At 38.7% G+C, this 72089-nt stretch overlaps 4 protein-coding genes across 8 annotated transcripts in view; 2 read left to right on the forward strand and 2 right to left on the reverse strand.

Annotated features, from left to right (window-relative positions):
* LOC105038524 (immune-associated nucleotide-binding protein 9) overlaps positions 1-906 on the forward strand; it is an 8073-nt gene extending 7167 nt beyond the window's left edge. The window contains exon 6 of the mRNA XM_019848770.3: positions 516-906. Within this exon, the coding sequence (XP_019704329.1) occupies positions 516-728 (213 nt within the window). The 3' untranslated portion in view covers positions 729-906. The remainder of the gene's footprint in view (positions 1-515) is intronic.
* A 1954-nt stretch (positions 907-2860) lies between these two features.
* Positions 2861-28995, forward strand: LOC105038525 (cullin-associated NEDD8-dissociated protein 1). 3 transcript variants are annotated; one of them, XM_010914355.4, is made up of 29 exons: positions 2861-2999; positions 4014-4103; positions 4201-4370; positions 5439-5649; positions 8439-8604; positions 8743-8872; positions 14333-14447; positions 14539-14696; positions 14777-14900; positions 15212-15262; positions 15356-15438; positions 16826-16910; positions 16992-17093; positions 17195-17293; positions 17900-18010; positions 18084-18167; positions 18245-18385; positions 21169-21261; positions 21390-21511; positions 21594-21756; positions 21840-22079; positions 22810-23058; positions 23153-23338; positions 23423-23569; positions 23667-23783; positions 24339-24507; positions 24845-24922; positions 25010-25148; positions 28580-28995. In XM_010914355.4, exons 2-29 carry the CDS (start codon positions 4068-4070, stop codon positions 28674-28676), a joined length of 3666 nt encoding a protein of 1221 aa, XP_010912657.1. In that variant the 5' UTR covers positions 2861-2999; positions 4014-4067; the 3' UTR covers positions 28677-28995. The 3 variants fall into 3 exon arrangements, with proteins under 3 accessions (XP_010912657.1, XP_010912658.1, XP_073115809.1); XM_010914356.4 differs by having other exon boundaries at positions 2879-2999; positions 3991-4103; positions 28580-28920; XM_073259708.1 differs by lacking the exon at positions 2861-2999 and adding an exon at positions 3327-3456 and having other exon boundaries at positions 28580-28920.
* A 1889-nt stretch (positions 28996-30884) lies between these two features.
* On the reverse strand, positions 30885-35836 carry LOC105038526 (protein NRT1/ PTR FAMILY 4.3-like). Its single transcript, XM_010914358.4, has 5 exons — positions 35524-35836; positions 34918-35135; positions 33974-34414; positions 32660-32787; positions 30885-32018 (listed from the first exon to the last, which is right to left on the reverse strand). Exons 1-5 carry the CDS (start codon positions 35645-35647, stop codon positions 31124-31126), a joined length of 1806 nt encoding a protein of 601 aa, XP_010912660.1. The 5' UTR covers positions 35648-35836; the 3' UTR covers positions 30885-31123.
* Positions 35837-61939: 26103 nt separating this feature from the next.
* LOC105038527 (protein SUPPRESSOR OF GENE SILENCING 3 homolog) overlaps positions 61940-72089 on the reverse strand; it is a 15328-nt gene continuing 5178 nt past the window's right edge. For all 3 annotated transcript variants that reach the window (XM_073259720.1, XM_010914360.4, XM_010914359.4), the window contains 4 exons: positions 67545-67839; positions 63300-63544; positions 62801-62958; positions 61940-62349 (listed from right to left, as the gene is read on the reverse strand). In XM_073259720.1, the coding sequence (XP_073115821.1) occupies positions 62124-62349; positions 62801-62958; positions 63300-63544; positions 67545-67839 (924 nt within the window). In that variant the 3' untranslated portion in view covers positions 61940-62123. The remainder of the gene's footprint in view (positions 62350-62800; positions 62959-63299; positions 63545-67544; positions 67840-72089) is intronic.

Raw genomic sequence — 72089 nt, forward strand, 5'->3', positions numbered from 1 at the left:
TTCTATCATTTATTTTCTATACAGAAGTATGCCAGAGAGCTTTTAAAATTGCAAATGATGGTCTGTTATGCCATCTTTTAAATCATTGATTCTGCCAAATAGAAAAGAAAAGAAAGAAATGGAAAGTATCATACATTATTTCCACGTATGTAATAAAATGGCCTTAAGATCGTCTTTTATATTTGTGTAATTTTCTATATTGCCACTGGTTCTAGCAAATACACTGCGATGTCAATCATATGCCTGCCCATAGCATGGTTGATTTTTGTACTTTAGAAGCAGTTGAACTCTTTCTGAAGTAGCTCGGAACCAGAGTATGTCTTGGAATGCTTTTGCATGGTCAAGGGTAATTTGCAGCTTGGGTATTCTATTTCTTTACATGTAATTCAGTTTTGATTGTAGGATGCAGCTTTCATGTGATATAATTGAACTGGTCTGATTTGATGTGTTACCGTCTCATCTCTTATCTGGTGATATCTTCATGTGAGCTTGAACTCCCATATCTATCTCTGTAGGTGGAGCAGAAGTTAAAACAAACAATTGATAGACTTGAGAAACAGTTGGCTAAAGAACAAGCTGCACGACTAGAAGCAGAGAAGCTATCACAAGAAGCCAGAATGAGATCAGATGATGAGATTCGTGAGCTTAGGGAGAGTCTGGAGAGAGCTCGAAAGGAGAATGAGGAATTCCGAAAGCGTGCTGAAAGTATGAAGTGTGCCATCCTGTGATGTCATCTTATTGGACAATTAGTTAGATGGTTGTTTATAAGGTCATACTTTTAATTTTTATTTGGTTGGGCTTTATATGGAACAGTAAGTTGTGGCCGTACTATCTGTTCTTACTTTATCAAGCATGCTGGAATACAGTTAACTGGCTTTATAGCAATGTAAATGCTGTTAAGATGCACTCTGCATTTGCTTTACCGGCTACAATGGTAGTTTATTATTAGTAGTTTTGCTCCATTCATGGTTGGATAAGGTATATGGTGTATAGAGTGATTCTTTGTACACCATATGCGGTATAAAAAAATTGCACCGTCCCATCTGTATATGGTCTTATTCAGAGATTGCTTTAAGATGTGGGAGGTATACTAATTGTTTAGTCCCTGATTGCTTGTTTTGTTGATTCTTTTTTTTCGCCATGGAAGTGTTGCTCTTGTTTGTACTTATATAAAACAAATTTAGATCAAACCCTGCAGGCAACATCTAGATCTGCCCATTTTTTGAGGGCAACCTCCCTTTCCTGTTTGGAAACTTAACCCAATCTGTGATCTTTCTGCCTGAAAATTGCCCATATCTTTTTTTTTTTAAAAAAGAAAAGAAAAGGCAAAGAAAAGAGAAAAAAAAGGAGGTGACTTCTCGCCGGCAGATGATTATGGCAACATATTTGGATGGTGTTTGCTTGCTTGGGTGCGCTGGAGCTTTATGTGCATTGAGAAGTAGCGGCCATCGTTTTGTTCTCTAGTTTCTTCCCAATAAATTTGGGGAATCTAGAAAAATCTCTTTTTGATTTTTATCAGTGGGTCAATAAATTGCAGGAAAGGTGTCTTTTTGATTATGTTCAGTGGTAATGCATCTAACATTTTCTTGATGTTCACAAGCTCTAAACCCTAAACCCATATCTTTAACCTTTCAAATCCTAGTGAAGGCAGGATTCGAATCGAAGCTTGTGGTGTAGTCAAAAAGAAACTTGGATACTGATTCTCTATGCTTATGGCTTCCAACTATTGACGGCGAGCTAATTAGAAGAGAATCTTATCTCTTTACTGCAACTTATACCGTAACTAAGATGCCTCATGCATGTGAAACTTTCTTAGATTTTCAAGATGCCTTGCATCAATTACTTTGCTTAATTAAATGGCACAATTCACAGTAATAATTGAAAGGGAGCAATGGCAATACACTGCACCAGCAGAGTGGCTTTGAATTATTTTCTTATCTGAGGCGATTAGAATACAACATATCGAGTAATTTTTTGAGTTTACATTTTTGGGTTGCTACTGCATTTTTGTTTTCAAAACATTATTTTCCTTTCGAACATAAACAATGATCTTTGCTGGGCACAAAACAACAGCTATAACAGAATGCTTCATGAGATCCATTATTATATTAAATTATCACTTATTACTACATAAAAAAATAATATCATTATTTAAGCACATCACTATTTGTGAAAAAAAATAAAAATCCTTCCGACTAACATCAACTTATAACTTGCAATATTGCAAAACCCACGGCAAAATCCGCCTATACCAATCAAGAGAACGTCCATGTAGATATCTGGTATAGAAAGGATTGACTCTCTGTCCAGCAATTAAAAATTTTATATTTATATTTACTTCATATCCATCTCGAATCAGATTGGATGGTGTCAAATAATGGTACGAGTCAAATTAGGACAGATAGATAAAATAAATTACATCAAATTAGATAAAAAAATTATCATAAAAATATTATAAAATAAATATAATTTAAAAAAAAAATTAGATCAAAATTATTTCTTAATTCATATCGGTTCAGGATGGAATATATTTTTATCTATAATCCATATCTACTATAAATTTTGATTGAATTAAATAAAATTCATCTTACTTGGACTATAATTGTCATCCCTAATTTTTTTTATCGCCTGTGCTGCAGTACAGATGTCCCACCATGTGCTTCAGCATTGAGCCACCACTTCCCTTCCAATGGTCCTTTAAGACCGACACGAACAGCCGTTCGATCCCATCACAACGGTCTATGTCCACCGACGCACCCGCCGGAAATTATCCACCGCTCGAAGCCGGCATCGGTGGGGCATTCTAGTGAATGAAAATCCTGAGGGTTTTCCTGTAATTTTGGATATCACAGTGTAATTTATATACCACTCCACTGCCCGAAGAACTGTCCCGTTTCTCCGCCCTTTCCCTCGATCGCTCCTCTCGGCTCTCGCTCCCCCCTCTCTCTCTTTGAAATCTAGGGTTTTTGGCATCGCTCGTTGGCCCGGAGACGATCGAAGTAAGTTTTCTATTCTTCTATTGCAGGTTCTGATTTGCTTCATAATCGATACAGTATTGACGGCTCGTTTTCCCGTCTCATTTTGGTGTAATGTGCTTCCCTATCTATTCGATTTCTCCCCTAGGGTTCTTTTTTAATGAGTTCTTCTGGAGTTAATGTCTTAGTTTAGATTCTATCATTAAAATCTTTTTGTGTTCAATGTCGCATCCTTTTCTGTGGTTTTTTTTGTTTAGTTTTCTCCGCGAAATAATTCTAGGTCTGCTCAACTTTTGGTTTATTTAAGGTTTTTTTCTTGTCTTTCGAAGCGTTTAGATCAGATGGAAACAGAACTTCAACTTGTAGTGGTCGCCAGAACATGGTTCATTCGTTGGAGAACAAGCTGTAATTTTGATTCCTAAAGTTGGCCGGTGTAATAAACAAACTGATGCCTTCTTAACATGTGGCCTGCAAAAGCATGGTACTTCCTTTGATGTCGATTTGTAAACATTCCTTTTTTTTTTTTTTTTGGGTAAAGCTTTATTTCTTGGTTTTTACTCTATTAATCGATCGATCTTGTTCATGGGAATTGTTCGATACTTTCTGTAAAGCAGAAATTTGGTTCGCATGGTATCATTTTTTTTAATGATTACCGTATTAAATTGAACTGATTTATAGCATTAATACAACGTTAAATATGTTGGTTTGTGATTGCAGTGCTGGTGTTTCTTTTAGCTATATATTATGGAAGTGAGATGTGGATGAAAAGAATTAAGACCACTTATCGTCATGGTTGTACAAGTTAAATTGATTTTTTTCTGTGATACTTCATGCAATGATTGATCCTATTTGTACTTAGCTCCCATTAGCTTTTCTTTCATGCTCCATGGGAATTTTCTACACCTTTGCCCTCTTACAGCTGATATATGCACCACTTTTCTTCTTCTTCTTCTTCTTTTCAATTAAATTTTTAATTTAAAAAATGTGTGGGCAATTTGGTCCTAATAATTTGCAGTTTTGCACTGTCCATTACTGCAGGCATAGTACAGATCTCAAATCAGCTCCCTGAGTTGGAAAGAAGATTAGCGCAAGATGGCAAATATGAATATAACCTACATTTTAGAAAAGGTATTCATTTTCTTAAAGTGGTAATAATGATATTCTACAATACATTATTTACCTCTGCTCTGTTTTGATACTGGCTCCTTTGACGGGTTTCTGTCAGATGACGGGCAAGGATAAAGATTACAGATATATGGCAACCTCAGACTTACTTAATGAGTTGAACAGGGAAGCGTTTAAAGCTGATACTGATCTGGAAGTGAAATTGTCAAATATTGTCCTTCAACAGCTTGAAGATGCAGCTGGGGATGTTTCTGGTTTAGCTATGAAATGGTTTGCACTTGTTTCTTAGCCATGTGATACTGTTGATGCTTTATATGTTAGAACCTTTTTTTTTTTTGCGGGGGGTTGGGGGGGGGGGTGGGGGTGTTAGTGGGGGGAGGGGTCTTGAAGGTCTAGAAACTGCCATGTGTGCACAAGTGTATCCACGTGTGCTTGTGCACGCATGCATGCCTGCATGTGTGCAAATGAGGCAAGACATCTGGTTTTGGATTTCAGTTCAGGAGTGTAGGGACCGGACATGTGACATTTTCATGTCCAAAGATCCAGGCATTGTATTGAACATATTGTTGGTCGGACTTGCAGACTAAATTGGAAACAGGTTACTTATTTCCTAAATTTTATCTAGTGAATATCCTTTATATTGAATTCTTAATGGTGCAAAGTCCCGACCTAGGTAGTTCTCAGCTTACCATACTCTAATCTTCAGGGAGGGGAACTGGCCCACCTCCAACACCCCCTCCAAGAAAAAAACCCCTCTGCCACATGGTTTGATGAGTACTGCAGATTTGTTAGTACATACCCTTGTAATTTGTTTGTCAACACAGTACTTCTCTTATTTCCCTTTTTTCTTGAAGTAATGGTTGATGTCTACTGATTCAGGTATCCTGTCTTGGGAACTCTCAAATTCATGAGAATGCATTAGCAACTGTTAATTATTTCTTGCTACCTTGAGCTAGCTCTTGTCATAATTCTTCCTTAAAGTATAACAAAATGAATCTTGTTGGACTCAAATTGGAGGTTTGGAAGTAGTTGTTGTATCTTAAGCATTATTAGGTAATGCACCTTTTCAAACTTTAGAGTTTAGACAGTATCTTAGTCGTGCTAGATGGGTCTTTTGCTATCAGAATGGCTTTCTATATGTTCTCACACTTTACATCTGCCTCAATGATTTATTTATTTATTTATTTATTTTTATTTTATGTGGATCAGGTGACAGTTTGTTCATGCAGTATATCTGGACATCTTTTCCCGATTTCCTGTTATACACCATAGTATCATTGAATGCACCCTATATATTTACCTTTTTGTTTTGTTTTGCTTTGTTTTGTTTTCTTGTAGCCTGGCTCCACTTGTTAAGAAGGTCAGCGAGGAGAGAATATTGGACATGACAAATAAGCTCGCTGATAAATTGTTAAACGGAAAGGATCAGCATCGTGATACTGCTAGTATAGCTCTGAAGACAATAGTTTCAGAAGTTACTGCAACATCTCTTGCTCAACGCATTCTAGCTTCTCTTGGTCCCCAACTAATAAAGGGCATAACTAGTTCTGTAAGTTCCTATACAGTGTTGCAAGGTTTGCTTGATAACTTTTGAAAAAAAAAAAATTCTATTATTGGCTTATTAATATCATCTATTTTGGTTTTCTTTAACTGGCTAGCACTCCATGTTTATTTTAATCATGTTTACAGACATTCCAAGACATGTTTTCTTCTCCTTGTTGCCCTGACTTACCTATTGTGGTTCAGGAACTTGGTTTTCTGTTGCTAAACAAAATGGGTATTTAAATACAATCTCTGTTATAAGAAAGAGAAGGGAGATTATAAATGTTTCTTTGTCCTTTAATTTCTTATTAGCTTATTCGCCTGTCAAGTTTGTAATAATTAACATGTAAAGATTATACCTAACATGGAAACAATATACTTATTATGAGACATGAAGTTTTTCACAAAGTTCATGCTGATAAAAATTTTAATTACTATGCTTTTGTGCAATTAGTTAGCTGCTTTTGCTAGTTGATGGGTATTTTGGAAATAACATGAGTTTTGTGTGAAGATGATTATCAGACATGCTAATTCATTAAAAAAATTAAAATGTTCTTGGACATTGCCTCCATTTCTTTACTGGCCTCATTGTGCCCCAATGTCCATACACAAGTGGAACAATATTAAGGAAGGTAAGACATAAGTTTTATCTAATTTATGTGATTGTAACTTATTGTATTTCTTGGACATACTTTTGCTTCCTTATATTACACTTTTGATGCCTTCTATGAGTTACCTCTGTTATTTGGTCGAATATTTTGCCTTCATCTAGGTTTTATAAATAAGTTTCTATATAATTTGTTCTTATGTATTGGAGTTGGTGAAAAACCTGGAATTACTTCATAACTTACGCATCAAAAATAGGTGCAGAAACATCAAGCGTAGATTAATAGTTGGCATAGTTTCTCATTGAAATTTTCTGTAAACTCTATAATCTATTGTAATATAGTCATCAAATTTTGGTTCATTTTCTGATTGCTTTCCAAATATGTTCTTCTTCTTCTTCTTCTTTTAAATTAGTTTTAGAGTTTTCTTTTCTTAGCCACCATCATTTGCCCACTAATTAGGTCACTTTGTGCCCCTGCCCCCACAAAAAGGGAAAAAAAAAAAAGAAAAAAGAAAACAAAAAACCTGCATGACCTTGGCATTGGTTTCCTATTCCTAATTATCTTCCTGTCTTTGTTCTGCCATGTCTACCTTCGTGATCCAATCTTGTACTTTTGGTTTGTTTTTTATGATTTGATTGTAGGGATCATCCTTTTCTTGCTTATCTTCATGCTTTATGCTGTTTTATTTATTGGATCATCCTCAGTGTTGCACTGCACACTGGGCTACTTGCTTATGCAACCTTGTTCACCACTGCCAATGCTTGCCAGCAGTTTGAGAATGACTTTTTTACTAGCTTTACATCAATCCTTGGACCCTTTGCTGTTATCAATCTTTTGAATTAATCTCAGCTACTTAACTTTTCTGCTTTTTTTTTATTTTGATTCATTAGCAGTCTTTCCATTGCAAAATGCTCTTTGGGGTTCTATCTGCGATGGTGTATTGTTGTCCTCAGCCTGCCTGTGTCTTTTGCTTGATTTTGCTTCTTTGCAGTTCTGCTTATTATTTTTACCAGCAAATTCTAGACTGTCACAAATGCAGCTGGATTGTCCATGCCCCTGTTGTGGCTTCTTGCTTGCAGCATCCATGCTTATTATCTGGACATTGCGGTGCTATCTCAACTTACAACATGAGCTTCTCTGTCACCAACATTGGATCTTCGTTGAGTCTCTTAGCAAAGTGTAATGATGCATGACGGTGCTGGCAATCAGTTTATGATGTTGGCATTCTCTAATTATTTTGTCTGCTTATCCATTAGACTTTTTGCTCAGGCCACTTTTTATGCAAGCATGGTTGGGTGTTCTTGCTAAATTTGCCTACTTGTCACTCAGCCTCTTTTGTTCCTTATTTTTTTAAAGTTTTCTTTTGGATCTGTTGATGGAGCTATGCAATGGTTGCTATGTCATTTTTGTGGCAAAGACTTGAGTTGCAATACCACCATAGTTTGTGGGTGGTGATGGAGATAGCCCCATCCAAGGTTTCAAATGCCAGTACTGGACATCTTACTGGTTTTTTTGGTCAGAATGGTATGGTACTGGGTACTCATCACATGATATGGGACTGCATCCTCTTCCCACACAGTGTGTAATGGTGTCGGAAACCTGCCAGGATGGTGCAGTATTGTTCCTACTGTCTTGTTTCAGTGGTATTTGGGACCCTGTCCCTAGTAGAATACTATCTTGTAGAGTTGTGCACATGTATAGTGTGCCACCCATTTTGATGGATTTTTTTACTTGTTTATTCTTGATATAATGTATGCCAAATATATTTGATGCGAACACACACCCTAAAATATAATAATGATTTAGGCTTTCTTGGATTATGTATGCGAGTATGCGTCCATGAGTGCTCTATGAGCATTTCTACATTTGTTTCAAACAATTGATTCATCTAGTTCACAATTATAGTTGTACGCCATGGTTCGTTTATTTGTCTATTTTTTGAATTTTGTTAAATTGTTTAAATTGATGACTGATGCACGTGTATTGTATATGCAACTATACTATATCATTTGATTGCCCTATTTGAAATACCAGTGAAATTGATATTCTTTTGGCATATGAACTAATTACGTTATAGTGATCTTTATAATGATCTGCTATAGGTTAGTATTTGAAGTTCTCGGTGATCTTCCTCAATTCAAAAGATTTTTTCGAATTCAGTAGTTAAGGAACTTTTCTTATTTGCCAGGGGAAGAGTACCGAAATCAAATGTGAATGTCTTGATATATTATGTGATGTGCTCCATAGATTTGGCAATTCGATGGCAAAAGATCACGAGGAATTGCTTACTGCACTTCTGCCGCAGTTGAGTTCCAATCAAGCCAGTGTCAGAAAGAAGTCAATTTCGTGTATTGGTGAGATGAATTTTTTTAGTCATAGCTTTTATGTCATATAATGTATATCTATGCTAGTCAATCTTTTCAATGCATTATCTTTTCTGGCTGACTTTCCTGTAACTGACACATTTAAATTATATTAATAACTATGTGTAGCATCTCTTGCCTCAAGTTTGTCGGATGATTTACTTGCAAAGGCCACTTTTGAAGTTGTTCAACTATTGAAGAATAAGAATATAAAACCTGAAATAACCCGAACAAACATCCAGATGATTGGAGCTTTAAGGTAAGTGATACAGTACCAATGCTTCTAGCTTTTAGTCCTCTAGATTGTTTGCCTATGATATATTGTGTATGCACCATCATGCATATGATACCCTTTGATATATTAGTACACAGCTGTTGGTTTTGAAAATGGATTATGTATACATAGATGCTTGGCTGTTTTCTAGTGTTGTTATTACTGTTACAATTTGTTTGTTATGTTGTTATCTAATGTGCAGTAAAAGTGGGGATTTATATGAAAAGCGGTTAAGCTGAAAGGATGATGTCAAATGTTACTTTCATGTTTATTCTAGATTGATTGTAGTACTTCGATGCTGAGAAGTTTCATAGAAATCACGATTCTGGTAATAAAGTAATGTGTAAATATACCCTGCAAGCATGGCCGGTCTCAGTTGCAGCAAAGCCTACTGCTGATAAATAAAAGCTGAATGTGCCCGGCCATATATTTTATCTGTTCAACCTAGGCCCTGAAGAAGCAGAATACTTCAGCTGTCAGTTTATGTTTATTCTAGATTGATTGTAGTACTTCGATGCTGAGAAGTTTCATAGAAATCATGATTCTGGTAATAAAGTAATGTGTAAATAAAAGCTGAATGCGCCCGGCCATATATTTTATCTGTTCAACCTAGGCCCTGAAGAAGCAGAATACTTCAGCTGTCAGTTTATGTTTATTCTAGATTGATTGTAGTACTTTGATGCTGAGAAGTTTCATAGATTGATAGCAGCAAAGCCTACTGCTGATAAATAAAAGCTGAATGCGCCCGGCCATATATTTTATCTGTTCAACCTAGGCCCTGAAGAAGCAGAATACTTCAGGTGTCAGTTTATGTTTATTCTAGATTGATTGTAGTACTTCGATGCTGAGAAGTTTCATAGAAATCATGATTCTGGTAATAAAGTAATGTGTAAATATACCCTGCAAGCATGGCCGGTCCCAGTTGCAGCAAAGCCTACTGCTGATAAATAAAAACTGAATGCGCCCGGCCATATATTTTATCTGTTCAACCTAGGCCCTGAAGAAGCAGAATACTTCAGCTGTCAGTTTATGTTTTGGAGTCCTGTGGTTCCTATCAGGCTCAGTTTACATAACAGCTTCTTAAGAACTCCTTTTTTTTTTTTTTTTTTTTTTTTTTTTTTTGCTTGTTTGCAAGCATACCAGTGGTTGTGCAATCAGCAGATTGATATAACCTTGTTGTTAAAAACACCCATCTTTCACCAATCCATGAGATTCAAGACATCAAGGAATGCTAACACCGTTAACTGTTGAAAGTCCATAGATTCTAAAACATCAATTCTTTATTGTTAAAACCACTTCTGTGAATTTCATGAGATTTGGAATGTCAAAGATTGTGGAATAACACCACTAAGTTTCAAAAATCTGTCACTCTATTTCTGCTTGAAAGCTGCAGTTTCTGACAAAGTGCAATCTGGATCCCTTCATTGCATAAAAATGCATCTATTTTCTGGTCGTTACTTTGTGTTCGTTATCTTTGTTGTCAAAAGTCTAAACTTAATTTTTGTTACAAACTGCCATCTTGATGTAGGATAGGATGATGAAGTGTACAGATGCAAATCTAGGATATATGACTGAACAGACTTCTTTCAAACATGTGGATGGCTTCTTGCTGCAATCTTCTTGATGTTTTCAACAATTACTTGCTTTTCTTAGGGTCTCTTAAGGGTATCAGAAGAGCATATACTAGTAATGATGAAAAGGTTTGTTATTGGTTTAACCACATATCTAAGAACAGTTGACTCATACTATAGAGTTTCTGAGCTGCGATGCAAACTATAGCTTGCTGCTGCTTTGGGGTTCTAAGAGGGAATATTGGGAAACCGGTCGAGGGTGTTTTCGGTGCTTTTACTGGAAGCAGGTTGTAAGCATTGAAGAATGATTCATGGACTGTGGGAAAACAATGGCCTTGCAGACTGATCTGGACAGGTGACTTGGTCTGATGTCAGCTGCAGCTGGCTGGACCTGTTAGGTTGTGGTGGCTGTCTTCAGATGTTGGCTGTGTGACCAGCAGCAAGGGAGAATAAAAATAGATGAGGTTGAGGGCTGTTATGGAAGCCTGAAGCACTGGTTTGAGGTGACAAGGAAGAAAGGAGTCAAAATTAAAGCAATAGAAATAGAAAGTAAAGAAAGAGGATGAGGGAGAGAAGGAAGAGAAAAAGGAACCTAGGTTAGCGGGATGTTAATTGAAGAAAAAAAATTAAAAGCAAAATTTTTCCTTTCATGGACCGCAGAAACCAACAACAGAAACCATTGTGGCAACCAATGTGCTGGCTCTCCCTCCGTATTATTCAATTCAAAAGATTCAGTCTCTATGACTCTTAGAAAATATGTCCTTAACCTCCATAATTATCCACATAACCTAAAATTCATATCAACATTCTTCGAACCATCCTAAACTGGCAGTTCAGGGCATTCTGAACCGTATCGGCAGCAAACCGGAATGGTTCAGTCAGGAAAATCAGAACACCAGAGGAGAGAGAGGGAAAGAGAAGAAGAGAGAGAGGAGGGGAGAGAAAGAGCGGATGATGCCATTGAAGGCCGGCAGTGGCCTATCGAGGCCGTCGGAGGGCTGCAGAGGTTTCTATGGCTTGGTGTGGCCTGATAGGATGTTTAACTGAGAGAGAAAGAGAGAGAGAGGGGGAGCTACAGTACTGGAGGGAGGTGCAGTCGGTGGAGAGATCGTCGGATGGCCGTCGTGGTCATCATACGGCGAAAAATGCGCAGGCGGAGCCGTGGCCATGGTCATCGTGGCCACAGATCACCTCTGTTCAGTTTATTATATTTTTTTAAAAACGACGATGAATAGTGAAGTCGGCAAATTCATTGCCGGCTTCACTTCGGATTTTTTTAGAAAAAAATTGAGAAATAGTGAAGTCGGCAACGTGTGCTAGCTTCAGTTTAGTGAAGCCGACAATGGGAGTGAAGCTGGCAAATTCATTGTTGGCTTCACTGTGGTTGCGGTTTTTTAAAAAAATCCTATGAAATAGGCGCGATCATCTCTATTTCACGTCTGTGGCGCTGCAGGCTGCGATTGCACCGTCTGACGGCCTCTTTGGCGGTTGCACCGTCCGACGGCCTCTTTGGCGGCTTTCCATCCCTCCTTTTTTTTCTCCCCCCCCTCTCTCTCTCTCTCTCTTGCTCTTGGCTCTAATTTGGCAGAGGAAGCAAAGGCCTTGGCGGCCCTCTGAGCGCACCGACAATCCGTTGGTGGCCACCGCTGACGTCTTCTCCAGCCATCCTCTCCTTCCCACCCACCTTCTCCCTCCCCTTCCTTCTCTCTCTCTTCTTTCTCTCTTTTCCTTCTCCCCGGTTCCTTTCTTCTCTTTTGTGTCGGTTTGCGCTGGTTCGATTTGATCTGGTACGGATTTGTATCCACTTGTACTGCTGGCCGACTGGCATGGATCCCAGTTCTGGTTCTGCGGACCTTGATTCATATTAACTAAAAACAACTAATTAACAATTCAAAGGGGCTCAATAAGTTATGCAAACATTAATGTGGTCCTAAGGTACTGCATCACGGCCCTAATTCCATATCTTGTTTGTCATGTGGTTACATGGCCACATATATATTTACATCTTAAAATCATGAGGCTTTAAAATACTTCACATGCAAGCACAAAACTTTAACAGGGATCAAGTCCATGATTCAAAAGGGTAATTGCTGAGTCTGGGATAGGAGAGAGTGAAAATAGGAGAAAAGATGAAAAATATGTATCCTACTAAAGTAGGAAATGATTTCAATTCTAAGACTGATCTCTCTTTCTTTTTTGAAACCTTAGTCATCCTCTTGTTTCTCCTAAAATAGGATTGACACCTGTAAAAGGACTCTACTCCTGTTTGTTCTCTAAGTGCTAAGAGATTGAAAAGGAAAGAGATATGAGAGGCCAACTGAAGATCAGACGAGATAGTCTGGATTCAGCCAGCAAGCAGCTTCTTTCCTTTGGTTGGCAGTTAAAAACAGACACACCCTCTCTCTCTCTCTACATCTCTTACTCAAGTGGATTCTTAGCTGTAATATCCAGCAACAAGGGTCCTACTGCTGGTGGCTGGCCCCTAACTTCCACCTTCTATAGGAGTGGGTCTCACATGCTGACATGGGACCTTAAAAAGCTTGGCTTAAAATAGACATAGGAGGCCATGTAATCATTGAATCATAATCATTCATTAGCTAGCACAGATGACTAGCAAAGACAACTATCTAAATCTCCAAAAATCAAAGCAATACCTTTGTTATCCCAAAAATAATGAAGTTCAATTAGTATATTCCTCCAAATCAATATTTGGGTGAAAAGTACAGCATCATGCTGTGATTTGTTTTTGGCCTGAATTTTTCTCCTTACCCCGTCAATATGCCATTTTCTGCCTTAATTGTATTATTCTCACCTTTTTTGGTTAGTTGATTGCATACCATCTCAAGATGAGAAAGGGATACCACAATGGTACAATCTCTCTCTCTCTCCCTCTCTCTCTCTCTCTCCCCCCCCCCCCCCCCCCACACACACACATAATAACTCTATTTTCTATATATATATATATGTATATATATATATATATATATATATATATATAGAAAATAGAGATTCATGCAAGTGCATCCATGCAATGTGGTCCATCTAGGTGCAAAGAGTTATTCTTTGTTATTATTCAGACAGAAGTATGATACATGGATTAAAAAAGGAAGCCAAAAATTTAAGCAATGCAATCCGGTTGAAGGTCGCATTCAGAGCTTTGTGTGAAAAGATGCTTGACTGAAAACAAGTGTTAGAAGGTAGTTGTGGGAGCAAAGTTTTGAAGTGGGTACATCACCCCGGCTAGAAGATCTCTAAATTGTATAACATATTCCCCAACTGTCATTGTCCTCTCCACTAGCCATATTGGTTTGTGGGGGTTTGCCTTTTTGAGCTCTATTGCACTGAACAGCTATTATTTCAGAGTTTAGAATTGTGCTAATGGCTTGTTGCCTTATGATGCCATATCTTTTATTGCTTTTTGCAAGCAAAATTAATTGAACTGTATTTAGACAAGGTCATTATTCATATATAACTAGGAGGTGTTCAATGCCTGCTAATGGAGCTGATTAGTAAAGATCAGCGGCCATAGAATGCACTGTCTGAAGTAATTTTGGCCATTCAAGGATGATGTGCTGGATGGCATATGTTGATTTCTGATCCGATTTATAGGATATTATCTTGCAAGTGTTGCTTCTTTTTTTCTGTGTTTTTCACTTTGGAAAATGCATGCATTCTGTTAACTTTAAATCATATATGCTGTCCAATTATTCCCTTTTCCCCTTGCTCTTTTGGCATTACATTTTCAAATAAAACATGCTTAATGGTTATGGATTAAATTAGATCTCTACTATTTACTTCCCAATTGGAGGTTTATTTTTGATTTTCTTCAAAACCATAGTAACTTCAAAAGCATAGTAACTTTGTGGTGTTCCAGCCGTTCTGTTGGATATCGATTTGGGCCACATCTTTGTGAAACTGTTCCTTTGCTTATTGATTACTGCACAAGTGCATCAGAAACTGATGAAGAACTTCGTGAATATAGTCTTCAGGTATTCTAGAAACATAACCTTGCAGTAGTTTCATTTGTAACTTCGTTTGAAAATAATTTCTTAAGTCCATTTGTTTCAAAATTCCTTGCAGGCATTGGAAAGTTTCCTACTTAGGTGTCCAAGGGATATATCTTCATATTGTGATGGCATTCTAAATCTTACTTTGGAGTATATAAGTTATGACCCGAATTTTACGGATAACATGGAGGAGGACACTGATGATGAAGGGCGTGAGGAGGAGGAAGATGAGTATGTTGCTTGTATTTCACATGGTAGCTTTAAACATTTCTAATGCATCTTATTGAATCATACAAAACAATTTTTGGCAGCGAAAGTGCAAATGAGTATACCGATGATGAGGACATAAGCTGGAAAGTTCGAAGAGCAGCTGCTAAGTGCTTAACTTCTATCATTGTTTCACACCCAGAGATGCTATCAAAGATGTATTTGGAGGCATGTGCAGTACCTTTAATCATTCATGTGTGATGATGATGCTGATGATAGATATATTCCTTTAGTGAATAACTGCATATTTACTGGATTTTTTTTTTAAAATTTACATTTAGAGTAAAATATGGAATTTTTTTTTGGGATATGATTGGCTAATGGTCTTTGAATTAAGTGATGATTTCCTCCCTCAAAATCTGGGCTAATTTTGTTGACCGGTTCCTTATGCAACATCAATGTGGACTTGTTACTTTTGTCTTTGATGGATATCCAAATATAAGAGCATGAAATTTATAAGGTTTTATGGTGCCACACAGGCATGCCCAAAGTTGATAGAAAGGTTTAGAGAAAGGGAAGAGAATGTAAAGGTATTACCAGATCTTTGACTTTATTTGATGTAAATGTTTATATATTCTCACTTGTTCATCTAGGTCCTTATGAAGTTTTCTGTTGTTTTTCAGATGGATGTATTTAATACATTCATTGAGTTGTTACGCCAAACTGGAAATGTGACAAAGGGACAGATCGATATTGATGAGGCAAGGTTAGTGATAATTGGTCACAGTTTCAACTAACTTGGCATGGATAAATCATTCTACTTTACTGGCTATAAAGATTCAGTTAATATTTTTGGCACGTGGTACAGTGGGATAAAATAAGTAGGTTTAGGTAATCTTCAACTCTATATGCAGAGTGTTGTTAATATAGTATCTTTTATTATAGTCATGAAGGTTCCTTTTCTGTGTTAATAGTCAATTCATTATTCAGACTGCTTGTGGTGCCGGAGGCTATTTGGTAAAATAAGTACATTTTTCTTGGAGGGACGTTGTTTTAACTTACAGGTTTCAGTTTTCAACAGAATTTCTCAAGAAAGATTATCAATGAGCAATGCCGAGAATTATGTTTATTGATTTCAAAGAAGATGACATGAGGAACTTTGACATTGACTTTTAAATGCAGGTCACTGATGAGAATTATTAGTTTTTCAAATCTTTCTTGGCCCCTTCCCTGTAATTTCTTATTCTTCTTTCACCTTGTACTCTTTGTCCTATTTCCTTTCATTTTTCTTTTTCATCTCTCTCTCTCTCTCTCACTCACACACACACACACAAATGTAAACACTTACCCATTTACTTTCTCTCTTATATGCACACAAACATTTTCCATTTCTCCTCCTTTATTTCTAGGCTGTCGGAATCCCCTGTGCTGGAATCAAGATTTGTTGTACTGTACTAGATGGTACAGTGCGTATCATATTATATCTGTTTAGTACCGTCATGTGGTATGGAGGGCATTTCGACACTTAGTGTGCTGAACTGGCCCTGTATGAACCAATAACAGGTTGGGACCACTACGGGTCTGGTCCCAATATGGCAAACCTTGGTTAGAATTGCTTGGTTGCTTTGAGAACCTTGGGTTTGATTCTACGTGCAGATAAAATAGGGTGGCCCAGTCATGAGGCTCTTGCCACTGTGAGCTTGGGGAAGGGTCAGATGTGCGTTGTCTTACCTCTATGTGCAGACAGCCTGTTTCCATGCTTCAAACTCATAACCTCCAGGTTACAATGGTGCAACTTTACTGTTGTGCCAAAGCTCACCCTTTGATGCCACTTGCAGATAGTGCACATTTTTATTTTTGTAAAAATATATAAACATTTTTACCTGAACTCAACATTTTCAATATTTACTGCAGTTGCTGTGCCAGCTGCCCATCTTTTATTAACCAACACTCTGGTAAAGGTCAAGTGGCAACCGGGCAATGACATCAGTAAATAGATCACTTTGCAAAAAGATTTGAATCAACTTTTTGCTTTTGCACTTAGAAAAAGATCACATGGACTCTCATGTATAATTTTTTTAATTTATTGTTTTCAGAAGTAAGGTTAGAGAATAAGGCATTCTGTTAGTTCTTTTTTCTTTTGTTAATTGCAGTCCACGATGGTTATTGAAACAAGAAGTGCCAAAAATTGTCAAATCTCTTAATCGTCAGCTGCGCGAAAAATCTATCAAAACGAAGGTAGAATCTTGTACTTATTTTTTTGGCTTTACTTGGTTTAATAATTTTACAGAAGTGATTTCTAATTCTATATATTTTCAGATTGGGGCATTTTCAGTATTAAAAGAACTTGTCGTCGTCTTACCAGACTGCCTTGCTGATCATATAGGTTCGCTTGTTTCTGGGATTGAAAAGGCTTTGAATGTGAGTTATTTCTTCAATTTGATTTTTTTTCTCTTTCCTTTTCTAGAAATTCATGTAGAATGCCTTCTGATCCTCACAGCTATCCATCATTATTTTCCCAGGATAAAACCTCTACCTCAAATTTGAAGATCGAAGCTCTTCTTTTTACTAGATTAGTAATGGCATCACATTCTCCTTCTGTTTTTCACCCATACATCCAGGTACAAGCAATATTTGTTGTATGTTCCTTGTGCACTATTTATGATGCTTACAAATGCATTATGAATGAAGGGGGTGTGTGTATGTGTGTGTCTTTAAGTGGGTATTTTTTGTATGGTTAGTCATGCTCTCTGCAAGTTTTTGGATGTAGTTTATTAGTTGATGTACAAATTGTACACTAGTCCAATGTTAAACATTCACCTGCAGTATGTTACTCTTTTTCTCCATGCTTCAGGATGTTTTTTATCCTCAATTTACACGGTTGAGATACCTGTTTAATAATAAAAGGGTCAGGATCGGGGTTGGATTTTTGACCCATTTATAACATGTTTGGGTTTGGGTTGATAGATAGTGGACCCAACCCACATTTGATTCGACCCTTATCAGACCTGACCCAATCCGATTGCTGCCCCTTGTTCATTTTGAATATGGAATTTGCTTATTCCCCCAAGTGCTGTTAAAAATTTGCATTTACTATGATTATAGGTACTCAGGGAGATTTTTTAGCTTATGTACATGTACCTTGCTGGCCTTATCCTAGAAATATTTGGACATGGTCATGAGTTGCTAGTTCATGCATTCTTTCTTCTGACTGATGTCGGTTGCAGGCCCTTTCTGGTCCTGTTTTATCTGCTGTCGGTGAGAGATACTATAAGGTCACAGCTGAAGCATTGCGAGTCTGTGGAGAGCTTGTTCGTGTTCTTCGCCCAAATTTTGAGGTAATTACTTGTTAGCGTTCTTATTTGCAAATATTGCCCAATCTTTATCACGATGAGTTGTTTTGCAACGCAGAAACGTACTCTGGATTTCAGACCTTATGTTGGTCCAATTTATGATGCTATTTTGACACGTTTAGCAAATCAAGATCAAGATCAGGTTGGTCATACTGCAGTTGATGATTCTGAAAATGTCGGTGTTTCTATCTCACAACAATTTTATTATTTTCTTGCCAGGAAGTCAAGGAATGTGCTATATCTTGTATGAGCCTAGTAATTTCAACTTTTGGTGATAATCTGCAGCGTGAACTACCTGCATGCCTTCCCATACTTGTTGATCGGATGGGTAACGAGATAACCCGACTCACTGCTGTGAAGGTGAATTCTCTGAGTACCCGTGTAGTGTGTGTGTGTGTGTGTGCATATATCGATTGGGTGCTGGTTACCTTTACATTTGGAATGCCTTACTATGAATAAAACCATGAAAGACTTTTTGCTGGGAAAAGACCCTGCAAAAGAATCTTATTGCTGTGAACTATGGAATAGGAGGATATTCAGGTGTTTGATATGGTTTTTTGCTTATGTCTTAATGCTTTGTAAGTTTTTAAACTTGTTTCATCCTTTTTGATGGGGACCTGTGGGGATAGGTCTTGGGCCGTTTTCAGTTGACAATAGCTAAACTCAGACTGCAGCTCCCAGTGCTAATCATCTCGCCTTGTAGGTGAATGGAGCCAGCCCAAGGCAAGTCTACAGAGGCAAAGCACCACATAGGGAGAATCAGACAGATTAATCTTCTAATGTTTTGGAATAAGAATTTGTTGCTAACATTTTACTATCTAAGATGCTCTTGGCATATGTGACGATGAAATGTGGGGCCCCAATAAAGTGAGAAGTTTAGATTTGGACCTGCCAAATTAGAGGCAAGCAGCTGTAGGGTAACATGGATGATAGTTGTAATGAAAAAAATTGTCATAAATTGCTCTGGCATTAGGTGAAGCTTGTATAAATAGTTGAAAAATATGATGCTGAAGGCTGAAGCCAAAAGAAAAGGTTGTTACTTTGTTGTTAATTATTGTAAGACACCTTCATTGAATTATTAAAAAAAATATTGTAGTTCTAGTCAATTCTGATTCCCAAGAGGTTTTGTAGGCAACTTTTTACATGAGTTCTATGCAAGTTCTTTCTAATTTGGGAGAACATAAACTAATTGTCATTATATTGTTAATTCTTGGCTTGCTAAGCATTTCGTTTAATTGTTTCTAAGGCCTGCCTTGCCCTTGTTACCCTGGGGTCTTTTGCCAGTCATATTAATTTGCCCTTGGCTCTTCCATAGGCTTTGTCTTGTCACATCTTTGTGTATCTTGACTTAGAATTGATGCTTAAAAATTTAATAAGGTGTCAGCTGCTGTTGTTTTTCATCTTCTCTCGGTGAGAGTTTCAAACTCTGCAAAATGTTCTTGAGCATATAATTATCAAAATGGCCGTTTAGCTAGTTGTATTGCATGGTATTGTTATAGTATTGTGGAAGCTGGAGGCTCTGCACTCTCTCTCTCTCACACACACACACACACACACACACACACACACTCTTTTTTTTGCTTTTTGTTAAGAATCTTTCCAAGGGCTACTTGGATGTAGCAGTTGTTAGTATCTCATCCATCTCTCATATACTGAGGTGCTGTCATTTTTTATCTCTACAGATGTATGAGATGATAAAAAATGACACTAGAGTAGGTAATATTCGATACATGGATGTGATCCCTTCAACCGTTGATATACTTGGAATTCTACCCCCATTCTTCATTGGTTTGCTGTTTCTGTTCTTCCTTCCGAAGGATTGTCTGTCTTGCAAATTTCATTTTGCCCACTGGTGATAGAGCTATACATTGCCTTATGCAGGGTGAGAGGCAATGCTCAGGCAATAGCTTGCACCATCTGCTCTGATGTTATATGCTATAGAGATACAATGGCAAGCTCAGAACATGGGTACTACGATGGGATTGGAATTGTCGTGTTAGTTGAAGGCTGTGCTATGATCGTTGAACTCGAAATCAAACTTGAAGAAAGGATAGAATGACTGTATTGGGCTGATTTTTGAAGGGGCAACGGAGACTGTTCAGGAAAAAGGTTATAATTGATAGTGTTAAGGATTCTATTACTGGAAAATTACGTGAGTGAAAGGTGATATCTGTCATGGCAACTAGCAGGGGGTTTATTCCAAGAACTTTTAAATCAGGGACAGATTTGGACAGATTTAGGAATTAGAGAAATGGTATTGGCACAGCTGCTGATCAGCAATTAGAGAATGACAAGAAGGATGTTGCCTGGTTGTTTGGGTCCGTAGGAGCTTGAATAAAGCTCAAGCATTGCCAAAAATCTTGTAGGCAATTGGGAGATGGGTCTGACATTAGGTCAAGGAGAGTGCATCCAGCAGATACCCAGATGAACTTAATACTCTGTCAGTCTATTTAAAGATGGTTAATGATTGATGAAAGACAATGGGATTCCTTCTAAGGTAATGCTTAACTGCAAAGGTGTAGTCTATCGAAATGCATGGCAGTAGGCCCCATACATGGGTGTAATATTTGAAAGAAGAGTTCCCACCAAAATGGACGTTTTGTGTTTGTGTGGAGGTCAAGAGGAGCTGATGGTAAGCCATGAAGGTGTAATTCATGTATATGCAGTTATGCACTGAAGTGGACCCTGCCAGCTCCCAGTTATGAATACTATTGGATGGCATTAACAAGTTTAGGATAATGGCCTGGGATATTATGGAAATGCCTATAGGGAATAAAACAGGTATATTTTGTGTTCGGTGGTCGTTAATTAGAGATGGATGGTTATTATTAGGGAACCACCATCCTGAAGTAGTTATTACTGTTATAAAAGTCCCATCCTGCACCCTCTCTCTTTCCATTTCCTTTTAGCTGCTATGTTGTTTTTCCCTCCTTATTACATTCTCTCATTAGTTATTGGTGGGTTCATATTCTCCCTAATGCCATTGATGTTTGAAGGCCAATACAAATTTCTTAAGTGATTATAGTATTTGTAGTCAAGAAGTTATAACATGACACTCTTATCGTTCCTGCTGCTTTGATTTGCGACAATGGCTTAATTGGTTTTCCTATCTATTTTATCAACACTGATGTTTATCAGTCCAGGCATTTGCAGTAATTGCTAACTCACCTCTTCGGATTGATCTCTCTTGTGTCTTGGAGCAAGTAATTTCAGAATTAACAACATTCCTGCGAAAGGTATACTCAGAAAGCTTACGTATTTAAGGGACAAGTGGCATACCTGTAGTAATTTTTCTTGTAAAATCTGGAAACTTGAGCAGTATCCTGTTAACATTTTTTGTCATTATATTTCTCTTCTTTTACAGGCTAACAGAGCACTGAGACAGGCAACATTGGGGACATTGAACTCCCTAGTTGTGGCTTATGGTGATCAAATTGGGCCGTCTGCTTATGAAATTATAATTTCTGAACTTTCTGCTCTGATAAGGTTCCTTCTCTGTTCTAATCATACCCTCTAGTTGCTGCATGCCTATGGATCAATACTACTAATTTCATTACTGTTTTGGCAGTGATACAGACCTGCATATGACTGCCCTTGCTTTGGAACTTTGCTGCACGATGATGACTGATCGAAAATCGAGCCAAAATGTTGGTCTGACTGTTCGATATAAAGTCCTCCCACAGGCGCTCATATTAATTAGAAGTTCTCTTTTGCAGGGTCAAGCTTTACAAGTATGTTTGTTGATCTAAGTTGCTTGAATCTGGACTTTATTGTTCCTGCTTATTGCTAATTGGTATTCTTACCAATTTTGTAGGCATTGCAGAGATTCTTCGCATCATTGGTTCATTCGGCAAATACCAGCTTTGAGACATTATTAGATTCACTTCTTTCAAGTGCTAAGCCGTCGCCACAATCTGGTGGCCTTGCTAAACAGGCTCTATATTCAATTGCACAGTGTGTTGCTGTCCTTTGCCTAGCAGCAGGTGATCAGAAATGTGCTTCTACAGTTGAAATGCTTAAAGGCATTTTGAAAGATGATAGTGGTACTAATTCTGTAAGTTCTTTTTTGAGTAACCCCTGTCATTAGTCCCCTTTTTTTTTGTTAGTTTGAACATATTTTCTGCCTTTTCTTGTTGTGATAGGTTTGTGGTTTTAGAGAGCTCAGTATCTATAAGGACTTGAGGATGGTTCTGTTGATTCAGATCTGAGATTGTCCTATTTAAGTAGATCAATTTTCTGCCTAAATTACTGAATTCTGCATGACTGTTGAGCTCAGCAAAATCTAAATTTTACTTTTTTGGTCTTGTTTTGGATGGGATGGGATATTCATAATACGTGCAATAATAATTTAATTTCTTTACATTTTGCTGCTTCTTTACAGTGTCATAAATAGCTCAAAATGGATGACTATTTGTATCTGAAGATCATCATTAAGGGAATGCTTTATTAGCACCTTTTCCATCAATTCAGTGGAGTTGTTGGATGTTTCTTTAGGGGCATTGTTACATGGTATACCAAATAATTTGTGTTTAAACAAGTTTTGGCCATTCAAATAGTTTTAAATTATGTTCCTATCTGAAATGGTATGAGCACGAGAACAGATCTTTCAAGATTCTTCTCATAAACTTTGGAAGCTCAATTTTTCAAGATTGACATGTTACGTCTGCCCCAGAACTGTTGGATGGTTCATAATTTTACCAAAAATGAATCCAATGTCTGTTTCATAGAAATATTAGAAACTTTTCAAAAAAGATTCTGAAAATTGTGCTTCATTTGTTTTTCAGGCTAAACAACACTTGGCCTTGCTATGTCTTGGAGAAATTGGACGAAGAAGAGATCTTAGCATGCATGCACGCATTGAGAATATTGTCATTGAGTCGTTCCAGTCACCTTTTGAGGAGATAAAATCTGCAGCATCTTATGCTCTTGGAAACATAGCTGTGGGCAATCTGTCCAAATACTTGCCATTCATTTTGGATCAAATAGATCATCAGCAGAAGAAACAGTACCTTTTGCTTCATTCATTGAAAGAGGTCTGTTGTAGATATGGAAATTCCATTGCAAAACTGATGCTTATTCTCTTTCTCTTAGCTTTCCTTTTAATGCTGTTTGTCTACGTCCTTGTAGGTTATTGCAAGACAATCTGTTGATAAGGCTGGCCATGGTGAACTCCAGGATACATATGTTGAGAAGATACTGAACTTGCTTTTTAATCATTGTGAAAGTGATGAAGAGGGGGTTCGCAATGTAGTTGCTGAGTGTTTGGGTAAAATTGCACTCATTGAACCTAGAAAGCTTGTTCCTGCACTCAAGGTATGCCACATTGGACAATGAAAAAGTTTGAAATCACTTGGATTGTGTAACATCGGTAACATATAACTGTTTTGACTGATGTAGGAGCGTACAGCAAGTGCAACTGCATTCACAAGAGCAACAGTTGTCATTGCTGTGAAATATTCCATTGTTGAACGGCCTGAAAAAATAGATGAAATTCTATACCCTGAGATCTCCTCATTTCTGATGCTGATTAAAGATAATGACAGGGTAATCTTACAAGTCTTCAACTAGTTCTAAATCTACTATCTTGTTCTTTATTTGAAGTTTGAACTACTGATTTAATCATTTATTATACCTTATACAGCATGTTAGACGTGCCGCTGTCCTGGCTTTGAGTACGGCTGCTCATAATAAGCCCAATCTAATCAAGGGGCTTCTTCCTGAATTGTTGCCTCTTCTTTATGATCAGACAGTTGTTAAGGTATGTTGTAGACATCAGGTTATTAAGCAATTAGCACAAGTACCTATAACTGTCGTATCTCAGTATCGATACAAGAAAGTATATACATGACTATCATGTTGTTTTTGACAGCATTATTTTCTATTTCTCCATCTTGATTCATTGCTCCATGCATTTAGTGTTACCATGCCTAAGTGGGTCTGACCAGCAAAACATGTCTGGATTATCTCTTCAAGTCGTTGGAAGAAAGTGCAATAATTTTTCACCTCTATGAGGTAGCAGCTAATTTAAGATAATATGCTAATGCTGGTTAGTGGCTTTTTCTATGTTTAATTTTTTCTGAAGGTTGGGTTTGCACTTAGTACAAAATTTCAGTGTAAACTTGGTTACTTGGGTTTTCTTGTACCTTGTCTGACATTATGTTGGTATCTAAGTCCCACATTAAGACCACCCTATTCAGAATCTTGTGACAGACAATGGTGCAATATGTTTCTGATTGGTAATATATGAGCTGTTTCATTAACAAAAAATGCTGATTTTTCTTATTGTCATCATTAATTTATTGTTTTATTGCAGCAAGAATTGATAAGGACAGTTGATCTTGGACCTTTCAAGCATGTTGTGGATGATGGTCTTGAGCTTAGAAAAGCAGCTTTTGAATGTGTTGACACATTGCTGGACAGTTGTCTTGATCAAATGAACCCATCATCTTTTATAGTTCCTTACCTTATATCTGGTTTGACTGGTAAGTTGGGTTTTCATAATCAATCTGTTAGGCATGATGAAAGTGGCTGTTTTAATTTTAGACGAATTCTGTTTAATTTGTCATTTTATGAGCACAATGTACTTCTGCCTCCATAGCCAACACCAGCTTGAGGGATTAGGTGGGTGGTGTTTTTGCCTTGAAAATTCCTCATTTGGATTCTGTGCTGTCATCTCACTTCTTCCAATGTCTGTATCTAATGATCTGTATTTAATACTGTTTGGCTTGTGTACCCCTAGTTTGGCATCAGGCCGGAATGATATTTATTGTTCCTAATGTTTCTAATTGTTCTTTTTTATCTTCCTTTTGATATCGACAGATCATTATGATGTCAAGATGCCTTGCCATCTTATTCTCTCAAAGCTTGCAGACAAGTGTCCTTCTGCTGTCCTTGCAGGTTGATTGCTTCTAGAGTGTTTGCTATTGCATAAAGCTCTGTCAATATATAGGGAATGAAAATCTTAACTAATTTATTACTTTACAGTTTTGGATTCATTGGTTGATCCTCTCGACAAAACTATCAATCACAAACCAAAGGCTGATGCTGTGAAACAGGAAGTAGATCGTAATGAAGATATGATCAGAAGTGCTCTTCGCGCCATTGCTTCCTTGAGTCGGATAAGGTTTTAGCACAATTACCTTGTTAATTTTCATTAATTTTATTACCTATCCATTTATCATAAGCTATATATTATATCTGTAGCATGATTTGTTGTATTGCCCTGTACCGTCCTATATGGGATGTACCGTACCAATCTGGTATCGATATGCTATTTCATACCGTATCAACACTCGATATGCTGTCTTGTACCGTATCGAATCGCGTATTGATACTGTAAAAGGATGGTACTGGTATGGTGTCTGACACTAAGATGGTGAACCTTGATTCGAAGAGTTTGGTCATAAATGCTCAATATGGATCCACTTGTGCCCATGCACACATAGGGATGACAATTTTAACTGACCCATCAGGTACTCGACCCGATCCGAATGAGGTGGGTTTTTACCTGACTTGATTAAAACCTGGGGCATGAGTTCTAGAAAAAAAATACTTGAAGCTGGTTCGAGCCAAAGACGAGTAACAGTATGCCTTGCTTTGAACCAGACTTGATATAACCTAAGCTAAATCCCTCTTTCAAAAATATAATTATTTTATAATGCTTACATGATGAGTTCCTTGTCCGACTTGACTTGACCCAAGGTGGATATGGGTATGGGATTTTTAGTTGTAGGGCAGGTACGGATATTAGCTAACCTGACCCATATCCAACCCATTGCCATTCCTACACACACACACACATAGTACTTGATCTGTATTTAGAGACAGGTTATTATAGATGTATCGTGTTTGACCTGCACAGTTCTTGTATGGACACCAATTACTTTTTCAAATAAGGCTCGCATTTTAATTCAGGTTTTGGTTTGGACTGGTCTACTTTTGGTAGTTTTGACAGTTTAGGTTCAGATTTTGGTGGAAGGTATTAAGACAATGGTAAAATTTAGGAAACACTAGTATAGAAAATACATAGATACCATTTTAGAGGATGTTTGATTCTATGAAACCTTTGGCTCGTTATGTACAATATTTGCAGCCTGCTATCTTTAAATCACTTTTAAAAATTAATAAGAAAATAAAATATGTAAAACACTAGCTAAGGAAGGAGATTAGGCCTAATTTTGAAATCATAGTATATTATTTGATGGGAATATTGCATGTCCACATACACTTTCAGTTGAAGCAACAGTAGTTTCAGTAATTTATAGAAAGATGCACATTTTTTTCCTTGTATTATATATTTCTTTTGTTTTGTGACTGTACGAAATATAGGTATGATCTGCTTCAACTTGAACTTAGCATGTATAAAAATTACATGCCTTAAGTGAAAAAGGGTTCTCTAACACATTTTTAAACCCAACAAGCACAATATTGTTTAAACCTAAACTAACGCAGTTTGCCTTTTTTTTTTTTGTTTATGTTAGTTTCAGCTGTAACGATGAAAACTGGCTGAACCCACTGAAACTGCTGAAATGAAGGCAGTTTTGGATTGGTCATGGGCTGTAATTAATCCATCTCAGTTTTGGCCAAAAATTGAAACCATTTTGCAGATGTGAAATTCACTGGTATTTGATGAGAATGCCCCTTTTTACTGAGAAGGTTATTTGACATCGGTGAAGCTCTGAGATGTCATCCAAGATTTGGTCTGTTCATCTTTTCTTACCAATGGATGATGACTTGAACATTAATTTGGCCAGTTCTATATGTTTTAACAGACAAGCTCGTTCCTTTTTTAAGATTGGGAGATCATTTTTCTCACTACTAAATTATCTTGACCTTACACCCCCATTCTCTCTCTCTCTCTCTCTCTCTCTCTCTCTCTGTCTCTGTGTTTCTGTCTGTCACTGTCTTTGCTGCAATTGTCATCTTAAATTGGGCAAGATTTCAGGATGTTTCTACTGGTACACTACCTGTTGCCTTCTTTTGTTGAGATTCTTCATGCATATTGAGTTCAAAATAGATCTTTATGGATCTTACATGTTTTGTTTTGCCTGATCTCATGTATTTTCCTCTCCGCTTCTTTAATCTGTTGAATTTGTATGCTCTTACCTCTTAGTGGTTGTGAATTGAATCTCTTGAAGCCTTTATTGAGAGCCTGAGGGCAATGTTCTTCGTCACTGTTCTAGCTTTTGATGAATTTGTATTCTCTTTCCTTTTTTAGTGGTCGTATTGGTTGTCAATTGAATCTTTTGAAGCCTAACTTGAAAGCTTGAGGCCAAAATCATTCATTTCTGTCGTAGCTTTTGATATGTTTTAATCGATTCTGTGTTGTTGTTTTGGTATTTGTAGCCATCAGTATCATTAGGCCCCCCTCATCCCTGCCCAATCCTCCCCCTACCCTTCTCTCTCTCTCTCTCTCTCTCTCTCTCTCTCTCTCTGACACACACACACATGCAGCACACGGGCGCACATGCAAGATGAAGCCTTTTCTTGCTGTATGCAACCATCCTTGGACAGTTATTTTGTTGGTTACACCTTCATATTTGGACTGGTGCTAAGTTGTTCAAGGGATTTATTTGTAAATCCTGATATTAGTGGATCCAAGGAATAGGGGTCTCAGCTCTTGCTTTTTTTGCTTAACAGTTGTCACTGGATCCAGGGAAAATTAACCCAGCAATTTAAAATTGCAAGATCAATTTTGATCGAGTATTGAGACCTTTTTATGGATTCCATCTCATTAAGGGGATGCTGGACTATAGAGATAACAAAAAAATTTTTGTCATACTTAATTCTATCGCCTGTTTAGCCTTATGTGAAAACCAAATAAAGGAAGAACAAATTGAACCTTTTAGAAGGATGCATTAATGAAACTCAATCAGAATCAGCCAGCGTTTGATCTGTTGAGTTTCTAACCTGAATGCATATGGCTTACCTTTTCAGTAAGATGGTGCAATTCGCGATTGTTTGATTAGTCTCTGTTAAAAAATGTCTCTTGTTCCTAAAAATCCCTCTTTTTTAAAGCTTTGTCATGGTAATCTAGGTGTTACCTTAGTTTTTAGTGTACTTGAAACTTGAAACAGAGTCCAACCACTTTGTGATGAGAGGAGAACCTCTTTGGGAGGAATTAACAGCATGAGGACCCCCTTAAGTGCAGCAGTTGCTTTATCTTCCATTGCCTTCTTATGAGATACGACACATGGGGAATTCAGTATGCATTTTATAATCAATTCATGAGACAACCGGTGAAATTATTTTATGTAGATTCACTGCTAAAATTGGCTTCAAAGCATGTGCATTCAACAACACATGCCTCACGGTAGCAAATTATGTTTCCATGTGCAAGCTACAAATTGCATTGCCTTTGCAAACCACATAGTCGAGTCTGTGATTAATTTTTCAAACTGGTTGACTGATGTTCTGAATCTTTATGTTAGTTACAGTCTAAGTGCGTTAGGTCACAGCATGTATTGTCTCTTAACTTTTTAACTTTCAATTACTCAGCTTGCCGTGTTCATATAATCCAGTTTTTTTTTATTCCCTTGTATTTATTTTCTTCAGTGGAGGTGACTGTGGCTTGAAGTTCAAGAAGCTGATGGACAACATAATGAAGTCTGCTCCACTAGCTGATAAGTATAATTCCGTGCGGAGTGAGTAAGTGGAAGGTCTCATGCCTTCAACAAAATACCAATGGAGTACATACTACATGCTTCGAGAAAGCATGTTGGAACTGCAGGGAGTTATGTTCCCTTGACCATATAGAGATCTTTCACGTCAAGCATGAAGTCAAATTTGGCCTTCATGAAGATTATAGGCGTGCTTGATTGGTAGAGTGTATTGCAGCTATGAATTTTTGTAAATGAGCTGTTGTCATCATTCTTGGACTTTTTATTTTTAAACAATTACTGGAGTCTCTGCTGCCTTTTTGAGTGATTGGAAATTGAGTGTGGTTCTCACAGGAGGAGGGTTGTTTCAAATTGGTTTTGTTCTCTGTTTTGGTAGAACCGATCTTCATATACTTGACAGCATAAACTGTGTCGTGGTATCATGCTCTATTCTCTGCCTTTTCTTTTTTTTTTTTTGTTTTTTCCCGTTTGAAACATTAGTAGGAGCCATTGGGACTTTTTGGACTCCATAAATCACCACATTAGAAATTTCTTTGGACTAGTCTTAATAAAAGTCAAGGCATTATTACCCTTGCCTGATCGTGGCTCATGTTCTCCAAGAAATTGTAGAGACAATTTGCAGGAAATTCATCTGGTGGAAATCCTGAGATGGTTCAGATGTGCATGTCTGTTGCAGAAGAAATGCTTTCATGAAGGTTGGATGGGTTGTTGGCCATAAGAAGGCTGGGCTCGATTTACTAAACCTTCTTTAGCTAGAGGGCTAATTAGCTCATTTTGTACAATGGTAGCATGTATCCTGTGAGGTATCCTCATGATTCTGTGCATGCCTGTTCCACGTAGGGTATACTCATCAGTCTTTTTATCTCAAATACTAGATCCATCAAAATGTTGAGAAATTGCTGGTACGTTTATCTTCCATAATGATTAAATCCATGTCCGCTCATGCTTTGCATGTAATCTAAACCTTTCCCTCGTTCCAGATTATGTGCAGTTTGAGACCAGTAAATTGAAGCATTTCCTTCTTCAAACAATGACGTGAGTTAGGGCAACCGAAGAAACTTCAATCTCAAGTATCACTTATCTATGAACATCAATGAACATGCGCAAGATTGGCACTCAAAATGCATTTTATTTGTGATATTTTTAAACCACCTGCGGGAAAGATTAAGAATGTTGCTATTTCATACAGCAACACGTCTTGGCAAAACATTAGAATGTCAGATCAACTAAGCACTTTGATTGGATCAATCTTTTCTTTTCCTCCAAGATCCTAAAGCTAAAAAGGATCAACGGTAAGTTTTTTTTTTTTCCTTTTTTTCCTTTTTTCACCAACTGCTAGTGATACTGGAATGCAAGGAATGAGACTGGAGAAGGTAACACGAGAACAATTTCGATAGGTGCCCACTCCCTCATTAGAATCTACCATGAAAGAAATGAGCAAGAAACAAGAACTCCTCGAGATGGAATTGGATTTAACTCAAAATAGGGTGCTCTTCGTTGCATAGGTGGGTCATAACTCATATATCGAGGAAACATAAGTAGTCTTCCAAAAATTCCAAGACCTGGACATCCCGAGTTCTCGATGTACACATCTACAATAGTGATAGAACCAACCATCCATTAAAGTACATTAATTAATGATGAGAAAAATAAATAAGAATAGATTTCTCTTATAGACTTCCTTTTGATCCTAGTCCATAGACACTCCTGTGTCAATTTCAGCTCCTTGAATTGGTGACATTGAAGAGAAAAGGTTACTTCAGGGCTTAGGAACAAATAAATCATGGGGTCCATTGGCTTCAATGACATTTTTGTTTGACAAGCATATAGAAATTATAATGGCAAGCAAAGTCTATCCTCCTTGATGACAGGGTCAATGGTCACTACTAGGACATGTATGGGACATGTCTGGAATGGAAAGTGACCAGACAAAGGCATTGGAGCTTTGCTCCCATCCACCCTCCTGTTCTGTAGTGCAGGTTTCCTTCACCTCCCATGATGCATCAAATCACAGTACATGGACTGGTTCTATGTGGACCCCCCCCTTCTGTTTAACTACCTCAAAATAGTTCTACCACATCTATCACTGAACTTCCTTTTTGAGAGGAATACATCTCTTGACATCTCATATAAGAGTAGTGTGTGACGAGGACAACAACAGATTGGGGAAGACAGGAGAACTTAGTACACATCTTGATGATGGAATTTGACCTAACTCCTTTATAACTCTCTCTGAGACTTTCTTCAAACCATGGAAGTACATTCTTTTTTATATGAAATGTGGAGGAAGTGAGAAATTTTCCCCAGAATTTATTAAGGAAAAGATTAAAAGGGCATGTTAGCCCACCAATGCACCTAGTTCGTATAAAGCTAACATGATACATTTCATGCTTTCCTTTTTCAAACTTTCTGTAGCTTAACATAAGATCATGATAGAAATGAGAAAAACAATATCATTGAAGTGGTGAAGCTAGCCCTTTTAACACAGTATATTGTCTGCCTCTACATGCTTTGAGGAACTGAAGCTGAGGTGGTCCTTTTCACCATAGGAACCATGTACTACAGCGGTTGATAGAGATGGGTTGGAAGGGTACCATCTAGACCAGTAAAGGTAGTTGAAAAAATTAAGGAGGCTGAGGGCTGCCAGGAGCCAATAGAAGTAGTCCAGCCTATCCTTATTGAGGTCATTGTCACTGAGCCAGCCACTCTTTGATGAGCTCGAGGTGATCTTGTTCACCAGTGAGACTAAAAGGGAGCTCAAGAAGAACCCAAATGAGTAGGAGCAATAGGTCATGGCTGTCAAGAAGGACTGCATCCCATACAATGACTGCTTGTAGAAGAACTCAATGAGGCCCACAGCTGTGAACATCTCTGAGACTCCAAAGATGAGGAACTGTGGGGCTATCCAAAAGATGGACAAAAGCTTATTTGAACCAATAGCCACCTCCCTTCTCTTCTTCTCCACCAACGCTGCTACAACCATCGAGAAGGTCACAGTGCAGAGGCCGATGCCGAGGCGCTGGAGAGGAGTGATCCCGGATTCCTTTCCGGTGAGCCTTCGAGCAAGGGGGACGAAGCACATGTCGTAGATGGGAACAAGAACGATGAGCATGATGTAAGGGATGGATTGGAGGGAAGCAGGAGGGATATGAAAGGATTTGGTGATGAGTTGGGTGTTCATTGTGCTTCCTTGTTGGACTGAGAAGGTCTGAAGTTGAGCTAATACCGTGTTGAAGATGATAGTACATGCGAAGATCGGAATCACCGAGAGGATTATCTTCACTTGCTCGACTTCAGTAACGGTGCATAGCTTCCATGGGCTCTCCTTCATGCCAGAACCATCTTGAATTTTGATGCAGGCCTTATCCAGAAACCTGCATTCATGTCAAAATCATTATAAGAATGAAGTTTACAGATCTTGTACGACCTCATCTGTATATATGGAGAGGTTAGCTATTCTTTCTTATAAACAACTGATCTCTAGGTAATAATGGAGCAATTTTACTATTGCGCTCAGGCTCCTCCTCTAAGTTTATGGATCTAAAAGGATGGCCTACTGCACGAGGCTCCTATCATTATAGGATTCGAGAGAGTCATATTTATGCAGTCTTACCCTTACATGTAAAAAGACTAGCTGTTCCATGTTTGGAGCCTGCGATATCTACAAGTTATCATGGAATAATCTTACTATTGCACCAAAGCTCACTCTCTAAGTTTGCATATCTTATAATTAAAAAAATAGCCACATATATATATATATATATATATAATGTATCATATGTATATATAAAATGTATCATATGTATCTAAAGAGAGAGAATTTTACAACTTATCTGCATGGGCGGTAGAGTTTAAACTTCAGATGATTAATGCAGTCGAACCTATGACATCTAAACTTCCTTATGTTCGGTAGTCGGTATTTGTAAGTTTAAAATATTCTAAGGGACACCTTTCAATCCCTGTTAGTGTGGCACTGCACTTTGAAAGGGCTACAATTTTTTATACAAGTGCAAACCTGAATTTGTCTGTGCGTTGAAGTCCACTGACTATGAGGTGGCCAGGTGCATTGTTTCGGCGCTGGTGAAGCATTTCAGAGCTAGATGGACAAACCTGCTTTCTTTTAGCAATTGCAGCTACAAAGACCTGCAAAATTTATAATTCTGAAGCATATCAGATACCATAGATATCGAATCTGAGAGCAAGAAACTGCATAAGTTTGCATTTTTATTATTATTTTGGATAATGTTGATAGAAAAAATTTTGTCTTTGAGAAGTCTTAAATCTTATCCATGGGATATACACCCTTCTTTTTTTTCTTATTCATTTACTTATTCTTTTATGCAAATACACCATCAGCAGAAATATAAGCCACAGAAATAAAATATTTGTAGCTGTTTAATACTCATAAGACAGGGAAAAAAATCATAATCAAAGTTAATCTTTATCAACATAATATAATCCTATAAACCGACCTTCATTTCATTAAGACCAAAACAGACCGCTGTGGTCATCAACAAGCTAAACATTTCCACAGTTAGTGAAAATATATACATTAAGAACTTCCATATATGTACACATCTGAGGACTCCCAAGAAATATGTTGCTCTTGACTTTGGACTGTCTAACCATTAAAAAATATCAATTAGTACAAATACCACCTATAATTGAATATAATATTCTTACAAGCAATAGAAATTTGTTCGTAATAGGTTAAATTAATCTATATGTTACAATCAATCACAACTAACACAAACATATAATTATTTTCTCCTTAATTTACATTAAAATTAAAAGCTGAAAAGAGCCAAGTAGGCAGAATAAGAAATTAAAGAGATACTAATTTATTCGTCAGTTCCTGGATTTCTTTGTAAAATAGAAGAAGAAATATTTCTCTATTAGTTTCATGGAGATAAACAGACAACCAGTTTGACTGAACACAGTATCGCCAAAAGGATATTCAATCAAAGAATAATTGCAATCATAATAAGAACCTTACTCTCAAAGAGTACACCTCATGGAGAATTGCTGACCTAATGCCCAAGAAACAATTAAGTACTATCGTAATAGCCCACTTAGTAGTGTAATCATATTATGTTCCACGCTTAGCACTGCAACTTTTTCATAAGAAATCAATCAGGGTCATCTAATTGCTTTCACATCATCTTGGATGATCTAAAAAGAAGAAGATATTGATCAAAAGTGCCTGCTAAAATTGCTAATTATTGAAGCTTTAGGTACCCTGCAATGTAACAACTTATAACAAGCCCTGCCCACTACCTTATGAAGCCTCTAACTGAAGAGCAAGGAAAAACATGTTATTGAAGCTTACTCTCGCAATTGGGGTAAAGATGCTGGCCTGAGGTGGCTTGTTCCTATAGAAGATTAGACCAGATACCAAGCTGATAAGGCCCATTGCCATGGCAGTCGCTGACAAACCGAAACCAACATCCATCCCCGACCGTGTCTGCACCCAAACGAGCAAGGTGAGAGCGATGAGCTCGCCGACACAGAAGCTGAAGTAGGCTGTGTTGAAGTAAGTAGAGAGCTTCTTCGATTGTTTTGGATCATCTTTCCTGAACTGATCAGCACCATGGGCAATCATGTTAGGCTTCATGCACCCACTCCCCAAGGCCACTAAGTAGAGAGCAATAAAGAATATAATGGCCTTGAAGCCTTGGGCCTCCACGCAATGCTCTTCTTTAGACATCATGTTGCATTGAGGTGGCCTCAGTTGGGGGAGATGCGCTTGGATTGCTAGTAGGATGAATCCCTGGAAAAAACCAATACAAACACCTACCATGTTAGCAAAAGATAGCTTCTTTTACCCTTTGTCACCTCACATTGTCTTTTCTCCCTTCTTGATATATGATGCATCAAATTCATACTCTGAAAAGGATTTGTCTATCGAAAAAATTAAAATTAAATCAACACCAACAAACATACAGAGGCACTTATGGTTATGGGATAACAATTCTTCCAATTTGACTGGATGGAACAGTGTTTGTTTTCTGAGAAGATGGAATAGTGCTTGTTAGGAACTGTATTGTTTTACCATGATCTTTTCTTAGGAGTTTTGAAAGCTCACAATCTCCTTTAATGATTTTATCCTTCATTTTTTTTGCCTTCCTCGAATGACTAGTAAAAGACTAAGAAAAGTTCATTATATTTGTTTGCTCAATAACAGTCTGCAGTTTCTTCTTCATTAATAATGACATAGGCCTGCTGCAATTCTATGTTTTAGTGTAATTCATAGAAAAAGAACACAAGACTTACTGAGAGCTCCACAAATCCAAAAATCAACATAGTCCAGAAGCTCCCCAGATAAGAATCTGAAAGGAATCCCCCAAGCAGAGACAAGAGAAAGATAGTCCCGACGAAGTTGGTCACTATGTTTGCAGATTTTGACAGCGAAAAGTGCATCTCATTGAACACATATGTTATAAGGTTGTTCCCCACAGCAGCAATTGCCATGATTTCAAATGCTTGAATGCCTGGAAAGCAAAAGCAGCAATAAGCTTGACGATTTAATATATGTAACATATCATTTTTCATTCCAAATACATTAAATTAAAAAAAAAATGGACAACTTGTTAAGTGGTTCTCAAAATAACCCATAAAATAACAAATGGACACTCAAATAACCCAACAAATAAATGAATAGAAAAATAATACGCATACAATCACTCAATACACTTGGAAAAGCTGAACAACCTTTTTGTTACTCATGGAAATTGGCACCTTAAGGTCCTTTTCTATCTTATGTTAAATACTTCAAGAGCCTTCAGCTAAAAATAGACATGAGAATACCAACCAAAATTCAGAGTGTGTATGTGTATGTTGGGGGGAGGGGAGGGAAGAGAGAGAGAGAGAGGGAGGGACCTAGAACAAAGACAGCAGCTCTCATGCCTCCATGCTTGTTGGGCTTGCAGGATCTGCCTCTCCAATCAACAGAGAACTCAACATCCATCTCCCCTTGGAAATTCTGTCTGGTCTCAACATCCATCTCTTTTCCTCGCACACACACACACACACAATCCTGGTCTATTTGTCTTGCGAGGGGAGAATCTCTTGGAGAGAACTTGGATAGATCCAAGGCAAGTTGATGCAGTTATTTATAATGCTCAGCTGAGAGAGAGAGAGAGAGAGAGAGGGTGGGGCGGTGAGGAGTCGTCATGGGTTGTTGTGGTGTGCTTTACCCCATGGTGAAAAGAATGATGGTGTGAAACAGTCAATTGATGGTGCAAGTCTCTATTGGAGGGTCAGAGTTCGTCGTGCTTTAGGGGGGAGCAAAGTGGGGAAGACAGCGGAAAACTTGTCTCCCACATAGAAATCTTCGAATTGGACTGCTTACTAAATCCATTACTCACCCACATCAATTTAACAACCTTCGTTTTTTCTTATTAATTCTGAAGATGATCAAAAATAATGATAAAAAACTAGCACTTACGGTGGTGATGTAAGTGGTTTGGGAGGCACAAAGTTGGCCTTTTCATGGACCCAATATAATATGCTCATATATTAAACAACTAAGTTTATCATGCACACATGTCTACAAGCAGAGGTGATTAATAACATTCCCATTAATTAATTTTTTCATAAAAAGTGCACAGATAAATAAATTATTTCTCTCTGTATGAGAATCATATCAAGAACTGATGATGTGCATGCATCTCATGTGATGGCAACCAAGAAAGTATTTAATATGGAACAAGAATCTACGTTGCAAATAATTAATCCAAACAGCTATACAGGTTGGATTAATTAGTTTATGTTTAATTATATCTTTTTTTTTTATATATCTTTTTGACAAAAGAGGTAGTGGTGCCTAACCCATGCATTCATTGAAGATATGAAATAAGTTAAACTATAGTTATATATAAACAAATCTATAGGGGAGAACGGATTATGTGAAGAAGGTAAAGGAATGGGGGACCGTGTGACAATAGAAATTGAATGTTAAGCACCATAACTCTTTGTTCAAACGTTCATGACTGACATGCAGAAAAATAATGTACAACTTGCCAAGTCTGTGTTAAAAAATGTGCATTCTCGTCCCTCTAAAATGAGATAATTGCGCTAAGTGAAACTACTTTGGCTACTTCCTTCTATATATAACTCTCAGATTTGTCAGTGTATGCATGAGTTTTATTGTCTATTGGCAACTTGCATATGTTGTGCCGTTCTTATTACAACCACCATGTGTGTCTAAAGTTTTTCTTACTCAGAACAGGTTATAATATAAGAGAAATAAAATATTGAGTAGCAAATTAATGGAGAAAAAACAGCTGATGGAAGTTTATAATGATTCCCTGCAGATAGATGGTTAGACACAGTCATTATTATAAAAAAAATATTTATTGCTCAGGAAATTAAGCACAGAATGCAAAGCAATTTTCATGGGTAACTTGAGCATGTCTTAGGTGGGTCCTAAAAGAGGACTACCTATTTCAAATACTGTACATCCGAAGCATAACAAAATTCATGTTTTTTAGTTAACTAATTGATTCCATATCCTTAAGCTAATAAGAAATGTTACATTAATGTATATTAGGGTCAATACTTTTTACCTTAGAATGAAAAAGTAGAGGCACTTTTCTAAAAAATAAAAAAATAAATTCATCACAAAAAATCTAATTTCTCTTTTCCTAAAATCATCTGGTAACATAAGGCATAGACCAATTAGAAAGTATGAGTATGCGATGCTTTTTCTTTGTTTTAACCATATAAAGCATTTCTGACATCAAACTTGTTCTGTTTCATTTTAATTTGAGAGATGAAGCGACCATTAGTTTAATCAAAACTTCACCTTTGAAGTATGTGTTAGTACTAGTAATGCTAATAGTGGTGCCCTGCCCCTACTGCTTCTACTAACTATAGTATAACATCATATGTGCATCCACACTAATGGAGCCTTCTAAAGAGTAGAAGCTCTCAAATCCTGCCCAAAAAGAAAAAGGTTCCAACTCTCCTAATGTCTCATGAGAAGGCATAAACATATCATATTTGTGCACTTGCTTAATTTATCGAATGCTGAAAACCATTTCAGGTATGAACCATGTTTTGCTTCATGTCAAGTTGAAAGATGTGAGTGACAAATCTAATCTGTGCTAAATCAGTTGTAATGTATAAACTTCATCAACCCTGAAGCATTTAGTACTTATTGGAGCTGAACAACTACTGCTGCTATTGCTCCAACTAAATGTATCACCCCTGGTTGTTGGCATGTCTTTGTTTGCCAATTACCACCCACTATTTAGTGGTCCTGTTTTACAAATTACCACTTCTACCACTTTGCTATTGTTGCTGTTCCAGCTGCAATTGCACCATCTTTTAAGATACTTCACACACTTGGCATGCCATGGTTATCATACAACAATAATAAATCTCATGATGCATTAAAAAAACTACATGTCGGTCATATATAAAGCTTGAAAGATGGGTCCCACAATACAACATGGGCCTGTAGATGGGCCCAATGGGCCTTCCTTTACAAAGTCAAATTTGATTCACACAGGTCAGCAATGGGCCTCTTCTTAGCTGGATAACTTGATTGCCCTGTCAATCATGGTCCATTGATCATGGAATCATCTCCTTGATGATTTAAATTTGGACCACAACGTTTGTGTAGGGTCGGGATATTCGTGCACGAGTGGTGGGTCAAGTGGGCCCTATTCAGGTCCAGCCCATTCAAGTTGATAAGGAGTCCACACCAGCAACAGGTGTACGGTCACGATGTTGCGGTGTCAGCGATGGATTGGTATGGGCATAGATAATGAAACATCTGATCATATGATCTCATGTGGGGCCTCTGAGCCCATAATCCTCCCAACATGGTGAGTGCTTGTAAATTAAAGGCCTCCAATGCCCCACCACCACGCCTACGTGCTTCCTTAGGTCAAAAAGGCAAAACTCGGATGCCATATGATAAAGGAATGGATAGATGAACACATTCTTTTAATAAGTGTGCTCCCTTTATGTTTTATCTCTATCCAAAACTTACGCTAAGATAGGAGTGTAAAGTCTACATTTTGCCATTGTATGATCCATGGACCAGCCACGTTTAAGACCTAGAAAGAAGATTTTTTTATTTTTGCCTAAGGTGACTTGCATAATTGTGCAATTATAGTCACTCTAGGCATAGTAGAATAGGTTGAAGATGGACCATTGATGATGGAAAGCAATGATATGAAATGAATATGAGGAAGGAATCTGATAATGGCAAATTATGTCACAAATGTCGTGAGAAATATTTTATGACAACGAGTTTTAATATTCTTCAATTTAAGGTTGAACGATAGAGTATCGATCTTTCATCACCAACCGCGCTTGTGTGTTGCAGGACGGTTGATGATTGTCATTTGCAACATGCATGTGACGATAATGGGAGAATGGACCGCTCTGGTTCCGAGAGAGGATTTCAACTCCATGACAATCCCTCACATAAAGAGAACTTTGAATTTTATCCATAATAATATTTTATAATTTGTAAATAAATATATGTCTTTTTATGATCCTAAACTGAGCGGAACAAATCAGAAAAAGAATTCATATAGCCAACTCCAACTAGTTTGATGTTAAGATTTAGCCGAGCTGATATGAGGATATGAATTAGTCTTTGTATTTTAACATACCAAATAAAATATAAGGCAAAAATCTAGAATTAAGATAGTTGTCAATATAATTTGCTTTATGGATACTTGCACTGACACTATCACAAAAAGGCATGAGAATTTAAAAGGAAAATAATGAGATGATTTTGCTGCAAACAGAAGGAGAATGAATTAGATTCATGTAGATTAGAGAAGGGATTATGTCTGTTTCGACGGCAGAAAATTGGCGAAAAGTGGACCATTTTACAGTAGATGGTATATACAGGATGAAGAAAACAGGAAAGGACTGATGAGAACTTAAAAATACTCTTTCGATTTCAGAGAAACAATTAGCCAAGTAGAACCATAGAACATATAAAAGGGATGACGCTTGTCTATGCTCATGTTTCTGATCATATTGAACTCTTTTTTTTTTTAATTAAAATTGTCCCCTTCTGTGCATTTGAGAAACTAATGCAGTTATTTTTGGACAAAGGATGATGTCTCCTCTTCCTTTCTTAGGCATTTTAAAACCACAAACACACAAAATCATGTGCAAGTGTAATGATGTTTTGGCATAATTTTTGGCTGTTATAGTCACCAAAAAGTGATCAAGGAGACTCTAAAATATTTTAATCCAAAGCCAAACTATAGTGTGGTTAGGCTTGAGCTTGGTTTTTCTTAGTTGATGGGATAAAAATGGTGGGGCTTCCCCCTCCTTTCTGTTGTGGTGTGCTAACAGCCACCATTAGCATAGCTTTCCAAGTCAACCCTAGCTTGAATCTTGTGACCTCATTTGGTTTACAAGTCCGAATCGGCGCATTCATCCCCACCCACTTAATCCATATAAATAAAAAACAAAAAAAAAAAAGAAAAGAAAAGCAAAGTAAGCATTAGAGAAATAAAATCAGCTAACCAAGAATAATTTTCTGTTATTAGAGCCAAATGAATTAAGTGCTCGGAGCAACCAAAAGATAATCATCACATTATGCCATTTACTTTTTCTTCATAATTTTCTTTTCGCTCCATAAGATCTAGATAGCTTTCTTGATACCGCTCCATCTTTCTAGTGGAAAGTCTACCCCTCTCAACTTGGTTCATAATTCTCCAAGTCTTGGACTTCTTTGATGCCAATCATGTTTTCAAAGAAGTTCATTTTCACGTGGATTGTTAGAGAGGTAGAGATTTTGATTGTGATATATCCTTTTGGCTATATATTGTGCACTCGGAGTTGACTCGCTTATTACAATCTGATTGTATGAGAATTTATTATTGATCATCTCCATAAGATCATTTTGAGAGTTCTTTGCCCTCTTTTATCAAAAAAAAAAATCCTTGGCCCATAATTTTCCACGAGGAGTGTTTGAGACTCACAATTAGCGGCAACCACTTCCACTAACAGGATTTTACAATTGGCTTCCACTTTATCATAGCATTGATTTGGATGAAATGTTGCTGATTAAGCAAGCACAAAAAAATAAGAATAAGCAAGTAATCTAATTAGATTGCCGAGACTTTACAAGCAATTTTCGACATAAGGTCAAATACTTAGATCCACACTTCGATGGACCCTATACATGTCGGTACATGTGACAGACCAACATCGATTGCAGATGTTGCTGCTAGATTTAGTTAAGACTTGTCAATCTCAATCGATTGATCTTGATCTCCAAACGTGCCAACCATCCTTGTTTGAAGATCTTGACTCTTGAGAGGAGGCTTTCGGCAACCGGTCAATTGTGTCCACGCCATCCTTTCTCCAAAGGGGCTTGACCTTTTGCCAAAGGTACTTGGAAAGTTTGTACCAAAACAATATAAAGTGCAATTTTCTTTCAAGTAAAGATGCATAATATATCTATTTCACAAAGATACATGTTTTGGTTTGATTTGGTGGCTAACGTTGGAAAGCAACCATTGGGCCTCTCCTAGATATTAGGTGTCACGTTATGGTCCCATACCTTGGTCTTTATCACACCTCTCTCTCTCAAGAAGTCTACTGCAAGTCTTTTGGCCTCCACGTTGCCTTCAACAAGAATTTCAGAATGGAATAGAGAGTGGATTCAGCTAGTTAGGAGAGGAAGGAAAGAGGTGGACCATTGTTGGTCAAAGAAACTTCACTTCTTTTTAGGTTTGAGAGTAGAGTTTCTGGAGACAATGGGGACGAAAGCGAAAAGAAGAAAGAGAATACGTATCGAAAACACGTAGACTTCCTGTTTTCCTTTTGTGGATTTTGTCGGCGGAGTTTGGTCCCCTACCACTTGCGCCTAACCCTCGTGATATCTCTTAGTATGTGACATCCTAGGTTTGCCGACACGTTGCCCCTGTTTCGCGTTGTTTCTCATTTTATTTTTTTGTTTTTTTGATAAAATCGAAAATATTAAACCAATCTAATATAAATACATCCTTATAAATAAAAAAATAAAATATACAAAAGATCTAAAGATAGTCCAGAAAGTTATTTTCATATGATGAGCCACTTTCCATTGTATCTTTGATATCTGTTGCGGTCAAAGGCTCATAGCTTGGCATGCGAAGTATTATCCGCACTAGTTTATGGGCTTCAAAATTTTACCGTTTAAAAGATAACTTACGTGGGATAGATGATTCCTTTCTATATAATTCAGATTCTTCTTTGACTCCAATCAATATAGGACTAATGGTGGCTTCTTTTCCGCACCGCAACAATATCCATAAATATATCAAAGTTGGTGTTTGCATATGATAGGTGTGAAAAATATAATAGTTGGATATGTATGGGATCTATCATCCAATGGAACTTGATTTTCCTGCAATTGTTCCTAGAAGATTAAGGTGCATCACATGCATTCTTGGATGTGGTATCTCCCATACATGTATATTAATTACATGACCAAAAAGAAAAAAATCCATCTAGGAATAGAAGGGGAATTATACATGTGCAAGATTCAACACCACACATTGCATGTTTGTGATTGGGGACGAATTAAGGATTCATGTGTATGTTGCATACAGAAAAGAAAAGTCGCTAACAACCGGAATACATTTTATCTAGGGCATCAAAATTTGCATTCTTATATATGGTCTAAAGGTCCTTTTTTTTTTTTTTTTTTCTTTCCTGGTAATCTGTAAAAGCCATTTCTATTGATATTGGAATTATATTATCCTGAAGACACTTGAATTCGACTACACTTAGGTGAGTGATAGCGGGCAACTTTCACTTCCATCTCTTTCTTATGAGAATAAACAATTGGGATAGAAACTTGCACTCTTCTTTATTTCGGATTTTTTGGGCCCCTACCGAGGAATTCTAACCTAGTGGGATGTTTTTTCAAAGTCTCTACCTCCTGATTGCAAAAGAAGGTGCCACTCTCTCCATTCCAAGTGCTCAAGTGGGCGCAGGCTTGCCCTCCTCAACCAATCTACTGATAGAATTATGGATTTGCCAGCTTAGCTCGCAATTTAGACTTCAATGAGAGCCGGTCTTTTAAGTTGTGTTAAAACATCCAATTCCTATCTATATCCGCTATCACATCTTTTCATATGGCTATCTGTTACAGCAAGCATAAAAATAGGACACACACAGATTCATACAATCACACAGAATAGAGAAGAGAAAAAAAATGGACACAGGATTTACGTGGTTCGGCTGAAAAGCCTACGTCCACAGGCAAGACACGAGAAAAAAATTTCACTATGATGAAAAGAGAGATACAATCACTCAGAACTCTTCAAACTCTAGCTGCAGTTTGATTTCTCAAATCTCTCACATAAAACTACCGAGATTGACAGAAAGTACAATATTTATACTAGTCCGTATCACGGGAGGTATTGCCATTCAGGTCCTATCAGCCTATGCCCTCCGCTACCACCACAGACCTCCCAAAAAGTTTCATTCAGGTCACAACGCGGGCTTTTCGGATCGGATCATAGTTCGAGCCCATAAAAATATCCAAAATTTAAGCCACATTAACAATTCTTCCCCTTGGCTTAAATTTTCACTATCATCAACAAAATCATTTCAACACTCTGTCTTGCCAAATGCCCTCGCAAGGGCACTATTGAGCATTACAAACATCAACCAAGTCTAGGCAATGCCTATACTTGCTAACTAGGACTATCTTGGTCATCATATCTGTCGGATTATCATGTGTAGAGACTTTCTACACAACTATAGTACCTTGTGATACAATATCCCGAATGAAGTGATATCTGACATCAATGTGTTTTGTTCGCTCATGGTACATCTGGTTCTTTGTAAGATGAATGGCACTTTGACTGTCACAAAACACTGTTGGCTTGTTCTGCATCAATCCAAGATCACTCACCAAATCCTGTAACCATATAGTTTCTTTTACTGCTTCTGTTAGAGCCATATATTCAGCTTCTGTGGTAGATAAAGCAACTATAGTTTGCAATGTTGCCTTCTAACTGATAACACTATCAGAAAGAGTAAACAAATAACCTGTCAGAGGTCTCCTCTTGTCTAAGTCTCCTACAAAATCTGAATCCACATAGCCAACAACTGAATCACTCATCTTGGCCCTATCGAATGTCAGACCAATATCTGTAGTACCCTTTAAATATCTTAGAATCCATTTCACTGCTTGTCAGTGCTCTCTCCCAGAACATGCCATGTATCTACTCACAACACTGACTGCATGTGAAATATCAGGTCAAGTGCAAACTATAGCATACATGATGCTACCCACGGTACTAGAATAAGGAACACTGGACATGTGCTCCATCTCCTCATTTGTTTTAGGTGACATATCTGCAGATAACTTGAAATGGACAGCAAACGAAACAGTTACAGGCTTAAAATTATTCATGTTGAAACGCTGAAGCACTTTCTCAACATAAGTCTGCTGAGACAAGAAAAGCTTTCCAATACTTCTGTCTCGATTAATCTCCATTCCCAAAATCTTCTTTGCAGCACCCAAATCCTTCATCTCAAACTCATCACTCAACTGCTTTTTCAGTATATTAACTTGTGACATGCTTTTAGCAGCAATAAGCATGTCATCCACATACAACAGCAAATAGATAAAAGAATCATCTGAAAGCTTTTTGTGATACACACAACTATCATATGAGCTATGGATAAAGCCATTACAAATCATGAATATATCAAATCTTTTGTACCATTGCTTAGGTGACTGTTTCAAACCATATAAAGATTTCTTAAGCAAGCAAACATGATTTTCCATATCTGGAATGACAAATCCTTCAGGCTGACTCATATAAATTTGCTCCTCCAACTCACCATGTAAAAATACTGTCTTCACATCTAATTGCTCGAGCTCTAGATCATGAAGAGCAACCATAGCAAGAAGAACTCTGATGAAACTGTGCTTCACAACTGGAGAGAACACTTCATTGAAGTCAATCCCCTCCCTCTGAGTAAAGCCTTTAGCTACCAACCGTACCTTGTAACGAGGTGCTTCTATCCCTGGAGTGCCTTCTTTTTTCTTGAAAACCCACTTACAGCCTACCACTTTCTGTCCCTTAGGCAGTATCACAAGCTCTCAAGTTTGATTCTTGTGAAGCGATTCAATTTCTTCACCCATAGCACCAATCTATTGATCTGCATCTGAACAAGAAATAGCTTTCCTATAATTACTTGGTTTATGCACATCAACTATCTCAGCAACTGATAAGGCATACGCAACTAGATCTGCATATGCATATCTCTACGCGGGTCTGATCTGTCTTCTCTCCCTATTAGTTTCAATGCTATATGGCTCTTGTTGCTATTGTTCAGGTGCATCCTCTTCTTGATCAAGATCCTGCACCTCATCATCTAAATCACTGGACTGAACTGCTGAAGTATCAACCTCAAGCTTCACATGTTCTCTGACACCGTGATCTGATTCTGATATTGACTTCTCCCTTTGACTATCCAATAAAGCAGACTCATTAAATGTCACATCTCTGCTGATTATTAATCCTGGAGACTTAGTATCATTGCACCACAACCTATAGCCTTTCACTCCAGATGCATACCCTAGAAATATGCATTTCTTTGCCCTTAACTCAAGCTTACCATCCCTCACATGAGTATAAGCAGGACAACTAAACACTCTCAACTGGAGTAATCAGCAGGTGACCTAGATCAGATCTCAAAAAGAGTTTTACACTCAATAGCTGTAGATGGAGATCGATTTATCAAGAAACAGGCTGTATTAATTGCTTTAGTCCAGAAATCTTTTTCCAAATCTGAATGTGAGAGCATGCTTCGTGCTTTATCACAAAGCATTCTGTTCATGCGTTCTGCAATACCATTCTATTGTGGTATCCCAGTACAAGTGCGGTGTCTCACTATACCTTCGTCACTGCAGAAAGCATCGAACTCATGATTATAAAATTCCAATCCATTATCAGTTCTAAGATGCTTGACCTTATTTTCTGTCTGCTTCTCGATCATCATCTTCTACTTAACAAGAGTTGGAAATGCCTCATCTTTTGTTTTCAAAAAATACACCCAAACCATTCGAGAGTAATCATCAATCAAAGTCATGAAATACCTGGCACCATTCTTGGAAGGAATTCTGTTAGGACCCCATAGATCTGAATGGATATAATTCACTGTACCTCTGATCCTATGCACTGCCTTTTTGTTGAACTTTACCCTGGTCTATTTGCTAAACACACAGTGTTCACAAAAATCTATAGATTCTATTTTCTGTCTGTCCAACAAATCTCGCTTGCTCAATAAGATAACCCTCTCTCACTCATGACCAAGACGCAAATGCCACAGCTGAGTCTGATTCTGATTACTGCTCCTAGATGCTACTGCAGCTTCTCCTGAAACTATACTTCTCTGAATAACATACAATCCTGAAACCAAACCGCCTTTCATGAGTACCATAGAGCCCTTGCACACTTTGAGAATTCCATTCTCTGCATGATATTTGTATCCATGAGAGTCTAGTGTCCCAAGAGAAATTAGGTTCTTCTTCAATCTTGGAACATGCCAACACTCCATAGTTCTGACAACCCATCAAACATCCTTAATCTGATGTTACCTACACCCTCCATAGGTAATGTACGATCATTCTCCAAAAATACTTTACCACTCATCTGTTTGTAAGTGGCAAACCAATTTCTGTGTGGACATATGTGATAAATAGCACCACTATCAAGGACCCAAGAACTCTGTCCATGATCTGAACTCACAGATAGAATTTTTCCAGCACTATCACTGTCATCAGAATTATTAAACATGTCAACAACATTCGCAGAACTCTCTGATTGCTTTTCTCTTTTATTTTTCAACTTAGGACAATCTCTCCTGTAGTATCCCCGCTCCCCACACTCAAAACAGTTAGCCTTTTTTATTCTAGACTTTGATCTAGTCTTAGATTTCTTTTTGCTTGAAGAACCTTTCCTTGACTGTATTCTTCCCCTGCTCAACAAACCCTCTCCTTCAGATCTATCTCTATTATCTGAAAAATTCTTTTTCAACTTCTTCGATTTTAATGAATTACTAACATCATCTAGTGAAATACCGTCTTTCCCATACAACAGAGTATCAACAAAAGTCTCATATAAGGGTGGCAACGAATATAACACAATCAAAGCCTGATCCACACTATCAATATCAATATCTATATTCTTCAGGTCCATAATGATTGAATTAAATTTATCTAGATGTTCTTTAATGGGTGTACCTTCATTTATTCTGAGATTGTACAGTCTTTTCTTCAGATAGAGATGATTTGTCAGCGCTTTGACGGAATACAGCTCCTCCAATTTCTTCTGCGCTTCAGATGTCGATTTTTTACTAGCAATCTCTCATAAAACATTATCAGTGACGCTCATGAAAATCGCACTCAAGGCTCTCTTTTTCAGATCGGCTTTGTCCGTCTCCTTCATACCCTCTGAAAAGTTATTCTCAACTGTCTTCATAAACCTTGCAAAATCAAGAAAGATTTTATTTTAATCTTCCACAAACTGAAACTCGATCTTCCGTTAAACTTCTCTACCTCATACTTCGTTGAAGACGATGCTATCTGTGAACCCTAAATTACAAGCATACAACGCTTTGATACCAGTTTGTTACAGCAAGCACAAAAATAGGGCACACACAGATTCATACAATCACACAGAATAGAGAAGAGAAGAAAAACGGACACCGGATTTACGTGGTTTGGCTGAAAAGCCTACGTCCACGGGCAAGACACGAAAGAAAAAATTTACTATGATGAAAAGAGAGATACAATTACTCAGAACTCATCAAACCCTAACTGCAGTTTGATTTTTCAAACCTCACATAAAACTGTCGAGATTGACAGAAAGTACAATATTTATACTAGTCCGTACCGTGGGAGACGTTGCCATTCAGGTCCTATCGGCCCATGCCCTCCGCTACCACCACAGACCTTCCAAAAAATTTCATTCAGGTCGCAACGTGGACTTTTCAGATCGGATCATAGTTCGAGCCCATAAAAATATCCAAAATTCAAGCCACATTAACACTATCCTTTCTTTCGGCTAAATCAGCATCCATAGAAAATATCAGTGACATATCTTTGTAAACAAGGAAGGACACAATAGAGATGATGATGACAACTATGTTGGTAGTTACACTTAATTTTGACTATTGGATAGAAGCATCAAATTGATTAGATATCCACCTAGCATTTAAGTGCATCATGGCCCATCAAGGATGGAATGGATGTCGTTGATTCGTAAAGAATCTCATTTGTTGGTTGGTGGATGCATCTCCTTCAGTCTGCAGGGAGTGTGATTAAAGCAATTAGTAGGTTCAAGTCAGCTGTCAAAAAGACACTTTTTTTAAAAAAAATCCTCTTCAGAACTATGGCTAATTGACTCTATAGTCTTTAGATTTTCAGGCAAGTCCACTGTTCGTATCAAAGAACTAATTGTCATTATACAACTGCATCCAAACATTCAGCAAACCAAGTTCTCAGCAGACATTAATTGTTGCATCACAATGTGATAATTGACAAACAATTTGTTCAGAAATCAATGGAAGAATGCTTTCGCTTCTCCCATTCATTTGACTCTTTCAATCTTCTTAGAAATAGCCACCCTTTAGAATTTTTCATCATTCTCAAACTTAAAGCTCAATACATTTTGTTTTTTTTTTTTTTGATGAAAAGCTCAATGCATTTTGTTACTTCAATCCTTGAGCTCAAGTTCTCTTACAAATGGAGGATGTTGAAGAAGGTTCCAGCATTGCTGGAGGCCGCAATGTTTGACAGGAGGAGCAGTTGCTGAACAACAAAGAAAGCATTGCAGTCAGATTTGCCAGAGCTTACAACCCCACCGGAGGCTGAAATGGCTTTTATTTACCCTAAGGAATCTATCAGACATGATTAAAGGGATGTGATGTAGTAACTGTCCATCCAATGCATTCATCCACAATCTCTCAAATCAAGCATGCATTATGGTAAGCATGACTGTCTTTCAGACCATATATTTGTCAGTGACAAGTACTAGAGGATGAGATATGATGGTGCTTTTCCTTTGTGGCTGGTTTCAACTTCTAGCACGTCCTGCCCTGGAAAGAGATTCTACCAAGGACTGGCCAGCACCAAATCACGAAGTGTGTGGTAGTGCCATTACCAAAATTGTGTTTCTTTAACTATAGTATCGTAGCTGTACTTGTGATTTGTGGCCACGATCTTCTCATCGTGAGAAGCAAGAAACCACATTTCAGTATTGATTTCAATGTACGATTTGTTTGAAAATAGAAAAGGGAGTTGTCCTTGATGCTTTTCATGATCATCGAGAAGAATCTTCAACTGTCTCTCTGTCTCCCTCTCATGCTTCATATATTGGTGCGTGTTTAGTCACGAGCAGCTAGGTCCCTTTTTTTTTTTTTTTATAAATAAAAAATTTATCTAAAAATTTATATTTTTTAGATAAATATTTTTTTAATAATATTTATATAAAAAATAATTTATTTATATTTTTATATAAAAAATAATTTTTAAATTTATTATCCATATTTTTTTACATTATCATTTTTTTGAATAAGTTACTTAAATTTATACATATTTTGCATAACATCTTTTATGCTTTTATTTGAAAAAAGTGGATAACTCAGTTATTGGACATTGAATGACGGAGATATTAAAAATGAAGATGGAATATTTTAGAAATAAAATAAAATACTCACTTTACTAGATGATGGAAAAATGATTTAGCCACCCCATGAGTAGATAAGATTTTTTTTCATTTTATTGGTAAATGCTATTCATGAGAAAGAACTTATCAATCTTGAAAAGTGTGAAAATATAAATAAATTGGTTAATAAAAAAATTGATCAATTTTTTTATAATATTTATCTATAAAAGAATGAGCCTTAAAAGGTAAAATTCTGACGATCTATATTCGTCGTTTTTCATTCTTTTGCTATTAAGCTGCATAGAGCATTGCAGAAGGGAAAGAAAAATGAACTAGAAAAAGCAAGGATCTGATCATTTTAACTGTCAAATATAGTAGGAAAAGATGGAGAAAAGTTTTACCAAGAGTTTATTCTGAGCGCCTTCTGGGAGCTTCTATAGTGGGAAATTATAATAGATGTGTTTCTTTTTCAGCTTTAATACCATAACCATGTATTGCCTTCAATAATCAGTTCTCCATGTTCATTCAATAAAATAATAATAACAACAACAACAACAATAATAATAATAATAATAATAAATCCAATTCTCTATATATTTTAAATTCAAACAATTTCTCTCATACCTTGTCTTTATGAGTATTGGAGAAAATTTCGTCTGGATCTAAGATAAGAAGAGACCGGAGGCCCGGCATGTTAACAATTTAACCAGCCTATCATCAATGCTAAAAAGCCTCCATCGATCATGCTGCTCTGTGTACTTCATTAATTTTTGATTGTGCATCATCCACTGTGCATATGTTATGAGAATTGCCCTGGGTCATCTGAACCTGACAGAAGCATTAATTGCCTCCCTCTCTCATCCCATCCTCCCATGGGTATCACAACAAGACAAAAGGAAGAGAGGAAGAGATAGAGGACAGAGAAAAAGTGGCAGGAGAGGAAGAAAAGCGGGAGGATGTGCCCACGCATCCGACTTTGGCCTGCCGATGCCCGCTCCCTCCACACGCATTCGACCCCACCTCGATAGCTGATCTCAATTTCCAGACATACGAACTTTCTACTTCGGCCACCTAGCTTCATCCATCAATCGGGACTTCGATAGATGATCTCAGCTCAGATGGCTGATGCTTACCTCAGCTGAGTCCTTAGCTACCAGCCCAGATGTGACACCAAAACATCGAGCATTGAGTCGAGGGAAGCTCCAGCTCTGGTGTCTTCCCTAGAGATTCTTGGCCGATCCTTACTCTTAATTGGCTTCGAAGCCACTCACTGTTGCAACTCATTACTTTGGAGAGATCGGCCCCCGCACAATCCCATCAGGTCATATTATCCTGCATGCGATGGAGTCACTTCAGCATCTGATCTAAAGACCCGGGTGAGCCCTCAACAGGCTGACATCGACCGTCACCCCCGACTCTAGCATTTACTAAGCTCACCGCATCCCGACGTAACCAGCCTGAGGCCTACTCTCTCTGATTCTCGATTCGACCGAAGCGGTCAATGACCTCGATCCAAAGCCTCCAAAATGACTGTCATGTCAAGCTATTAAAGATAGCAGCTTATCATGATGATCGTTAGAAGCCTCTCCATGGTCCAGTAACATCATTTTATTTAATGACAAGGGTAGCTATGAACAAAGCCACGCTATTCTCTGGACCCTAGTTGCCAATCCATGCAATTAATAAAGGCGGCCCCCACTGGCTATGAGGTGACATCACTCACTAACCTAGAAAATCAAAGGATCAGGCGTGGTACTCAAGAGCATGATGAGGGGCAAGGCCTCTCCTTGTTTCAAGGCTTCAATTTGACCTATAGAAAAGGAAAAATGGGAATCCTCCAAGTATGCCTCCTCTCCCTCTAATAAGCGCGTTCGCCCTTTTCCATCTGTTGTGAAAAATCTGACTTAAGCTTCAGAGTGTCCTGCCAGAGCCACCTCCGATAAAATTTTTTCTTGCAGGTCCAGCCACCGTCAATCCGTCGGACATCGCCTCGGTCCATCACCTCCGATCTAGGATGGGTTCTAGCTGTAACAGATTGGCGCTAAAGGAATGATGATTTTTTGCGTATTTTTGGAAAGAGCAAGCAATCCATTATTATGTTGTAGCGAAGAGCGTTCTTGAGGTACTCTAACCCAAGACACGCTCGTCCACAGAAGCTTTGGTCAGAAATTACGCTCTGCATTGGCCATTGGAGGTAGCCTTACAACCCCCTCTGCTGACTCTCGAAAAAGACAAGATGGTCCCCACCATGCAACTATCAAGCTTGGCCTCATTAAATGAGAGGCACCCCCTTTCAAGCTCTCTTGGTTAGGCTTAAGAATGGGGGGCAAACAATTTAAGTTGAAAAGCCGTAAGCTTATTCATGGAAAGAAGTGACCGTTTTGTGAAAAGAACTCCATTGCGTCACCTAGACGACATCAAGTCTCCAAAGATAAAAATTGGTTGAGCATCCAGACTTTAGAAGAAGTCTCTTCCCACTTTAGGGACTCTTTTTCTCTTTCAATGGCTTCTCTTCTTTTCAAGTATGCATTAAAAGAAGAGAGAGAAGGAGAGAAGGAGAAAAGGAGAAAAGATCCCCTCCGAGATCAAGGAAGAAAGGGAAAATAAAAATATGCAAGGGATTTTGAACTAATCCCGATGTCTCCTCTTTTGTTTACTCTTCATTATAATGGGACTCTATACTTACTCCATTATTTATTGTCATAAATGTCTTTTCCTCTTTCTTGTCAGGAAAGAAAGAGTTTCTTGAAGAAAGTCCCATACGTGATCTGTGAGTTCGTAAACGGCATTAAACCTAGTTGCTCAAGTGCTTCTTTATCCACGACCATAAATCAAATGGATTGGTCAATGTCCCCCTGGGCACTCCCGATGGAGTTCAATAAATGGGGGGCATATAATTCAGATTGAAAAAAGAAACAAACCTTAAAAGACTAACATAAAACTTTTCGGTAAGGAGTTCTTAAGCTCTCATATTTTTTATTTTATTTTTTTTCCTTTTGGAAAGAACAGTAGGCCTGCAAGCATCTAAATCAAGGCTGAGGCCAAAGTTAAAATCAAGGCCAAAGCCAAAGTTAAAATTAAAGCTGATCTAAACCCCAGTATTAGGTCGATTCGAAGTCAGATCCAAGTCGATCCGAGATCCAGAATTAAATCGATCTAAATAAAAAATAAGCCACCAAACTCAAGCAAAGCTCAAGTCCAAGCCAAGGCAAATGATGAGGGGTCAAGTAGAACCCAAGGGCCATCCAACAAAAATAACTTCCATGGTAATAGGCACCCGACCCCTTTCCATTATTTTGCTTTCTTCTTGCAGAGCAACAGATCCTTAGGCACTTAGCAAGAGCTTAAACATAATGTTGAAGTGAGGACAACCTCTTAAAGCTAGGCTCCTAGAGGCTAGGATGAAGCAACCCAACTAAAGGCAAACAAGGAGTTGGTCTGACAAGTTCTCTTGTCTTCTGTGTGCAAATCAGCAAGGCCAAAGACTTCACTCTTCAGTGAGGGGTCGAAACCCTCGATGACTAAGTGGCAGGGGATAATCGATTCGGATCCTCAAAGGCCGAACTCTATTTTTTAGTGAGTCAACACCCATGACCTTAGTCATTCAGGATGCCAAGACCTTGCTCTTCAGTGAGGGATTGCAGACAGACTTCAATAGAGTAAAGATACTGTCGAACTTTGATAGAGCAAAGATGCCATCGAGTCCCAAAGGTGTCAAAGGCAGACCTCGATAGAGCAAAGATGCCATCAAGCTTTGGTAGAGCAAAAATACCATCGAGTTTCGAAGATGCCGAAGGTGGGCCTTGATAGAGCAAAGATGCTGTCAAGTTTTAATAGAACAAAGATGCTGCTGAGTCTCGAAGGTACCAAAGGTGGATCTTGATAGAACAAAGATATCGTCGAGCTTCGGTAGAGCAAAGATACCATCAAGTTCTGAAGGTGCCGAAGACAGGCCTCGATGGAGCAAAGATGCCGTCAAGCTTCGGCAGAGCAAAGATGTTGCCGAGTCTCGAGGGTGCCGAAGGCAGACCTTGATAGAGAAAAATGCTGTTGAGCTTCGGTAGGGCAAAGATGTCATCGAGTCTCAAAGGTACCAAAGGTGGGTCATGATATAACAAAGATGCCATTGAGCTTCAACAGAGTAAAGATGCCGCTGAATTTTGAAGGTGCCGAAGGCTGGCCTCGATAGAGTAAAAATACCATCAAGCTTCGACAGAGTAAAGATGTCGTCAAGTTTCGAAGGTGCCAAAGATAAATCTCGATAGAGCAAAAATACCATCAAACTTCAGCAGAGCAATGATACCGTCGAGTCCCGAAAGTGCCGAAAGCGGGCCTCGATAGAGCAAAGATGTTGTTGAGCTTTGGCATAAGAAAGATGCCACCGAGTTCTGAAAGAGCAGAAGATCTCACTCTTCAGTGAGGGATCGAAGATCGTCAGCCAGATCGAAGTAGGCCAGAGTATGCCCATGGAGGCGAAAGACGAAACATACTAGTCAAAGATCTAACTCTTCAGTGGGGGAGCAGAAGACCTCACTCTTCAATGAAGGGTCGAAGATCATCAGTTGGGTTGGAGTAGGCTAGAATACATCCATAGAGGTCCAAACCGAAAGCCACTAGTCAAAGGCCCCACTCTTTAGTAGGAGAGCAGAAGATCTCACTCTTTAGTGAGGGGTTGAAGATTGCCAGCTGGGTCATTGATCGAAGATCTGGGGGAATTAGTCATAACAGTGGAGCCTCAAAAACCTTCCTTCAAATAAGATTATGTAATGTGGTAACGACCCACCTATTGCCTATGCATCCCATCTACAATTATTACTGCAATGGGTTTACAAGAGGGGCCATCAGGGGCATTAATAAAGTAGTGGTGGGGCTAATGTCCACTTAGACCAACATTTCAATAGCTTAATCCCACCTACCTCCATATACCCCATTGTGAACAAAGTTCCCACACATGTGCCGTACTTTGAGCAGCTTCGAGATCGATCTCCATAGGCCCAAACCCCCTCCAGCATACCCACGAAACCAAAGCATCTCTTGCTCCTCTTATATACCTAACCGAGACATGCAGTTTCGACTGAAGGAGCTTCTCACACACCTTCTATGCATCCGACAGCATCGATCTATTTCCCATGACACCAAAGAACTCAATTTGGATGCTCATGCATTTGTGGGGTTATGATTATCCATAGATCGATGGATGGATGAGAGGGTGATGCGGTGGATAGGGACTGTGCTTCCAAGGAGGGCTTCATGAAATCGGGGAGTTTGGCTGGAAGCGGTTCTAAGGCCTACTATGGTGGCCTTCTATGGATGGTATTGGAGTTTACGACACTGATTTTTTTCCTAGCATCCAGCCCCGATGGTACCAAAGTCACATGCGGGATGTAACGAGGTTCCCTTCACTTGGCGAAGCTTGGATTCGGGACCCTGAAGTCTTTACACGATATCTTGCCTTTGCCTATGCCAACATCAGTGACTCCGGACCCTTTTTTCTGTGTGCCCCACCCATCTATGAGTGACTCTGGCCTTCTCTCTTCTGCGTGCATGCAAACCCCGTGGCTGCATGCTTCGCTGGGTCTGCAGACTTAGACTTTTCCGACCAATGTCGCCACTCTTTTAAGTCTCGAAGCTCTCCCGTGTATCCGACCTCTGGCGGTGCAGAAGCCCACTAGCCAACCCACTCCCAGGCAATGCCGAAGCACCCGCTCTAGGTAGTCCTGAAGTTGCTCGCCGGACGACTTGCTTCTGAGTGATGCCTAAGCTTCTGCCGACAAAATCGATCCTCAACAGCTGCGAGACTACTAGTAAATAATTCGAAGCTCCCCGAAGCCCCCTACCCGTGCATCTCCATGTTTATCCGCAAGCAGGATCGAGGTTATCCGCTGGTGGACCAAGCCCCGAACGACATCGAGACTGATGGCCGATCTGATCTTAAGCGATGTCGGCGATCTGATCTCGGGCAGTGCCGGAGTCATCTACCGTGGGCTTGAGCCTTGTAGAGACCTCTAGACTTTTGATCGAGCTCCCCCGGCATCTTTTAATAGGAGATGGCACCTCGGACTATCCTGACTATGCCTAAAATTGAGGGACAAGCAATCCAAGATGGAGAGAACAGATTTTGAAAGACTCACAAAACTCTCGTGAGCAAAGCTGAAGTCAAGGTCAATGTCAAATTGAAAGACCAAGACCCACCCGAAGTTGGATTAAAGCCGAACTGAAGCCTAAAATGAGGCGATCTTTAAGACCAGACTAAGGATGCCAAACTCTATAAAGTCGGTCTTCGAGATATAATTCCCCCCCAAGCTGAGTGTCGGACGGTCTAATGTGAACTAGGTCGGTAAGCTCTTTCACCTCATGCACACAAAGTCAATGATGATTACTCTGCTTTTTAGCGAAAACTCCGAAGACTTGGAGACCCTACCTTTCAGAAGGCTGAGGGTCCCCCCTTTTGGTAGGAGGGTTCAGGACAGATGGTGTTCCTGATAATGCTGCCCAATCAATGTGAGATCGCTAAAGCTCGAAGGTAAAATTGCAAGGGATCAAACGAACATGAAGTAAGTATAATTCTAAATGAAATACTTCATTCATAGTAATTACAAGAAAAGAATCATGGCAAATGTGATCATACAAAAAAAAAGAAAGAATAGATGCTAACACCAACTCTATGCCTCGCCCAAAGAAAGGCTCCCTTTTCTTTCGCCAAAAGGAGAAGACCAAAACTTGAGTACGCCATCACCTTTCTCCCATAGGCCCCATGGTCTCCGAAGCAATGGAAGTGTCTACACTAACGACCTCCTCTCCGTGCATGACAGAGGCCTTGAACTCTTCGACTCCACATTTCTAACCCAAGAACAGAATGCGCGGGAAGGAGAAAGAGGTGCTTTCACGCTCGATGACTAACGGTAACTGCCGTCCTCATCCTACCCCAAAATGGGAGCTCAATCCAGTCGAAAAGCGAGCGGGGCGCCGGTGGCAACGGGTGAAGGCCATGTCCGAACCGCCTCAGTAGGCCACTAAGGGTCCTGAAGAAGAGGTCTCCCGATGATGAGGACCGTGATCCCCACTAGGAGCGACGACGTGGTCCGATGGCCATTCATCTTGGAAGAACGTGTTCTACAAAAATACCACGAGAGACTATCATTGAAGCCATGCTCGATCTAAACATGGTGCTGGAGAAATCCCTCAAGGCCATAGATCCATGCTCCCCCCAGGCGAGATGACCATTTTTAATACCTCCCAAACCAAGCTGCAATCTATAAGATGACTCCCCTCCCTCGGACGACAGGCAACAGTCTTGACCATAAAGGTGGGCTCCCCCCTGGTTAAGAAGACGCCCATTGCACACCCGCGGTGAAAGGAACCGCCCCATCGCACCATGGTGCACGAGAAGTGGACCTCCATTCTGAGATGAAAGGGCGATCTCCCCCTATAAAAAGAAGAGCCAAATTCAAGCACCCCGTAACTACCATATTAACCGGCAATACATAGCGATTGGGGGTTGGTCGCGGGCATCGCCCTTGCTGACGCGCACTTAATTTGGGCATGAGTGGAGTGGTCGTGTTGCTTCACCTCCTCTCTCCTGGGTTTCAAGGTGACATGCATTTAATATGGGCACAGAAGTATGGATGTGCCCTAAAAGTTGCGCACATGACCCGCAGTCAAGGTGGCGCCTCACATTCTCGATCAGTGCATGCGGGATTACTCCCTTCACCCGACACCCAAAGATAGAGGAGCATATGTTGGGAAGGGATATTGCACCTGGATTGAAGCATGTCCATGTCAATGTCACATCCCGATGAAGGCCACAATACTGATCTCTGCCTCAGCCACTGACCTCGATTTCCTACCAACCCATGCATCGGTCAACGAACCCCATTCTGCTCGAAGACCAAGGTTTGAATAACTGATCCTAGCTTCGGTCAATCTTTCAGTCACCAACCCTGAGGCGATACCTAGGCATCGGGTGCGAGCCAAGGGAAGCTCAACTTTGGCATCTTCCTCGGAGATCTTTGGCCGATCCTTACTTCTAATCAGTCTCTAGGTTATTTTCTATTACAACTTATCACTTCGAAGAGATCGACCCTCACCACCTCGAATCCCACTGTCTTCAGGTAAGAACCTCTAAAGGACCCTCTGATGTTCTTGCTCCGACCATCGATCCCGGCCACTATCAATTAACGAATGGGTGAACCCGAGCAAATTGGCCGGTCCTTCCTTCTAGCTGACGCCCTCCATTTAGTAACAGGAGCATCTGTCGGCCCCCCAGACTTCAATATCGGGAGAAGGATCCGGCACTAGACAACGACCTTCCATCTAAAGTGCAGGTCAGAGATCACTAATTATAATTTTTATCTAATCATGTCAAAGCCAGGATATGTCACCTTACTATGCCATTTCACTTGCCAGCCACGTGCCGACTAAGCCCCCGTCAACGTCGAACCTTGTTGGGTCTGCATGTCTGAAGGCTCTTTGTGTGCCTGTACATACTTTTGGCGGTACTGAAGCCGACTACGACTCTGTAATCCTCCTGTGCATGCCGCTTTACTAACCCCTGCATCTGGCCTCGGATGAAACCGAAGCTACTCGCAAAAAGCTTCGAAGTTTCTAGACGCTCGCCATAGCCAATCTCTCCTCTACGGACCATCACTGCTCCTATTGCATGAACATGAACGACATATCGTAATACTCAAGTGCACAAATATCTAGTCCCTACATCAAGCCTCAAGTACGGACCATGTGCCAGCCTAGCCGAAATTTTTTCATCCACAATTACTTCGAATAGAGGAGAAAGATTGGAGGGAGGAGCTCCTCACGCTTACTCACATCTTCGATGAAATCGAGACCTTCCTCCCAAAGGTCATGCAATGACGCCTCTGGTGTCGTCCCCTTCAAAAAAACCTACCTTGGATTCTCCAACATCCAGTTCAAATATGCATGAATTCAGACTTTGTTCATCTCGATCTCAACCATATTTTCCAGCAATGGCTATGTGTCATGTGCGAGATGTGCAAATCTTGATTGAATGCTGTACGAAAATCCACACTCCCCAATATGCACCATTTTTTGAAATGCAGCTTATGATTGTCCCTCTACGACTCTTCACAACCGCTGAAAGTTGCACGGATATCTCAACTAAAAGGCATCAAATCCCTATATCTTCAGCATCAAGTCTCTATATCTTCGATCGATTCTACCTGCAGTACTCCCTTCGCCTAAGTCATGGCTCTAGCTCGAAAGTCAGGGATATGTGTTGGAAAAAATTTCATCTGGACCGAAGATAAGAAAAGACCAGAGGCCCGGCATGTTAACAATTTAACCAGCCCACCGTCAGTGCTAAACAGCCTCCATCGGCCATACTGTCTCGTGGACTTCATTAATTCCCGATTGTGCATCATCTACTGTGCATATGTTATGAGGATTGGCTTGGGTCATCTGAACTTGGCAAAGGCATCAATTGCTTCTCTCCCTCTCGTCCCATCCTCTCATGGGCATCGCAACAAGACAAAAGGAAGAGAGAAAAAATTGGAGGACAGAGAAAAGGTGACAGAAGAGGAAGAAAAGTGGGAGGATGCGCCTGTGCGTTCGGCTTCGACCCATCGATGCCCGTGCCCTTCGCGCGCATCCGACCCTACCTCGACAGCTAACCTCAGTTTTTGGATATACAGACTTCCTACTTCAGCCACTTGGCTTCGTCCATCAACCAAAACTTTGACAGATGATCTCAGCTCGGACGGCTAATGCTTACCTCGATCGAGTCCTTAGCTACCGGCCCAGATGTGATACTGGAACATCGGGCATCGAGCCGAGAGAAGCCCTAGCTCTGGTTTCTTCCCTGGGGATCCTTGGCCGATCTATTCCTAATTGGTCTCGAAGCCACTCACTATTGCAACTCATTACTTTGGAGAGATCGGCCCCTGCATAGTCCCATCAGGCCGTGTTACCCTACATGCGATGGAGATACTTCAGCATCTGATCTGGAGATCCGAGTAAGCCCTCAACAGGCTGACATCAGCCGTCACCCCCGACTCCAGCATTTACTAAGCTCACTGCATCCTAACGTGTAACCAGCTCGAGGCCTACTCTCTCTGATTCTCGGTTCGACCGAGGTGCTCAATGACCTCAATCCAAAGCTTCCAAAATGGCTGTCATGTCAGGCTATTAAAGATAATATCTTATCATGATAACCGTTAGAGATCTCTCCATGGTCCAGTCATGTCATTCCATTTAATGACAAAGGTGGCCATGAACAAAGCCACGCCATTCTTTGGGCCTTGGTTGCCAATCCATGCAATTAATAAAGGCGGCCCTCACTGGCTATGAGGTGGCATCACTCACTAGCCTAGAAAATCAAAGGATTAGATGTGGTGCTCAAGAATATAATGAGGGGTAAAAAGGTTCTTTATAACCTCTTCTTTTTTCAAGATTTTTCTTGTAGGTCTGGCTGTCGGACGTCGTCTCACTTCGGCACCTCTGATCTAGGACGGATTCCAGCCGTAACAATAAACTTTTATTTCTATTTATTTTTTTCACTTCCACAAAAGTTTCATCTGAAACATGAAATTATTCCTATTGTTTCAAAACTCACGGGAGCTCTGAACTCCATTGTAGTTCATACCGTTGGAAGTTGGAATTATGTTTCTTCCCTTAAAAAAAAAAAAAGACAATTTAAAAAGAAAAAAATTGGGCAACATAATATTGGGCCTATTTTACTTAGCCTGGTCCCAACTGCTTTAAGGGAAATTGGGTCCCCTTCGTGGTCTACCTTTGCCCTCTAAATGATTTATCACTGGCTCTGCAGGCCAGGTTGATGTCCAATTCAGCCTAGGGTGCAAATTGGTTGGATCGAATTGGATCACGAGTGATTCCGATCCGATCCAGTCTCTTGATCGAGTTTTAATATTGAATCCAGATTCAACCCAATTAAAAATCAGATCGGATCGAATCGAATCCATAATCAAAAAGTCTGTCCTTATTGGATCATTTGAATCGGATCGGTTTCATGTATATTCGATTCCAATTTAAAAATTTTGAATCCGACTTGGATCCAAATTTTAATCGAGTCTTGTTCGTATGATAAACCAACATATGCAAGTTTATGACAATAAAAAATAAATATTAATTTATCTTGATCATTAATTTATAAGCAATTTCTCAAAATTTCATGATCAAATTAAGTAAAACTGTATAAAAAATAATAATACTACAAGAGCATTTAAAATTCTAATTCCACTTTATTTGTTCTATAGTTTATATGTTGGATTCAATACTAAATTCAAATTGGATCGGATAGGACCGGATCGGAATTCAATAAATCCAGATCCGATCCGGAATATTGAACGGATCCAATTTTAGAATCCGACCCGGCCTTGCGGATTCTTTCAAATGGATTGGATCAAGTTTAAGCGGATCCAACTGGGAAGAGTCATGGGTCGACCCAATCCCTTTGATGCCTTAATTCAGCCTAGAGATGCTTGATGGGCTTAAACCTGATCCATTCCGAAGGTATGAATAGGTCCGAAATGAATACCAGGTTTTTGAGTCCAATTGGGTTAAGATCTGGATCCAGCATGCATGGATCTCCCGAGATCTAATCTGATTAAGCCTGATTTGACCCCACAAAGATCGTAAAGAACAAATTCCAGGTCTACGCCATTAAATTTAGCTCTGATTTAGAACAAGTAATGCATTAGATATGGGTCTACAAGTGCGTACGATCCAAAGCCAGTTTGGATCGCATCAGGATAACTGACCCAAGACCAGACGCAACCCATCAGCAGCCCTTCCATCTCCTGCTCTCTTCTCTTCCGTTGACCGTTGTGGTGCCGGGGCCCATCTCTAGCCGTACGCTTGCCGAAGACCATTACTGGAACTCACCGGTTGAGATACGTAGACCGTCCCCAGAAATATCTGATTCCAATCTATAATTTTTTCATCTGCCTTCATAATGTTAATGAATTATTTCTTTTCCACTCCAACCTATGCCGCATAAGAGATATGCAAACGTTGAACAAGATGTTGAGAAAACCTTAAAAGAAGTTAAACTCCTAAAGAAATTGTTGAGCGCTTGTTAAAAGGCTTGAAGTCATGGCCGCATAGGATTTTTAATGTGAGTGAAGCTTTTGGGACTGATGAAAATTCCATTTAGATTAAAACATGCTCATGAAGTCCTGAACCTGTGTCCGGTTGAACCAGAGAACTATAGAAGATATATAAACGACATCGTTTAAAACTAGGTTAGAATTACGAAGCACTGGTGTAACAATTCAGATTTATTTACGAATCAAAACTGTAAATAAATCCAATTCCTTTTAAGGTACCCACTACCATCTTTTCCTCTCATTAAATTCTCTAGTTCCGACAATCTGACCTACACATAAGAATTTGATCCAAAACATGAAGGAAAATAGTTCTTTTTCCTCCACCCGATTATTTGGACCAATAAAGATTTTCTCCCAACATCTACCTAGCATTTCTTCCATCGTCCGCTCGCAATTTGGCCAAGGTGGATTACTGATAAACTAAGCAAGCAAGCAAACAGAATATTCCCTCTACCTAAAACAAAGCTGTCAGAGATTAAATGAAACCAGTATCGAATATGCACAAAGTACAGAAAAGAAAGAGCAGATTCATCATAGCTAGTTAATATCTCTACCTATGTTAATTCGTATTCCAGTAAAATTTTTAAGAAGTCTGACATGAAAGTTCCAGTTTTCAGACGTCATGCAGTACAGGTTGTATGGTTTCTTTAGATCAGACCTTAAATGTTAAAAAAACTGAAAGTTTTCCGTCGTCATCCTTCAAATAAGTATCCATTCTCTAAGAGCTGCAGGTTGAAGCCTCGAAGCTGCTGGGAGTATATTTTTCCATCAACTTGGTGAGGGCAACATCAAAGTCCTTTTCCAGCTCTACTTCATCTGCAAGATACTTCCGCCTAAGCCCAACCTTCTTCTCCTCATGCGAACGAATAAGCTTTTCTCTCTCTTCCTCAAATTCTTCGACTTCCTTCACCTGGCTATCAATAAACCTTGCAATTTCTTCCTTCCTGTATTTTAGGGGAAAAAACAATCCCCCCCCAAAAAAAAATAGTGAGCAGAAAGCATAAAACGAGGTGTAGGGACCAGCTCCACATTGGAGACAGGTGCAGCATCACGTTCACGATGACCAGGCATCAAGGAGCTAGCCCATACCTAGATTGGGTATAAATCTATATGGTCCACTCATGCTCGATGAAACTAGAGTACATCTAATATATTAAACAACTACCCATACTTAAAAATAGAGAAAAACGTACTTCCTTTTCTTACATATTCACGACAATTGCCCATTAAAGCATAGAGGATGTGTCATATAGCAAATGGTCAATTAGCATAATATCACAAATTTAAAATATTTATCTAAATAATTTTCTCCTGATAGATAAAGAAATGTAGTAATGAATATCAAAGAATATTCAGCATCTAGCATTTATCAAAGGTATCCATATCGGGAATTACCTAAGTCTGCGATCTTCATAGCTTCCAGAATCAACATCAGATTGTTTTGCCTTAGCACGTTCCCCTTGTAACAACTTCTCAAACATCCTCTCTTTCTCCTCTATAGCCTTGTGAACTTTGTCCATCTGCTCCTTGAAAAATCGCTCTTGGTAATCCATCTAATAACCAATAATTCAAAAAGGACAAAAAGAATTAATCAGCACTAAGATACTAAATTGGATGGCGAGGAGAAACAAACTACAGAGTTCACTTTTTTTTTTTTTTTTTTTTTTTTTTTTGCATCAAGACAGTGTTCAGAAAGTTTTAACCAGCTAGACTTTTAAAGAGCACCAAGCATTTGCATTGATATTTATTTCAAAATACAAAAAATAGTTCATAAAAATTTAAAAGAACAACAGGGTCAAACACAGAAAACAGAGATATCCAAAATCGGACAATCTCTTTAACAATGCAAAAATATTACAGATTGTTCAGTGCTACTCTCGGTAAACCAGCCTACCTCTTCTTTATTCTCTTCATGTTGGATCTTGGTTCTGTGCCTCACAATCCTATTTTCTTCGATGGTCTCACGCAGTTTCTGGCTCACCACCCCAAGTGTCTCTCCAAGAGCCTTTGACTGCTGCTCCTGTTTAACAACCTTGTTCTTCAGCCAGATTAACTGCTGATTATCTTCACTCATTTTCTTCATGGGGATTACAACCATTTCTTGATACGACCTCATATCATATTTCAGCCGGGATTTTCCTAGGAGTTTTCAATAGATATCAGAACTGGCAAATCTTTTGATTCTCCATAATCAATGAAAAGATAACATGCACATGTACATGATACCAAAACCAAGAACAGAATCAGAATATATATCCAGCCATGGAAACTAATCCAATTCATGAGTAACAAATTATCAAGAAGCACCTCAACCTTTTATTGCTTACATTCAGAACATTCAGGTGTATAGGCACACATGTCACACAAGGGACTACCAAATATTGATTTGATCAAATTAATGGAGAATGATCAACTAAAAACAAATGAAAAGTAGGCAAGCACGTAACATGGAAGCCCAACAGTGTGATCAAGTGCAATGGAATAAGCAAACACCATTCCACAAGTTATCGATGACCTTATCAACCACAGGCACCATAATCATCAAGAGAAGAGAGAGGCATTTAGATTTCCTTTTCTACTGTTTTTACTTATTTCACGAGGTTATTTCCTTTCATAACAATTAAATCTGGTTTTCACACAAAATATTGCACTACATTATAGGAAGATGTGAATGGAAGAACCTAATAACATGCAATAACTAAAGCTGGTATTGAACAAGAATGATCCACAAACGTGTGACTCAGAGTAGGGCCAAGAGGATGTAAAACAACAACAATATTTGAGATACAATCCAAGCTGATGATCAATCTGATCTAACACAAACTAAAAAAATTATTAAGAATTTGCAGATTTAGGATGATTAAAGGATGGTGTCTAAAGGCTTGTCAGATGTTTACTGCAAGTTCACACATGCAAATTCATAATAATATCTGAATAAATCTGAATATAGAAAAGTAAAAGGTCCAGAGTAAGAGAAGATAAAGATGAAAAAGCTTATGCAAGGAAAAGAGAACAACAAACCTTTTTGCCACATTTTCATAGACATCATCTTTACTGCCATTCATTCTACTCAAAGAAACTCTGTTCCAGAACCAAACAAAAGATTTTCACCTCATACAGCTCTGCCTTCTGTGTGGTACAAAGGGTAATAACCTATCAAATCAAGATTTAACCTTGAAATCTCACCAGACACCTTATATCAGTCTAAAGGCAACCCACTTCATCGAGAGATAGGACCCTCCCAAAGGACACCCCATTTAAGAAAGGGGAGAGGCCCTTCTGGTTCACTCTTGCTTCCTCAAGACACAAGCAAAAAAGAGAGGGATAAAAAGAAAAGAGAGAGGGGGTGGACGGGTCATGATTCAAAATTTCAAATTAATCCTCTCTCTGAACTGTCTCAAAAGCAAAAACAAGCACACCACCATTTGGCCCTCTCTCGTGCTTCAAATCATGATAGCCAATGCTCCTAACTACGTAATCATCAACATGCTATTATGGCATTGCTCAATCATCATAACAGAAGTTGTACGATCAACAAGCTAATACTAGGTGTTGCATAGGCCAGGTCAGTTCAAGTTGTGTTTGAGGCAAGGATACTCCGCCATAATGGCTGTCCTGAACCCACCCTGTTTGAATAAGTTAAACAGTCAAACCCTAACCTGTTTATCATATCAGTCAGGTAACATGACCCAGCTCCTGATGCTTAACCTGCTTAAAAAACAGATCATTGTCAACATAGTAAACCAACAAGGCTGCCCAAAATAAAAGCAACCAAACCCAAAGGCAATGTACAGATGGCAGCATCACCACCATTTTCATCCAAGTAAGAGAAGACCATCATTGACACATCTCCACATCCAATGGAAGGGAACAGGGTGCAGCAGAAATGGAGGCAGAGAAAAGGGTAGGATCTAGAAGATATGCTACCAACAGAAGGGGCAGCCCTTGAAATTCTTACCTTACATACATATATGTATGTGCATGTGTGTTCAGATTCATGTTTCGTCATATTATGTCATTCACAAAAAAGCATGTGCATTTTTCAATATTTATAATCAAACACAAGCTATACATGGGATTAAGACATTGTGTTGATTCAGCACAGTTAATAAATGAGCTGTTTCAGGTCAACTAAGCCGACTCTCCAAACCTGCAGCCAATGTCCTTGATATATATGTTAGTCAGACCAGCATGTTTAGAACCTGAATCAAGATTATATGGGACCTGAATCAGCTAAATTGGTGTTATATTTGCAAGTCAGGTCAAGAATGTTACTAGCAACTAATACCCCATAAAATGATATGTTGACAATGCACTGAATAGCAATGATGCCACGTGCGAAAGAAAGAGAACACCTTTGTTCTAGAGAAAAGCATATAACAACAGCTGCAACCTGCATTTGGTATACTACTTTTGTCAAAATAGATAAGGTTTAGTAAACTACAGGTGTTACGAACCATACTGACAGTGCACAGGGACAACACATAAAAAATGTTTTAGTTAAACCAGGAAAATGGAGATAATGAGTGTAGTGCAAACAAAAGACCTCTCTCCTGAAAAAAAAATAAATAAATAAACAAAAGCTGAAAGCTTCTAGCCAAAGGTATCATACATGGATAGACAGCCTAGAGCCTTCAAGTCTCTTCTCCTTTAGTCAACAAAAAGAACACTTATTACTCACCTACAAGTTGCATAATCAAAAGATAGTCAAAGCTACCAGGATTACAGAACATATGCTAATTTCTACAAATTCTTAAAACTAGAAATAAGCTTATAAGAATAATGAACAGCTAGAAAGATTATTACTAAAAAGCTAAGATTCTGTTATACATTATTATACTCCATTCCGTTGAGCAGCCATCCATATTCAGGCTAAGACCACATTTTCTTTTCTAAGTTCTTCGTAACGGCATAAACTGATTAGAATAGATTTATTATAGGATGAGATCTAAAACTTTCTAGTGAAAGGAAAGTTCATGCATACACATGCAAGTGTATGTGTATGAAAATGAGCCTCAATCAAAATGTTGTACAAATGATACCCAAATATGATCACTCATTAAAGCACATATATGTTAATATTTCCATTGAAATTAAAAATGGTGTTCCAGTGCATGAGGCTCCCGCCATTGCAAGGTTTAAGGAGGGCAAGATATTCACAGCCTTGCACCCTGCATGCGGAGAGATTGTTTCTGCGTTTTGAAAACCTATGACGCCCAGATCACAATGAAGCAACCTTACTGTTGCAACAAGGCCCACCCTCTAATATTTCCATTGATCTTAGAGCTGAAAAATGAAGATACAGGGATAGAAAACCAGTGCGTGGATGTGTTTTTCCTTTCCAGAAAGCAATAAGATCCTTTTTTCCTATTGGTTGGACAGTTGAGCCATAAAAAGTTCAGGCAATAGGGCAGTGGTGACTATGACAGAGGTTCAATGTGTTTAGCAATCTAGAGGGGAAGATTAAGAGAGACGGTTCTGCAGGATCCTGATTCAGATCATTCTATCATATGTAATAACGTCTTTTTTTTTTTGGCCAGATTACAAGAACATGGCATTACTTTTTGTTCTTCCTTTTTGCAGAGAAACTAGCAAAGTTAAAAGAATAATTCCCCAAGTTCCAACATTGTTGCATTAACTAGCCATTCCTCCCTCCTTGAGTACAATAGAGAATTCAATGATTCCACCACCACCTTCTTTGCCCTCCCCACAACAATATATTTGCCCTTTCTGATAAAGTTGTGTTTAATATACCACATGTTTTAGCAATAAAGGGCCCCGATCTTCATCATAAGCCAGGACACGTCACAAATCAGGGCCAGGGGCACGAGAAATGCAAGGAAAAAAATATAAAAGAAAAAATTTGATTTTATTCTGACCACTAAGAAAGCAGTCCTAGTCAGCTTTTACCTCTTCAAACAGATTTCAGACATTTCTAGCATAAACACAAATGTTGGGACACACATAAAGTACGCACCTTGCATGCAACATGCACTCTTGGACATGACACACTACAATCTGTTCTGATAACAACTGTGGTTTATATATGAACTCTCATCTAATTTGCATAAGATAAGCAAGCCTCAGGTCCATATGACATGTTACGAACCAAATAATGGATCTAAATGAAGCAAAATACCTTGACAATGGTGGTTGAATATTTCCATGTCTTCTTTGCTTGCCAAGTAACCATACAACTGGCGTTTACCACCTGGATAAAATAGTACCCGACGACGTTCCCAAGCCTCCTTATCAGTTCCTTCCTCTGCAAAATGCCTGTGAAGACGTTCTGCCTCCAAGTAGCCCATTGCAGTAGCTTCAAAAATTAGAACACTCATCCCACGATGCCCATGAGGACCATAGGAATGGCGTGCTTTTACTGCAGCATAAGTGTTGAAATATTCAAGAAGCTCTTGGTTTCCCATGCCAACCCACTGCAGTTATTCAAATACAAAAGTAATGAACACAAATAGAAGATTAAGACATTAAAGAAATGAATGTAAATCAGATCATATGATCACATACAAGTTCCACTTAGAACTGTTAAGACCATATTCCAGAAACAGCAATGAGTTGTCGTGCGATGATAACATAATGAAAGGGAGAGGAAGGTAGGGAGCAAGGTGACAATGTAGATGGCATTTTATGATTCGATGAGACATAACAGGTGTTACTGCTCAGTATTTACTATTAGTGGTTCTGTCCTCTTCCCTCAATCAGTTAAGCTATACAGGTTCTACAATAGCGACACAAATGGTTACAGAATCAATCATTCAGTATAAAATGTACCACTTTGTCAATCATACGGTCTAAGTGGGAATAATTAATGATATAAACAGGAAGCAGAAGATGCAATCCAAAAGAAAACAGAATGATAAAGTACCAAAGTTAAAGACTTGCAATCCATTACAGCCAGTCTGCTGTTCTCACTTCTTACTGTCAATTCACAGAAAATAATGAAAAAGTATAAATGTATATTGAGTTAAATATCACTGCAAAGCCATTTATCTACACATCTTCATGAGGCAAGGTAACTCAGCTCATTTGCTCCTCCCAGAAAATCTACATTCTACTAATTTGCATGTACTTTTTACAGGTAATTAAGGTGCATCTAGATCACACTTTTGCCAGCACTAGGGATTGATTTCTTTAGGGCAAAACATGATTAAAAGTTTCCCTAGTACAATGCAACATCATCGAATAATTGAATATATTAAAGCAGAATATGATATTAAAAGCACTCCTCCAATAACAAATTGGAAGAAGTTCCGCAAGTAGGAGGGACCATTATATACTCTACATCTTCTTAGGACTAGAGCAAAGGAACAAAAGTTAGATGTTAAACCTTAGTCATCACAGACCAACAATATCAACGTAAATTTAACTTAGAATCATTTGTCCTTCTAGTAAAAAGGGTTTGAAAAATATAAAATCTTAATTGCATGCATAAGACCATATTGCAGCTATTACAGATAATTGCTGGAAATCAGTTCCAGACATTTCCTTCATCAAGTGTAAAACAAAACAGGGGTGCCAACAACCCAAGCATGGTAAGATAGGTCTAGCTTTGTGAAATCTCTAACATTGGGTTCAAATATTTTGGCGAAGCATAGAATTAAGAATCTAGACTTCGTCGTTGTCGGACCAATTTCATCTGAAGCAACTTACTACTCTATACTTCCAAACCCACGTGCAACACCATTTAAATTAAAAATGTCGAATTAGTCTTGGAATTTATCTGAAACTTCAAAACCTAAAATCTAAAATGGAAGTCATAAATCTAACTTTTGAAATTTTTTAAAAACTAATTATAGTGACAGATCCTTACTACTACATTTGATTTGCTATAACCCAAGGCCACCACATGCACCTGTTTAATTAGCTAAAGAAGCAAGCATCAAGGGATTTGCAATGCTTGTGATCACAAACCCTGATATCTGATCTTCATTTAACTCATTATTATTCTGGCTGCCAGAATAAAGCTCATACAGAGACCTTCTAATGCAAGGTAATCATGTTCTATCACTTCTAGGCCTAACAACTTAATAAAATTCAAGCAGACAACAACTTTAATCTCAAGTATATTTTTAACCATTGGCGACAAATTGAAAAACCTTCTATAGAAAATATGTGGCTTGTGTAACAGATCCCAAACCTTAGTGATGTCAAGGATTTTAAAACTAGTCAACAAAAAGATGCTCACTCCAACTTGTTCCTCCCTTTGAGTTTGCACTCACAGATCAAAAAATAAACCTTAATCACATTACCATGCATCAAACACCACAACTGCGGGCATCTATACCTTTCAAATGAAACCCAACAAAAACCTCCACATCTAAGTACCTTTTTTTTTTTTTTTCTTTGTACAACACAGTCAAGTAACAACACTGACTGGTTTAAAAATCTGTCAACCACTATTTTGACAAAAGCGACCAAAATGTTCTTACATCACCTCAAGTTCAACTAAGTTGATAACCCTCAACACATCAGAGAATTCATAATTCGACTCACAGCTAGACAAATTTCACCGCAAAATCTACCTATATATTCTGTCAGTTCAGATATCACCAAAAAAGTAGCTAAGGGCTTTAAAAAGAACTCATGTAGAAGCACTACAATAATTGCATCCTAGTTATTTTTCCCATATATGTCAATAATTCCATCAAATATACAATTGGGTTAGCTTTTACACCAAGCAACCTAGGCATTATAATTTATACCCCAACATGAAGAAAACAGCCTTATAATTCAATCTTCTTGATCATAATGCCAACTAACATCAGGAGATCCATATTCAACCCTTGTCAATGACTATAGCTTCAAATACTAGTTTGATAATAACTAGCAAACTTGCAAGTATAAATTTTAGCCACATAAGTTGGTATTAATAAGTAATTTTTTTTTAAAAAAAATCAATAAGTAAGAAGTATCATTGAGTAAGCACATGTTTGGGGGTGCATTTGTATTTTTTGTCAAAGGTCATTCTGGAACTAAAAATAGAATTTTGAATATTTGGCTACAATCTAAAAATAATTTTGGCTCGTGTTAAAATCCCTCAAAACATGGTTTACACAAAGCTGACCTCCTCCCGCTTCCCGTGGAGGCGGCATCACAAGCTAAATATCACATTTGCGAGCAGTTATTTTTTAAAAAAAAATAATGTGCTGTATCTCAATATCCCTCATAAGTTTGTTTCTTTTGGATTTCCTCATGTATCAGCACTCCCTTTTTTACACAATTAATCTCCACCCAAAAGATCATATAAGCAATAAATCTAGGAGAGGCGTGTTGTTCCCGAGCCATTTGGGTTGTGTTCTTTTGGGAGTCCAAAGCATGGAAAGATTTAGCAATAGTCCATGGCACTAGATCACAAGAACGGATGAATCATAAGAAAACAACGACAAAGCTCCACAGTTCACCATGCCATCTTCATTAAACAAGCATTTTCCACGACGACAATTCAGTGGCAACAGCAAAGCGAAGGCCTTCCAAGACAATGGTGGCAACTGTCCCACGAATCCAATTGCTCTTCATGATAGAAACCGGCGTCATGAAGCAATCGATCAGCCTCGGGCCACGCATGATGGGGACCTTCTTCAGTCTCCAACATGGCTACCATCATCGCATCCACTTGGCCTTCCACCTGGACCCCAAGTCCCCAATGGTGGTGCTCATCGAGCTGGCCAAAACGATAGGCCCATTCATCACCGACCTAGCATTGAGGCCGATCCAATTAGTGCTCGAGTGCCAAAAGAGAATGGACAGCTCATCGACGGCACCACTATGGGACGAGCGAGAGTGGGAGTACTACAATGGGTGGGTGCGTGGTAGCACACAGACGCAGTGGTACGGGAATGTCGATCGCAAGGTGCTCGAGGCTTTGTGGCCAGTGACATTTGGGGCAGGAGTGATGCCAGACGGCGAAGGCAAAGGGTCCAATGGTGATCTAGTATATATGAGAGCGAGGTTGGAAAGGGTGGTGAGATCCAAGGGTATTGAGGAGTTTTATGTGATAGGTTCAGAGGCCGAGGGTCATCTGAGATTAATATCTTCATGTAGAGATTTTAGTACATGTTTTTTCCCTCTTTTACTATATACATTGTTAGTTCCTTCATCTGCTTTATTTAGGTATCATGGAGGAAGAGGATGAGGGCAGCAGTTCAGCAAGGCGGCAGCAGCAACAACCACGGCATCGGCAACCAATGTAGGCCTTGAAGTGGCAAGTGTTCTTCAGTGGTGGGACACAAAAGATCTAGTCTTTGGGGACCTAGATCATGTAGGTTGCCAACCGAGGCTTGGGCTTCTCAATGAAGGCAATCAGGGAGTGGGGGCTATCTGGCCAGGATGCTGACAGCAATTCGGTAAGGATCGCCACCGTCTTCTCCTCGGCATTGGGACATCCCAAGATCTATCTAATGTGTGCTTTGATGTTTCTCAAGAGGAACTGGCCTATGAATTGAATGGGAATTTCCTTAGTTCTTAACACTCCCTCTCCCCTTATTTGTCATGGATGTTGATTCAAGAATGTCAATCTCTTAAAGGACACTCTCATGGAAACACAAAGCATGGATGAAATCCTCCGAAAATAAGAAGCATTTAATCAATTTTGAAAGAAATATGAAAGTTGATGCGTAACTTTTAAGCAAAAATATAATAGAGATTTTTTTTTTAAAGAAAAAGGGAC

The sequence above is a fragment of the Elaeis guineensis genome, chromosome 1 (genome assembly GCF_000442705.2).
Source record: "Elaeis guineensis isolate ETL-2024a chromosome 1, EG11, whole genome shotgun sequence".
Lineage (NCBI taxonomy): Eukaryota > Viridiplantae > Streptophyta > Magnoliopsida > Arecales > Arecaceae > Elaeis > Elaeis guineensis.

Coding starts and splice junctions, on each gene's coding strand:
- LOC105038525 (XM_010914355.4), top strand. CDS start 4,068: ATGGCAAATATGAATATAACCTACATTTTAGAAAAG. Junction 17,094..17,194: donor GGATTGAAAAGGCTTTGAAT/GTGAGTTATTTC, acceptor TTATTTTCCCAG/GATAAAACCTCTACCTCAAA. Junction 23,784..24,338: donor ATGATCAGACAGTTGTTAAG/GTATGTTGTAGA, acceptor GTTTTATTGCAG/CAAGAATTGATAAGGACAGT.
- LOC105038526 (XM_010914358.4), bottom strand. CDS start 35,647: ATGGATGTTGAGACCAGACAGAATTTCCAAGGGGAGATGGATGTTGAG. Junction 32,788..33,973: donor TCTTTACCCCAATTGCGAGA/GTAAGCTTCAAT, acceptor TAAATTTTGCAG/GTCTTTGTAGCTGCAATTGC. Junction 32,019..32,659: donor CAACGCACAGACAAATTCAG/GTTTGCACTTGT, acceptor ACATGAATGCAG/GTTTCTGGATAAGGCCTGCA.